At 28.3% G+C, this 72089-nt stretch overlaps 4 protein-coding genes and 1 non-coding gene across 8 annotated transcripts in view; 4 read left to right on the top strand and 1 right to left on the bottom strand.

Annotated features, from left to right (window-relative positions):
• The first annotated feature begins 2615 nt into the window (after positions 1–2615).
• LOC100203271 (translationally-controlled tumor protein homolog) lies at positions 2616–5647 on the top strand. The gene is made up of 2 exons (XM_065805030.1): positions 2616–2854; positions 4974–5647. The coding sequence occupies exons 1-2, from the start codon at positions 2686–2688 to the stop codon at positions 5345–5347; spliced, it is 543 nt and encodes a 180-aa protein (XP_065661102.1). The 5' UTR covers positions 2616–2685; the 3' UTR covers positions 5348–5647.
• Positions 5648–37414: 31767 nt separating this feature from the next.
• On the bottom strand, positions 37415–51351 carry LOC100208052 (uncharacterized). 3 transcript variants are annotated; one of them, XM_065805029.1, is made up of 9 exons: positions 51242–51351; positions 50830–50970; positions 44943–45024; positions 44543–44678; positions 42255–42355; positions 41905–41957; positions 40240–40364; positions 37953–38108; positions 37415–37606 (listed from the first exon to the last, which is right to left on the bottom strand). In XM_065805029.1, the coding sequence occupies exons 3-9, from the start codon at positions 44967–44969 to the stop codon at positions 37443–37445; spliced, it is 762 nt and encodes a 253-aa protein (XP_065661101.1). In that variant the 5' UTR covers positions 44970–45024; positions 50830–50970; positions 51242–51351; the 3' UTR covers positions 37415–37442. The 3 variants fall into 3 exon arrangements, with proteins under 3 accessions (XP_065661101.1, XP_065661099.1, XP_065661100.1); XM_065805027.1 differs by lacking the exon at positions 51242–51351 and having other exon boundaries at positions 50830–51215; XM_065805028.1 differs by lacking the exons at positions 50830–50970; positions 51242–51351 and adding an exon at positions 46210–46314.
• A 254-nt stretch (positions 51352–51605) lies between these two features.
• On the top strand, positions 51606–58698 carry LOC100211432 (uncharacterized). Of its 2 annotated transcripts, none has more exons than XM_065805026.1 (8): positions 51606–51819; positions 52292–52512; positions 52758–53027; positions 53158–53268; positions 53409–53525; positions 56235–56391; positions 57769–58072; positions 58173–58698. In XM_065805026.1, the coding sequence occupies exons 2-8, from the start codon at positions 52302–52304 to the stop codon at positions 58494–58496; spliced, it is 1494 nt and encodes a 497-aa protein (XP_065661098.1). In that variant the 5' UTR covers positions 51606–51819; positions 52292–52301; the 3' UTR covers positions 58497–58698. The 2 variants fall into 2 exon arrangements, with proteins under 2 accessions (XP_065661098.1, XP_065661097.1); XM_065805025.1 differs by having other exon boundaries at positions 51719–51819; positions 52297–52512.
• An 8333-nt stretch (positions 58699–67031) lies between these two features.
• Positions 67032–67103, top strand: trnag-ucc (transfer RNA glycine (anticodon UCC)). The gene has a single exon. It is a non-coding gene; the product is annotated as a tRNA-Gly (tRNA).
• A 4333-nt stretch (positions 67104–71436) lies between these two features.
• Positions 71437–72089, top strand: part of LOC136085332 (uncharacterized) — a 993-nt gene continuing 340 nt past the window's right edge. Inside the window, exon 1 of the mRNA XM_065806630.1 lies at positions 71437–72089. This exon is cut by the window's right edge and continues 340 nt beyond it. Coding sequence (XP_065662702.1) covers positions 71437–72089 — 653 coding nt within the window.

Raw genomic sequence — 72089 nt, 5'->3', positions numbered from 1 at the left:
GAGCAGAATTGTGGTTAATGTCCGTAATTGCGGTCGTTGTTAAATAGCCTGATGATGATGATGATGATGATGATGATGATGATGATGATGATGATGATGATGATGATGTTGATGATGATGATGATGATGATGATGATGATGATGATGATGATATATATATTACTTTTAAAAATAACACGATGTTTTTTATTCTTGACATGTTTCGTAAAATTTTATTTACATTTTCAAAAGATTATTTTACAATAATAAAAAACTCTGAAATAAATATTAAAAAATAGAAGTCTTTACAGAGAAATATTAACGGACAAAAAATTATAGATAATAAACCAATATATTTATTACAAAATAACTCGGTAAATAACCAACCAAAATAACCAACTGTCAAAAAAATAAAAATAAAAAAATTAAAAAGTATATATATATATATATATATATATATATATATATATATATATATATATATATATATATATATATATATATATATATATATATATATATATATATATATATATATATATATATATATATATATATATATATATGTATATATATAAACTGACAGTTAAATTAAATAGATAAGTTTATAGTATAATGTAAAGCTTGTTTATTAAGTGAGGGACTTTCCCATTTAATGTGGAGGGCTACTTTTATCTTTAATTTGTGTTTGGTTGGGGCATTATCCAAAATCTCAAAAGAATCACAGTTAGCCAAATCTTTGCAATTAAGAGATAAATTTAAGTGTTTAAATATATGAGATTGTTTATCACTTTTAAGATGCTTTTTTTTATAAACGGTATGTGGATGACATAATTGCTATCATGTATTTTATTAGTAGTGAAAATTAATTTTATTAGAACACCCTGCAATATTTATGAACAATTTTTGAAATTTTCCTTTTAGTGTAATTCGAGTACATTCCAATATATGGAAGCTTAAAGTATCTTATATTTAAGCTATTAACAATGTTAGACACAGATGGGTTCATTTTCTTTTCAATATAGGATTTAATTTCATAATCAATAACTTTTTGTGGAAATTTATTATTTTATAAAACTAATGATAGATTCTTAATATCTTTATCAAAACCAACCCAAAAATTATTAATTTTAAATGTACGATCAATCAAACAACGAACAAGCCAAATTTGTAGCGAGAGGGAATAAAACTAAAAAAATTTTGTAAAAGACCTGTATACGTTTTTTTGTGATAAACTGAAGTCGAAAACGAATTGGATTTTTTAATAAGTAAAAAAATAAAAAAGCAATCTGGTTATCTTGTTCTTTTTCCATAGTAAATTTCAGATTTTAGTGTTGTTTATTGAGGTGATTGAAAAATTCTTGAGCTTCGTATTCAGAATTAAAAATAGCAATTATGTCATACACATACCGTTTATAAAAAAAGCACCTTAAAATTGATAAACAATCTCATATATTTAAACACTTAAATTTACCTTTTAATTGCAAAAATTTAGCTAACTGTGATTCTTTTGAGATTTTGGATAATGCCCCAACCATACACAAATTAAAGATAAAAGTAGCCCTCCACATTAAATAGGAAAGTCCCTCACTTAACAAACAAACTCTACATTATACTATAAACTTATCTATTTAATTTTACTTTATATATATTTATATATATATATATATATATATATATTTTTTTTTTTTTTTTTTTTTTTTTGTGACAGTTGGTTATTTTGATTAGTTATTTACCGAGTTATTTTGTAATAAATATATTGGTTTATTATGTATAACTTTTTGTCTGTTAATATTTCTCTGTAAAGACTTCTATTTTTTAATATTTATTTCAGATTTTTTTATTATTGTAAAATAATCTTTTAAAAATGTTAATAAAATTTTACGAAACATGTCAAGAATAAAAAACATCGTGTTATTTTTAAAAATAATTACTTATTTTATGCTATTACGACGTTCAACATATATATATATATATATATATATATATATATATATATATATATATATATATATATATATATATATATATATATATATATATATATATATATATATGTATGTATATAGTGTTAGTGTATTTTAAATAGACTAATTGTCATTATTTTGAGCAGTATTTTAAATTTATTTTACGTATATTTATAAACAAATTTTTCGGCAACACGATCAAAAGTTTATCTATGAGTCTTCAAGCGCTGTTTATAAAATTAAAGTCGTGAAAAATTTTGTAAAATTACCTTAAAATTTTTAAATTTACTAGATTAAATAGTGAAAAAACAAAAAGATTTAAATTTTTTTTTTTTTCTTTAATATCAAAACATTTGGTTTAAAAAATAAAACTACGAGTTTGAATACGCTAAAAAAGGTCAAAAAATCCGAAAAAATCTTTTGACCGCAGTTTTTTTTTAAACAAGCATTTGCGTCAATTGTTGGCTTCTTGCATACTTTAAACACGTCGTTTGTTAATGTTAAATAGCAAGACGTCAATGATACTCTTTGCCAGTATTTTCTTGGTTATTTTTGACCAATTAAAAAATTAAATTTTTTTTCCCTTTTATTTTTAAAAAGCTTATAACTTTTAAAGCAATTTGATTGGTGAAAAAATCACTTAAATAGAGAAACGCTGCAAAGGATTTAAAAGACCTTTAATTTACAATACCTTTTAGTTTAGCAGCTGTCGATTTAACAATCAATTTGTTTATCAAAAATGCACGTTTTTAAAGATGTTTTTACGCACGAGGATGTGTTTTCAGATGCTTTCACGTACGATACAGATGATACCGATTTGTTTTATATCGTGCAAGGAAAAATAATTGCGGAGCATGAAGGAATAGACGACAAACTCATTAGTGCAAACAAATCTTTTCTAAAAAAAGGTAAAATAAAAAAAATTTATATTATTTGTAAATTTAAAAAATATTTTCTGGTTAACTTGCGTATGCTCTGACTCAGCTGCGCTATCATTGTTTTTATCTTATTTTAACATTATTATTATTTTTTTACTTTAGCTTTTTTAAACGAAAAAAACTTGCTTTATTTTTTCAACTAATTTTTGAAAAACGTGCTAAAATTTATGTGCCAATATATTTTTAATTTTAAAAAGATGAGTACCAACGCGCGAGACCTTGAAAGCTTGCGCGTAACCATGCGCAAAGAAAAACTGTAAAGCGAGTAAATAATAAATTGAATAACTAAATTTACGACATTTTAAAATCATTCGTATGGTATAGATTTATCGATTAAAGATTTTTTTGGTCACCTACTTATTACTTCCCCCGTCGCGTCTGAATTAAATATTGACTCTAAAAATGTAGTAACTGACAAAATAAAATATATTTTTTAAATAACTAAATAAAAAATCTTTTCGCGATTAAATCAACCAAAAAAAGATTTTCAAAAGTAGGTTGATCTTAAAAAAAGCAAAAATTTTGAAAATAGTAATCATTTGCAAAAGTGCAAGACTAGTACGCACCCCTGAAAATAATATTTCAAACTATTTTTAAAATATTGTTATTTTGTTATAATAAAATATATATAATCAAAAAATATATATCTATATAATTATATAAAACCCAAAGAGGCGCGTAAGTGAATGTTTGAAAAAAAAACTTTTTGTGATAATTTTCAAAAATTTTTAAGAGGTTGTTTCAACCTGTATTTGCCCGGAGTCGGGAATCCCGCCTGTCATAGAAATTGTTGGTGCTCCGAGGCTCCAGGACTTTTTAAATTTTATGTCAGTATATAAACGTTTCCAAACGAACCCTTACTAACTTCTGTAAGTTTTTTAATTTGAATTTGTTTAGCCAACGTAACTTTAAACGTAAATTTAAACCAGTAATAGCACGAACGATTGAATTACGTTGCGTATGGTAAGCCCTCCGGCATATAAGTTTTTCAAAAATGTGTAGCGTGTTTATGACATACATCGTCTATAGCAAAGGAGGCGTTCAAGCATATACAGCATATATGGTGTACAAAACTTTGTAGGTACAATGATAGCTGATGCTGAACTGAAAAATATTTACACTCTCAAACCTGCGTTGATACCAAGGAAAACCGTAGTATTTTTCTAACGTACTTTCCTAATGATATTGTCTAAAGTAACAGATATGATATTTAACAGATATATAACAGATATTTGTTAATTAAAAAAATATGAAAGTCATATTTTTATGTCATGTCATTTTCTTAGCTTTATAATCTTTTTAAACACCGTTAGGAATTATCGCCTTACCTCTATTACGTTACGTTACGACAGAATAAAATTAGTAATGTTTTTTGAGTTGCCATTTCATTTATATTAAATAAAAATGCACTACAACATTTTGGTTAAAATACACGTTTATTATTAGTTTATAAGTAAGTATAATAGTTGTTTTTTACGGGTTATTTAACTAATTATGTAATTTTGGGTAGTCAAGAAGATAAGAGAAGTCTGATATGCGGAGGAACAAGCGCTCTATTACTGCACCACTATCGCATGCAACCTCAGTATTATCAAATTTATTTAAAGCATATTATAAGATATACCTTCGATCTAGAAGAAGTAGTTTCTTTGTTTTTAAGCAAAGAAATCAAATCAGTTATATATTAAATTCTTTTACAGCATAATTGAAACTTTATATAGATTACTCAACTATTTTAGGGAATTAACTTTTATTAATTAAATTTTTACTTAATTACTTTATACCTAAAAACTCTGGTTAATCGACTAAAAATTTTTTTTTAAATAAAAAGTTCCGAATCCAAGGAATCCCAATTTTTTGGCCCTGGAGTACGGAGTCTCGGAGACCCTAAAATTCGATATGACTTTGCATCTCTGCTTTATTTTAATATCGCTACTACAGTGCAGGGTTCCCTGATTTTACGTAGGAAAGCGCAGCGCTAAATTAATTAAAATTAAAACTTTCACTGCGCTTGGAGAGCGCAGTGAAAGTTTACATCATATAGTTTAAATCAAGACTATAAGACTTTAGCACAACAATTTTTTTATAGGCGAAAAGTTGCACGACAAAGACTTGCTCTTTCCTGACATTATCCGTGCAAACCAGCTTGATCGAATAAAATCTATTCATAGTAAAGAACGCCTCAAAAAGTTACTGGATGCTTATGTAGCTAAGCTTACGAATTTTGTTAAAGATGAAAAACGAGTGTCTGTCATAAAAGAAAACATGAATAAAACTTTAGACAATTTGTTTATTTCTCGCTATAGCGATAAACTAAGTTTTTATGAAACAGAAGGAAATGCAGTAGATATGCAAGGAATGATTATTGTCTACGAACAAGATGATGTTCACGGTTCAGAAGTTGTTGGACATGGTTGCAAGATGTATGTGTTCAAAGATGGAGTTTACAAAGTCGACGTTTGAATAAAAACTAATTTTTAAAATCTGATTGCTTTGGCAATAATAAAAAAGTACACTACTAAATGTTATGGAGAAATAATATTTATGAAAATATCAGATAAATAGATGTAATTATGAACAGACTAATTTCTGCTTGTCTGATTTGATTTATTGTTAAACATCTGGTTATATTTGCCATTTATCTAATTATATTTGTTAATGGCATTCTTTTATTACTTGACATTTATTGAATATGTACTTTTTATGGATATCTTATTTATGTAAATTATCTTGAAATATTCTTAATTTGAGTTGATTTGAAAAGCAACTCTTTTTTTATTGCAAGAACGTTGTTTATTTGCTTGTACATTTTTATATTTAAAAAAAGAAAAAACCTTGAGTTAAAAAAAATAAAACATTATTAAATATGGCGGATTAAACTTTTCATGTTTTTTTATTATTAGTTTATATGTGTTAAAATATATATTTTAAAAATATAAGTATATTGCTCCGACGTATGCAACGCAGAGTGTACACAAGTTACTCGCGTGTTTCCCAGTCGTATATTTGATTTATTTTTAAATTGACACAAAAAAACTTTTGACGTGCTGCACTTTTCTGAAAAATAGGTAGTTTATAAGCAACTTGATGTGAATTCATAAGTAAAGGTTTAATGAATAGGCGTCAACCATGCGCAATGATATATTAGATAAACCAGAAATGTGACGCATCTGACCAAAACCAGTCGGATGTCGCGTTATGTTATATGTGACCCATCTGACCAAAACCAGTCACATGTATAAAATTTTAAGTTTTGAGTGTGATACATATTTGAAAAGGTATAATATTCTGCTTTAAAATGATGCAAAAATTATTGCTCTAGTTTGACCCTAGCCAAAGTTATGAGCAAAAATGTAACATCTATATTAAAATTTTGAAACGGAAAAAAACGCGTTTAAAGGTTTGATGTCATATAAAATAGAAAACTCCTTAGCAACGATGCATGGATTTTGTTCTAATTTGGCACACATCTACTGATACATTTACAACAAGTCCTGAAAAAATTATTACTGTAGCTTGATTACTTTTTAAATTATAACACTTTTAGTACATCGAGAAAATTAAATTATTATCACTTTTTTAATTTTTAAGCAAAAAAAATTAACCATCAAAAAATAATTTTTTATTAAAAGTTAAGTTTGAATAGCAAAGAAAAGTTAGTTATGTAAACAATTATGCAAAAAAATAAATAATGATAAAAATTGAATTTTTGAGATGTTTTGATGGTTTTCTCAATATAACATAACGCGACATCCGACTGGTTTTGGTCAGATGCGTCACTTATATAATATAAACTATGTCTAACTTTGATCCGAAAAGTGAAGCCGCTTTGCGCTTTTTACAAATGGTGGATTAAATTTGTAAAAAAATATTAACTTTTCTTTTCTTAAATGAAGTAAATATGTTTTAAAAATAAACGCAATTTATGTAAAAGTGCAAAGCGGAAATTAGAATACTTGTAAGATAATAATTTATGATTCCTAAATTTATTTTCGATTCGAAAAGGATTAAGGTTTTTGAAAAGTGAAACGACAGACGCTTTTAAAGCATTTTAATAAATTAAAATACTTTTTAATAAACATAAGCTCATAAAAAAGGCTTTTATAAGTATTTTATAATTATTAAAACGTGTTTTTAAATTATTTTTAATTTATTGGGAACTTTTGACTTGCATTTTTAACGTTTATTCCACACAATTTTTTTTCCAATCATCTAGGTTTTTTTATATGTGATACTAAAAGACCTTCTTTTGCCTAACCTAATTGTTCAAATATTAATAATAGAATATAAAAATTCAGGGCAATAAATCAAATTCCTATTCAGTCTGGAATCCGTTTTCCTCATTCAGGCTCTATCGTCCAGCTATATAAAACATTGGTGGTTCCGGTACTTACGTATGGTCTTGAACTTTGTGATTATAAAGACGTGTTAATGCAAAAGCTTGATATATAATAGGAAGGAATGCAATAATAGGAATAGAAACAGGAATGATATAATAGGAAGAAAAGCTTGATATAATAGGAAGTCACTCTTCAATGTTTCCAAACACAGCAAAAACAATATTCATTTTTTGTTTTACATCCAAGATATATCAACAATCGTACGACAAAATAAGTTCAACTTATTTATTCGCATATTGAGCAATAAAACAACTTTTGGTATTGTAAATTCGCAGTTTAAAAACCAAACCGCTAAGCATCCTTTTCTAGATGATGTTAATGGTTTATGCAATCGAAATGAGTTAAACCTAGAGAACATAATGGGGCAATTCCACATCAAATCACCCAGTCCATTGAACCATGTGTCTTCCTTTTGTGTTATATTTTGACACATTATTCCTAATTATAAAAAAATATTGCATGCAAAATTTCAGCTAAAAAAGTTTAGCGGTTGACAAGGTACTGCAATTTAATACTGACCTGGTTTCCCAAAATGACCCGGTTTTCATAACACTCTGAAAAAACATTTTCCTTTAAATAATAAGAAATAAAAAAGGCAAAAACATGAAAATGAACATATATAATGTTTTTTTGATGCTGAATTTAATAAATGTACTTAAAATGCTCAAATATAAAAAGAACATGCATAAAAATTAATAAAACAACTAGTTTCTATAAACCAACTTTGGGGCCCAATATCTCACGGTCGTTTGCAGGAGGAAAGTTATTATACGCATGCGCAGTGGAATTACATTTATTGAAGAATTTTTAAAATGGCTACGTTAACAGCGTTATAAAAACTAATCATTGACAACGAGTAGTTTGTTCAATTTTAGATAATTAAATAGGTTTTTAACTAGTTTTTTCATGAAATTATTTTGAAAATAACTTGTAGCTGTACGAAGAAATTTTTCAAATAAAATACAAGACCTCTGATTGTGAATAATATCTACTTTCAGCTAAAGCAACTTTAGTGATTTTATTTACAATTTTTAAACCTTTTTTAAAATATTTTTGAGCGTAGAAATTTTTTAATTTAAATTTATTTAGCAAGATGAACCTTTTATCTTTTTTGTATTTTTTGCTTATATGAGGATTCAATTTTTTTTTCAGGGTTAAAAGAAAATCTTAATCATTAAACTTTTGTAACCTGTTGCTATGGTACTCTTTTCCGATGTGGCTATATATATATATATATATATATATATATATATATATATATATATATATATATATATATATATATATATATATATATATATATATATATATATATATATATATATATATATATATATGTATAGTGCTCAATATTCTTAAAGGAGAGAGCATAATATTGTTATATGTTAGTAACATAATATTTTTATTTGTTAGTAACATTATATATATATATATATATATATATATATATATATATATATATATATATAGATATATCAATTATATATATATATATATATATATATATATATATATATATATATATATATATATATATATATATATATATATATATATATATAGATATATCAATTATATATATATATATATATATATATATATATATATATATATATATATATATATATATATATATATATATATATATATATAGATATATCATTTATATATATATATATATATATATATATATATATATATATATATATATATATATATATACAGTATCGGACAAAAAGAGTGCAACCAAATAATGCTAATTTAGTTTCTTTATATAAAAGTGCTGCATTTTTTCAATTTAGAGAAATAACTATGTAACTGTTTAGAGACAAAGTTCTTCAAGTTTTATTCATCACAAAGTTCATTATTTGTACACGAAAATTAATAAATTAATCAAAAGTATTAAAAAAAGTTGATTTCCTTCTCGACAAAACAATTCCAACTCGGCAAAATGTTGACCAAGCTGTATTTCGCTATCAATATTTCGTGGCGAATCCTTTGTTGTCGATCACAGCCTTGCATCTTCGAGGCATAAATTCGATCAGGTGATCAATGAAACTTTGTGGAATCGCTGCCCAGGCCTTTTGGATTTGTTCAAACAGTTGATCCTTATTACGAACACCTTCACGATTAATTCTGCGGTTGACGATCTCCCACAGGTTCTCGATAGGGTTGAGATCCGGAGATTGAGGCGGCCAATCCATCACCGATAGGTGGCTGTCTTGAAACCACTGCTTGACTACTTTTGCAGTGTGTTTCGGATTGTTGTCTTGCTGGAAAACCCATTTTATTTGCATATTCAGATCAGCATGAGGTAAAATAACATCTTTCAGGATATTTTTATACATGAAACGGTCCATTATTCCATCGTTTCGATGTGTAGGACCTAGACCGTTAGCAGAAAAACGCCCCCAGACCATTACATTGCCTCCACCATGCTTCACGGTCTTATGGCAGTAACGTAAATTGAGACGTTTGCCGGTCGACGTACACAGCAAATGCCATCGCTCCCAATGATGTTAAACTTCGAATCATCACTGAACAGGACAGTTCGCCTTTTCTGCAAATTCCAGTCAATATGAGATGTAGCAAACAGGAGTTTTTTCTTCTGGTTTTTAAGTGAAATCAGCGGTTTCTTTGCAGGGCGTCAAGAAAACAATCTGGCTTCAACAGCACGTCGTCTGATTGTTCGGTCCGATACAGGCAGCTCTAATTCCTTTTATATCTCGACTGATGATATCCAGGGATCCTTCTTGACGGATCTGACGATCATAGAATCCTCTCTAGAAGTGGTGGAACGCGGTCTTCCACCTTTGTTATCTACTGCCAACTTCCCCGTAGAACGATATTTGGAACATAGTCTTGATACGGTCCATTTTTTCACGCGATATTTATCACAAATACTTTTTTGTGACATTCCACTTACGTAATCGCCAATAACTTTCTTTCTTAGTTCCAATCCAAAACTGTCGGGAACCATTTTTGCACTTGAAGTCATAAAAATAATAAAGATAAATAATCACGCTTCTCAAGATTTCCGTGTTACATTTACCTTGAGATGATACAATTATGCTCTGTGGAACACAACATCTCGGTTGGATGTGGACTATATTGATGTAATGAAACACTTGTTGTATTTCACTTCTTGTATTGATGTTCTTCGATAAAACACTTTGATAAAACTCACTTCGATAAACTGTCTTGATAATACTGACTGATTGACTTCCATATACTGACTGAATTACATGTCGATTTACATGTCTCTTATATAGTAAAATGAACCTGTGTGAACCTGTTCTGGAAGATTCTAGATGCTTCTTTTCGACGCTTCTGGAAGCTTCTGGATGCGTCTGGATGCTTCTGGATGCTTCTGAATGTTTCTGGATATTTCTAGATGCTTTTGAATGTTTCTGGATATTTCTAGATGCTGCTGGATGCTTCCAGATGCTTCTTCTGGAAACTTCTGGAAGCTTCTGCATGCTTCTGGAAACTTCTGGATACTTCCTTTAATTACTAAAAAACTTCCGTGACATTGACACGGACCAGACTTAAGAAAATGAAACAAACCAAAAAAGTTGCACTTGTTTCGTCCGCTGCAAAATGGCACTTGTCAACAAAATTCTGCCTGTGTGCTGTCACCTGTCAGCTGATTGCTCATGTCATGACATGCTATGACTCCAGACTCCTGAACTGTTTGCTGTGGTAGTATAGTTCATTTCGTTTTTAAGACATGTAAAACTAGGAATACTTTTTAGCATTGTTCGATGTTGGTTGCAAATGTTTTGTCCAATACTGTATATATATATATATATCTTTTATATATATATATATATATATATATATATATATATATATATATATATATATATATATATATATATATATATATATATATATATATATATATATATATATATATATATATATATATATATATATATATATATATATATATATGTATATATATATATATATATATATATATATATATATATATATATATATATAAATATATATATATATATATATATATATATATATATATATATATATATATATATATATATATATATAATGTTACTAACAAATAAAAATATTAGGTTGCTAACATATAACAATATTAATAAGTTAATTATAATATAAGTGTTTATATTATAAAACATTATAAGTATTTTTTACTAATTTACATATATTATATGTAAATTAGTAAAAAACACTTATCTAACTTTTTTCTTCAACTTTAAGTTTCACCATTGCTGGATCATCAGGAAGAGTTACTAAATTTAAAAAAAATTCAATTTATAGAAAAAATTATTTTACAGGAAGTTATAAATTATTATAACTAAAAATAAAAATATTTTTTTTTAAATTAGTACATTTTTTTTGGTTGACGGGAAGTTACAGAAAATAATTATCAAATAAATTTCTTTGGAATGGTGATAATTTAATTTGGTCATTTGTTTTTATAATAATTTAAGAGGAATTTATTTTCGTGTTTACATTTAGAAATCAATTCAAATTTTTAATTTAATAAATTTTCCTGATTTAAATGAGTAATTATTTCAAATTTTTCTTGCAAACATTACATACATTTTTTGGAAATATTATTATTTAGCAGGGCATTTAATATTGCTCTGCTCTTTAAAAACATTGAACACTCTATTTGTAAAATCCACTAACATAATTTACACACACACATGCACACACACACACAGATATATATATATATATATATATATATATATATATATATATATATATATATATATATATATATATATATACATATATATATATATATATATATATATATATATATATATATATATATATATATATATATATATATATATATATATATATATATATATATATATATATTAAGTCCCTGCAACTCGATATTTTTTGTTTCGAATTGAATCTCAAAGCAGGTCTTGATTCGCAAATCGAATCAGCAATTCGCGGTAAACCAAATTTAAGCATTTTTTTTTCCAAAAAAGTAAAAATATTTCTTTGATTAAATTCTTTTTGCCCAGATTATATTTTTGGCGTTTGTTTAAAAGTGATATTAGAACTATTTTCATTTACTCTTACTCCACCTATGGTAAAAACCCATTTCAATTACATTTTAGCTTTAGAAATCTAAAAAAATAGCAACATTCGCAAAATAAAATATGATTCAAAAAAACTTGAATCTTTTTTTTCGACTCAATCGAAGCAACACTTGATTCGCGAATCGAATCGATTTGCAAGGCCCTAATATATATATATATGTATATATATATATATATATATATATATATATATATATATATATATATATATATATATATATATATATATATATATATATATGGATATAAAAATTTAAACACGAATATATATATATATATTCGTGTTTAAATTTTTTTATTTTTTAATGTTTTTTAGCTTGAAACTGTTAAAATCAATCTTATCTTATAATATATATAAAGGGCAATGTGTGTTTGTGTGTGTGTTTGTTTGTTCTCTATAGAAATCCAAACCGCCGGACCGATCTCGATGAAATTTGGCATGGGGGTAGTCCTCGAGGGGGAGAAGGTTCTTAGCTGGGTTTTGACCCCGTACCCCGACCCCCAGGGTCAGGGGTACCATTTTTTGGGCCCATTTTTGGGCCCATTTTTGTGTACAGATATCAGGTAAGCCAGTTTAAATATTGGCCCGGGCAACGCCGGGTAACTCCAGCTAGTATGAATATATTTAGAATATTTTTTACATAAAGATTGAAGGGATGAAAAATGTATTTTATGCATGACAGATATTTATATTTTTATTTGAATTATATTTTGATCTTTTATTTTGTGTTGAAATACATGCAACAGCCAACATTTTAATGAGAGAATTTGTTTTGTTACTTGCTAATGAATCTTCATATAATAAATATTCTTGGCATTGAGGACATATTGCTTTACTAATTGGCTTGAACTTAATATTTTCTACAATACAAAAAAAGCAGAAAAGATGCTCGCATTTTTTTAAAGTTAAAGGTTGCTTTGAAATTTTACCGCATATATTACATAAGCAATGTTGCAAATGTGGATTTAACTCATTATTTAGCTCTGATATATCTATGTCTTCATCTTGTATTATGGTTATTGCTTCTTTTATGGTAGTGAACATTGCAAATATCCACATCTTGGAATCAATTTTTTTCATCTTACTTTATTTCTTGATTGTTGTTTAGAAACTACTAAACCCTTTCTATGCTTTTTTACTGATTGGCAAGTAAAACAATCATCACAGTGTGGTTTCCACTTAGTACAGAGACCAAGGGCAGTTGATGTTTTTCTTGAAAGCACATTGTTCATTGTACAATAACATTTTTTACACATTTTTGGAGGATGGACAATTTCCAAATCTGTCAATTCAACATGAAACAGCTTCTCTAATTTTACTTCAGGAATTTCTCCTATAAAATAATGCTTTTTACCAAGTAACTGTCCACAAACTCTGCAAATGAGTTTAATATTTTTGTTGTGAAGTTCCATTTTATTTAATATTAGACTATATAAAAAATTGTATATATATATATATTATAAACAAATTTATTTTTTACAAATCCTTGTAATACATCCATATTTATCAACCAATTCCTATTTGTTTATTCTCTTTTTGAGATCTCTTTCTCTATTTATATATATATATATATATATATATATATATATATATATATATATATATATATATATATATATATATACACACACACATCGGAAAGGAGTACCGTAGCAACAGGTTACAAAAAGTTAACGATTAAGATTTTATTTTAACCCTGCAAAAAAAATTGAATCCTCATATAAGCAAAAAATGCAAAAAAGATAAAAGTTTCATCTTGCTGAATAAATAAAAATTTTAAAATTTCTACGCTCAAAATTTTTTTAAAAAAGGTTTAAAGATTATAAACAAAAACAGTAAAAGTAGCTTTAGCTGAAAGTAGATTTTATTCACATTCAGTTGTGTTGTATTTTATTTAAAACATTTCTTAGTACAGCTGCAAGTTATTTTCACAATAATTTCATTTTAAAAAATAGTTAAAAGTCTATTTAATTATCTGAAATTAAACAAGTTACTCGTTGTCAATGATAAGTTTTTAAAAACGTTGCATCCGTAGCCATTATTAAAATTCTAAATTATTTTTAACTCTACTACGCTTGCGTATAATAACTTTCCACTTATTTCTAAAGTCTAAACGACCGTGATCTCAAAACACCCCCATCCAAAAATTTTTTTTTTTTGCTGTTTATATTTTCAGCTGTTTATAATCTTACTAGGCACAAAAAATCTAACTGGAAAAACAACTAAAACATACGGAACTCTAATTTCAAAGATGTATTACTTTTTCAAGAAATTCCCAAAAAATATTTGTAAATAAAATAAAGTTAATCGTAATTTAAAAAGTTACTTAAATATACAAGATTTGTAAAGGTATCAAAGATGAAAGTTATTTTGACTGTGTTTGTAATAGTTTACAATATTGCTCCCATTTTACTTGTACTTCCTCTATTTCAGCATTTTCAAACACATAGTTTCTACCAGTACAAGAGCAAGCTTGTGGAACAGATAGTTTTTTTCAATATGTTGGTGTTTGGAATAAAACAGTAGTCGTCTCTTTCAGGCCAGTTAAAACAGATTGATGGACCATTTGGATGAAGAAACTTAACTTTAGCATCAACTTCTTCTAAGTTGGTTTTAGTTACAATGCCGATCCACCACTTATCATCACAGACTACAGCGACATAACAACCTAAAGTGACAGTATTAAGTTGAGATATGTCTTGTTTCTTTTTAAGATTGTGGATTATTGTATAATTAGTGTCTGTACTACACCTCTTTGCCCCAACCTTGTTATCTCCAAGATGTATAAATTGATGAAAGCTACGAGTACCAGGTAGAGTTGTTACACCAGTGTACCTTTCTTTTTGCTCTTCACGTTGCAATTGTAAGTTCAATCCCTTTATGTAAATGAAGTTAACAACTTTGATTTTATCAATACAAAACTCATACATAGCTTCTGATGTGAGAATTTGGTTTCTGTACGGTCGTTTTAAACTTTCTTGTGCTGTTAATCTTTTACAGTACCACCAATCCCATCGCATGGTGACTTTCCGTGGGACGTGGCAAAAAAATTCCATTCAATTTTAAGGCAAAATTCGCTCTCTAGTTGGCATAGATTGTAAAAGCTTTTACAATTTTTGTACTGTCCTGCGCAACCATCAGTGAATAAATGTAATTTGGACAGATTGGAAAATTTTATTTTTAATGTTGGTATGATTAGTTGGAATATTTTGTACACATAAGTTACATCATGTATAATGTCATCTGATATAAAACACTAAGAAATATGTTTCAGTTCACCTTTATCATCTTTATAGTATATGACTAATGGATGTAAAGAACATTGTTGGGTGTTCCAATGATAGCTCTGTATTTCATCTTGGACAACAAAAGCATAATTTTCAGCAAAGTCGCCAATAATGATAATGTTTGATTGATCCATATATTGTTTCAGTTGGTTAAGGTACTGTGATTGAGAGTGAGCAATAAAAGAATGAGCTTGTAGCTTTTCAAAACAAGATGCTAATAGTTCAACAAACGTTGGAACATCAGCTGTTAAACTTAATAGTGTTGCACGGTCAGTAGTTTGCCATTGTTTGTAGTGTATCTCAAAATCATCTTCGTATTCTCCAAAAATCTCATACAAATATTTGGTGAGGGGTTCTTTACCAGGACAAATTATCACACTGTGCAAGCATGCATTCTTTGTTTTCTACTGAGCAAACGGTTTTTGAAAGTAAGTCCTTATACTTTAGTCCAATATTTAAAGCATCTACTAGCAATATGGCATTTTGGTGATAAGAACAAACACAAACAGAATGTGTACCACTTGCACCTGGCAAAATGCACCACTTTGGTCTAAGTGAAGCAAATTTTGAAAAACTTATTTGTATTTCTGGACTGTTTTCTTTGTATAATAAATATAGTTCCTTTAAATTACACAAAAGCAGTTTTTTTTGTTTATGGACGTTCTTTTGAATGCTAACATAATCTTTTTTTCCAGGCATAGTTTTACATAAATCACTTGAATCATAAAAAAGTTTAACAGAATCTTCTATTTCTTTTTGTAAGACTTTCCTTTTATACAAAGGTGAGATAGTTAACAATCCTTTTTTATTAAAAAGTTGTCTAGCCTTTTTTGCTTGGTATTCTGTAACTGCAAAGTTATTTTGTACTTCTAATATTGACCAACTTGGGGGTGCCAGTGTTAGAAGTTGAACAATAGTCCTTTTGTCAGAACATAGAATTTTTTCTTTTATCAAGCTCATAATTTCATCAAAGTTTTCAGCCTTCTTTTTAATGTCATTTGGTTCATAACACAGTTTTGAGGGAACATTGAATTGACTTTCAGTTTTTCTAATAAGGTTACTTACCAATTCGTTGATGCGCGCAACTTTTCGCTTTCCTTCTGAGAGTATATGTTTTGATGACTTTGAATGAGATTTCAGAGGAGATATATTAAAATTTTCAAGTTCTTCATTGATCTCCTGTCTTTTTGATTTGAATGATGATATTAGAAAATCTTCATCTTGTTCACCCTGACTTTGCTTCTCTTCTTTAAGATCTGCTTTTTTGGCAATCTTTTGCTTACAGGGTTTGCAAAGTTTCCTCCCAGGAGCAACATTTAAGCTACTTCTCATCATGTCTTGTGACTCATTTATCGTAACTACTTTCAATGTTACAGCGTAATGATATAGCTATTTTTTCTTCGTTGCTTAAAGTTCCAATAACATCTTGTTGGCCTTTGCATGCATCTGATGTCATTAACCCAATAGAACACATCTTATAATAAACTACTTTGTATAAATGTATTTCCTAAAAAAATGAGAATTCTTTTTTCCTACTTAATTTTTAGTAAAAAAAAAAATTTAATATAGAAATAATTCAAACCTTTTCAGAATCCCACTTTTGTATAATTTTTTACACTGATAGATATTGTTAATTTTCTTTATAGATATATTTATATATATATATACAATTTATATATATATATTAAATTGTTAATTTGTTAAAATTTAAATAAAATTTACGAATGCTGTTTTTTAACTGAACTTTTTATAAACTAGTTATTATAAACCTTTACAAAAGTTGTCAAAATTTTAAAAACAAATGCACATCCATATCATACTAATTCAGTTTTTATATAAAACAAAACAGGATGTTTTTTTCAGTTGTTAAGTTCAAATAACTAAGTTATCATATAATTAAGACTTCCTTAAATATAACAAAATTGTTTTGTTTTTTTAAGGAGTCTTTTAACTAAATATAATATTTTACAGAATTCTATTTGAAAGTTTTTTAAAATATCTTATTGAAAATTTGATACATCTTTGAAATTAAAGTTCCGTATGTTTCAATCGTTTTTCCAGTTATATTTTTTGTGCCTAGTAAGATTATAAACAGCTGAAAATATTAACAGCAAAAAAATTTTTTTTTTGATGGGCCCCAAAGTTGTTTTATAGAAACTAGTTGTTTTATTAATTTTTAAGCATGTTCCTTTTATATTTGAGCATTTTAAGTACATTTATTGAATTCAGCATCAAAAAAACATTATATATGTTTATTTTCATGTTTTTGCCATTTTTATTTCTTAATATTTTAAGAAAAATGTTTTTTCAGAGTGTTATAAAAACCGGGTCATTTTAGGAAACCAGGTCAGTATTAAAATTGCAGTATCTTGTCAACCTCTCAACATTTTTAGCTAAAATTTTATATGTTAACTTTTCTTTTTAAGATGCAACAGCCAAAGAGGTTTTTTAAAAATTTGAAGACCCATGGTTGAAAATTTTCTAAATTTTGGGTGATTTGATGCGGAATTACCCAATGCGAAACAAAAAAAAAGTAAAAATTATTGTGTTAAAAAATATAATTCCTAAAAAAGGTTTTCAAAGGTTAAGCTATTCAATTGAGTTCTGGAACTTATTGGAGCAAAGAAAAATCTTCAAAGATATTCTTGAAGTAAATATTCCAAGATAAACTTATTTCTTTTCAAAAATGTAATTTTATAATAATTTACCTTGTATTATAAGCATTATATGCAGTATTATATGTATTATAAGCAGTATGATATGTATTATATGCAGTATTATAAGCATTATATGCAGTATTATATGTATTATAAGCAGTGAGTGATTAATAAATATAAATATAAAAATAAAAACTTTTGCCCTTTTTAAAAATGGCGGACTCTATTTATCAACAAAAAAGTTCATATTCGGAAATAGGATTTTACTTTCATTTCTTGAATTTTTTTCAATTTTAACTTTTTAAATAATTTTTTACGGAATTAGTTTCTTAATTCGAACAAAATCATTTAAAATTTTTCAATTTTTATTAAGATGAGCAATTTCAAGCACATCTTTTTGAATTTGCTTTTTTGAATCAAACCTCTACATTATACTTACGCAGTTAATCCCTCAATAACTCAAACCTCCAAGGGACCAAGGAAAATGATTCGACTAAAGTGATTTCTTGTTAAGTTGAACTTTGGCTGATATAAGATATTAGTTTGAGTTACAGTCATTCTGTAACATTAAATGCTTTGCGCTAGTTTTAACTCTAAACAAAATTTTTTAAAAACCAGATAACAAATATTTTTGCTTAAAGAGTGTTCTGATGATCTCCTTTTTCTAGATTTTTATCAATTTTTTAAATTTGCTAGTTATTTTTTTAGAAAACAAAGTTCAAGTGATTCAAAGATACACTTGCATTTAGGGTAGCTTTGAATACTATTAAACCGAATGTCAATTTTAATCATTTTAGTCTAAAAAGTTGTTTAGATTTTGACAATAAACATACAACTTAGGGGTCGTCCATAAAGTACGTATGCTTTTTTTTCGTCTACCTCTGCCCCCCCCCCCCCTGCGTTCATTTTGCAATATGCTTTTTTGAGTACCCTCCACCTCCCTAAGAGTACCTATGCTTTTAACCTATTTATCTAACATTTTTAACATTTTTTTTAAATTTAGTGCCTCCTTTCTTTTATAATTGACCCACTGCCCTCCCCCCCCCCATCTCATATACGCCATTTGCAGACCTCCTCTTCCCCTCCGAGCGTACGTACTTTATGGACGATCCCTTATTTAATAAAATAATGCAAACCACTAAATAAACTTGTTGATCAAATTTTAGGGTTATGAAAGTAAAAATTTTAAAGACATTTTTCTCTACTTCATAATTCTCTACTCATAAACATTTACTATAAAAAAAATATTACAGTGTTAAAGGTTTACATAAAAATCAGAGTTATAGTATCTGGAATGTGAATAAAATTAATATCCCCTCTCTGAAACCAACACGTCATCATTTATTGTATACACACTCTCATCAATTGAGAAGACCTCATTTGGAAAGTTTCCAAATAATTTATCTGCAATTTTAATTTTTTACTTGGATAGGGAGCAGAGTTTCCTCATACCCGATGAGATTTTTAACAAGCTGTCGGTTTTTAGTTTTAGTAGATGTTATAAGTACTCTGCTCTGAGTTGCGGATTTTTTTAACATTATCAGTATCTCTTTCAACTTGAAAAATCAAAATCAACTTAAACTTGCTCATATGTCACAAGTCTATTATGTTGAGCCACAATAAACTCTTTTATAGCATAGCCACAATCTATACCAATTTCAACATAGTTGTCAATCTTTACACTAATGTATCATTTTTTCAGCTATCATTCAGATAGATTTTTAAAGAATTTTTCAAGTCGTTAACACCATATACAATTGGTACTCCTTTGATACTTAAATAAACTGATTTTTAATACAATATTCCTCTTTAATACTAAGGGCAATATAATGCCTCACTGGTTCAGTGTTTATTTTTTAATTTATAAAATAATGCTGTTTTGGGTACTTCAAAAAATATAGAACCTCAACAATCGACGTTTTTTCTAACTTTGTTTTCGCCAATGCCTTTTGAAGAGTAAAATTTAAGTAGTTGGATTTAGTACAATATTTTCTTGTATCAGTATGAGTTCTCAAATATTTTCGTGACATTTTTAAATGCTAAAAATATAAAGATAATAATATAATAAAGATAATAGTTATTATCAATAAAAATTAGTTTATTAACAGCATATTGGCCAAAATTATCAAAATAGCCATAAATATTAAAAATTAAAATATCAAAGTTAACAATAAGTTAACAATAGTTATTTTAATTAGGCTACAACAGTAATAAGATGTCTATTATTTATTATTTATTATGTATTATTGCAATGTTACCCAGACAGCAAGAAAAACATTTTTGGCTGAAATTAAATATTTAAAGTTACCCTGATTTTCGTTATATTTTAGCTAAGTGGAATTATTTATCCCTTTTGTAGCAAAAAACATGTAAGTTAATACTATTTTGAGTTTATGTTAAAACTTGACAAGTAAATCAATAAAATACAACAAAATTTACCTAATATTCCTAATTTAATACAAAATATTCGAAATTAAAAACACGATGTTATCACCACTTTTGACTGTGTCACTGGAATAGGATAAAAACATTATTTTTGACAAATAAAGTTTATTTAACTATGGTAAACTTCTGTAAAAAGAAATTTATTAATTTATCATATTCTCGTTGGTTGAAGCAACGACAATTTTGTCTATATATATATATCATAAAGGGTACATATATCATAAAGGGTAGTTCTATTATAGGGGCAAATATAGTTAACATGCGGGTACACCAGTAGTGTAGAGATGGCCTTCCTGTCGCATGAGTGCTAATAGGGGCTGCTAAATAATCATTGATTTTTTATTTCTTTTTTTTTTGATCAATAATAGGTTAGAGATCATAATGAAGCTTTGGTGGGAGGAGGGGGGAAAGGGCATAATTTCTAAGCTATGGGTAATTCCATCCATGTGTAAACCTTGACTGTTTACACATGGATGAATTTCCCATAAGTCATTGTTCGTTAGAGTGCGTTTTTTCTCCAGTTTTTTTCTTTGTATTTGCCTTTTCAGTCAAGTATTTTGCTATGGTAATATAACGCAATATAACATTTTTGGTATCCGCAAGGACATCGACTGCTAAAACAGTTTTCAAAATATTATAAGTCATTTAGACTATCTGATATAATTGATATGATTAAAGAAGTGTTTATCAGATATAATCTTTTGTTGCGTTTTATCATATATAATCTATTTGAAAAAAGATGGTAAGGAAAGCCGTTCAATCTTCTACTATAGGTTGTGGGCAAACTAACAACCTCCTTTTATTGTGTTGGTGTCCAACCCACACAAGGATGATTAGAAAAATAAAATTTTATTCAATCAAAATAGTGCTTTAGAATAAACTTGTTGTTTTTTTCAAACGTTCCAGACTACCTTCCAGACTAGCTAGAGCTCTGAAACTTCCAGCATTTGCGTAAATTTAATAAAAGTATATCGTAAAATTGTTTTCAGAGCCAACTGGAGAACTCCGCTTTTTCGATTTTTTTTTTTTTTTGATTTTACTTGATCTTTCAGACTTTACTTTGATTTTACTTTATCTTGACAGCATTTGTGTAGTCCCGATGAACATGCGTGTTAAATTTGTTTTCTGGGCAAAGGGGGGGGGGCGTAGCCTTTTTTTTCTCTAATATTTTGTTTTTCTTTAAAGTTGAGGTTTATAACTTTTTAGAAAGAAAGATTTTTTATAAAAAGCTTTAAAAAAGCTTTTTTTTAATTTATTTGTTTTAGTATTAATTTTTTTGTCGAGTGGAAATAGCTTAGTGGCCCTGATAAAAATTAACCGAAAAGGAGCCGGGCATATTTGTAGCGATGCTGCTGCTTTTCACTTCTCTTATTAAGCGTGGTTGTTGTCAGGGCCGTCCCGATGAGGTCTCTTATTGGAGGAGGAGGAGGGTCGTATGTGTTTTTTACCAACTAGGTCCTCTATATTTGACATTTGCCAACTATACTTCAAAACTTGCCAACTAAAATGCTAAATTTACGCAAACCTAACAGCCTGGGGGGGATACCCTTTTCACCCCCGTTCAGAACGGCTCTGGTCATAACAAACTAACAGAAATGAAAATTGATTTTTTTTTTTTAGTTTATTTATTAATAGCTATTCATATAACTGTTGTGTGGAATGAACTAAATTCAATTAGTTTATTCCATACAACAATTATTCCTTTATTATTCTATTATCTAACAATTATTCTAGTTAGTCATTTCCAGAAATAACTTTCGTTTTGGTTAGATTGGTTTTTAACAACAACCACGCAGAATAAAAGAAGCCAAAATTACAAAACTTAGAATAAAGTTGCAAAATGCAGTGCTATTTCCAAAGCAAGAACAATAAACCAGACAGTCTTTTAAAAAAACTTTTAAATAAACTGATTTAAATAACTTCAAGATTAATTTAAAAAAAATTAAAGTTAAAGAAGTAAAAGTAAAAGTAATTAATTAAAAAAAAATTTATAACTTTTCGTAACCACAACAACCGCTTATTTTAATTTATTTAATATAGCAAATTTAAGAAGAATGGTTCAAAAAAGCATACTTTTAAATTTAAAATCATATGGTCGGTTATAAATAAAAGTGTCTTGATGTTATTTTATTATACAGATGAAATAACTTCAAGTTCTTTTTATTTCAGTAAATTTTTGTTACTTTTTTTACTTTAAATTATCGAAAATTAAAAATAAAAACAAGTAACAACCAGATTCCAATCACATATTTAAAATCAGGCCCGTAGCATACTTTTTGTTTTTGTTTAAGAATTTAACTTTATGTAACGACATGGAGCAAACTCTAAACATTTATATATTCATGTTTATGTAAAGCTTTTCAAAAGTATTGCGATAATCGGAGTCTGTTAACAATAAAATCCTAAAATATTAACTTCCCATTTCATCGCTATTTTCATCGCTCTCAAACTAATACCATTTCATGCCATTAGTGTGAGAACGATGAATTTATAACATTTATATATAGGTACATTTTTTTAAAATTTTTAACTAAATTTAAGTTTATTAACAAGTCTCTAATGTCATGCAATAATCTCATAGTGTTCAAAAACTTTGACCATATAAATTTTTAGCAACCTCCCCAATCATTTAGGTTAAGTTATAAGTTCGTCTGACAATCAAATTCTATTCCTCATTCAAAAGTTTGGAGCAAAAGAAATTCTTTTTCGCGAATAAGTAATCAAATGACACGAACTTAAAATTTATCGAAGAATTACGAAGAAAGTTAAGTTTTTATAACTGACTTTAGTTTACAAGATCATTTGTATTTTTTAAACAATATTATACTATTGTTGAAATTATTCTTATTTTTATTATTATTAATTTGATAATTATCAATTTAATTTTTTTTAAAAAATAATTTTTTTAATTTCGTCATGAAATTTGTTTTTTTTATTACAAAATGACATTCTTTAATGCAGTGGTTGATTTTTAATTTTTATAATTTTTTATTTTTCTAAATTTGCTGTTACAAATTATAACTTTTCTTTTGTAAAATATACGAATGGCGGGGGCAAGAAGAAGACAAAAGTAGTCTTATTGCCAATCCCCTAAATATTCGTACAAAATAAAGTCATTAAAAACTTCTCATTAAAAATTGATAATCATGTGTTATTCTGAAGTTTGAGTTTAATAAGTTTATTTTAGTTGACAATTAAAGTTTTGCATTTTTTGGGAATATATCTAAAAAATTAATATATATGTAGCTGAAATACCAAATTCTCCTGTTTTAGTATGTTATATTTAGAAAAAAAGAAATCTTTTTCTAAAATATTATACTAAAACAGAAGAATTATTGAATAAAAAACAGAAATTTTAATTAATTTTATTTTTTTAACATATAAATAAAATGGTTTAAAAAAAAATTATCCATGAGAAATATAAATTAAATAAAATACGATTTAATTTTAAATTGATTTAAATACAAGTATTGAGTGGTATTATACCACGTTAAAAGCAATGTAAAAAGGTTTCATAATTTGAAGTTGCGGCGATTCTTTTTATCACCAAACTGATTAGAATTACTTAATCAACAGCATTTTTAAGTCTTAGTATTATTAATACTTACGTACAAATGAGGTCTTTTAATGTGTTGTTAAAAACCATATTAAACTCATTTTTCAACCCTGAATTTATGGTAATCAATAATATAATGATGTCTACTTGCGTAAAATCTGAGATGTAATATTGATATAATTATGAAAAACCAATGATTTTGGTTAATAAATATACTTTTGGTAAATAAAACATACTTAAGTGCCAAACTTTAGTATGTTCTTGTTTATATCACATTAGAATGTTTAGGAAAATGTTGAAACAACCACCTTGATCTGTTTGGGTGTAAACTTTATATAATCAGGACCTTTGAATTTTGAATTTTAAAACCTGTCGACTTAAATTTAGTGTAAGAAAATAAAAAAGGAAAGGTACTAATTTGTTGCCCTCACATTTGGGGTAATAACGGTAAATGTTTAAGGTTGTTTTTTTTTTCTAGGCTCCAATCACTGAATGCGTAGATTAAGATTATTTCTTAAAATTATTTCTTATTCAACGTGTAAATCATTGCTTAGCTACAGCTCGGGTTATACGTATATTACACAGTGGCGTAGCAAAGTATTTTTGGTCAGTAGACATACGTGGCCAAGGTGCCCAATTTCTGTTTCTCTGGAACAATAACTTTAAAAAAAATAATAATGATACTCTTTAAAACCTTGCGGCTCTATGTTTAATTGCTTGTGGGACCATAAGTTTTGCTTATGTTGGCTTACGGTATCTAGGCCACTGATACTACACGCAGATAAAGATATTTACGTGAAAAGTTCTAAATTTTTCATGCCCATATAAAAGTAACGTAGTTGTTTAAACCAAGACTTTTAGAGACAAAAGATATTCTTGAGCAGATGGACATTTTTTGTATTAAAGTGGCAAAAAATCTTTACAAAATAAAGCGTCCTCTTAAAGGAGCCCCTCGGGGCTCCTTAATTTTCGGAGCATGGTGTTATAGCCCCCATAATTTAGGACAGATTTAAACTTTCTCTCCTTAGTTTTTAAATAATAAATACATTTACGCAAAAAAACTTGTAAAAAAGGACTAACATTTATGCCAACTATTTTCCTTTCAAATAAACTGCCATTTCTGAGTCTTCCATGGGTACATGCGCATTCTGCTAACTGCCTTGTTTGAGCCTTATCTAAATTCCAAACCTTTCCAATGGCTGGCCAGAGAGTGAATATTTTTGAAACGGTTTGATTCAGAGAATGTTTATTATAGCTAAAACTATCATGGACCGGAACTAGAGAGGGTTTTAATCATGGGCAGAAACCTATTAGTGATATTTTCAAACTTTTACAGGAAAGAAATACCTAAAACCGCGCAATCAAATCAAATGTTGCGGCAATCAAAATGTTAGTGACTTAAAGTTTTATTTTTTTACATTATTTTTGTACAAAATCCTGTCAAAGTTATTGTAAAATTTAAGTAAATTTACTTACATACTTTACATAAATTACTTTTAATTTACTTTACAAATTATATAAAATGTTAGCTTATGTAATTTAAATTTTACTTTATGTAATTTATTTTAAATAAAGATTTGTTATTACTTTTAAAATAAAAAATTCCTACTTAAAAAATATTATTTTGTTTGTAAATTTAATTTACATTTGGTAGCATATTATTTTTATGAAATTTACTTTCATATGCAAGCTATTTTTTAATATAATTTTTTTTTTAATTAGTTACTTTTATAGGTAAATTTAAGTAACAGTTTGAGGAACTTTTATATAATGTACTGTAATTTTTAAAACCAATTAACTTTTAAATGTAAAAGTTAACAGCTTATTCATGTGACTTACTTTTACATGTAAAAGTAAGGTTGGTCAATTTAAATCACATCGATTTAAATCAGGGATTTAAATCAAAAGATTTTTTTGGATGACTAATGACTTAAATCAAGTTTTTTTTTATGTTTGGTTTTTGAATAATAAAAATTTATTTTAAAACTTTTTTTGTCATATTTCAAAACAAAACTAATTAAATATAGCAGAACTATGTATTTATAGAATTAATGTATACAATAAAATAAATAAAACAGGTAATGCTACAGTGCACAAAACAAACCAATAAACATAATTATTAAACTAAAAAAAAAATTTTCTCCCGTGTGCGGCATTAAAATTAATCATCAACATCAAATTAAATAATTTACTGCTAATTAATTGTCTTAAAGAGAATCACAAGCTTAGCAGCTTTTTCCGAGCCCAATCTCGTACCTAATCTCTTTCTCAGTTTTGAATATACCAAGTCGTAAGAGGAGAACACACGTTTAACTCTTACAGATAAGCTACCGCAGTCATCAATTGCAAAATTGTATTAAATATTTTACTTTCAATGTTATCACGGTGTGATCTCGACCATTGAACAAACGATAATGCTGTTAAAAATTCCAAGCTAAATTCATATTCCAGAAATGGGTACAACTTTCCTCTAAATTTCATCACTGTAGAAATAATATGTAGGTATTGTAGATTGGCAAAATCCAACGCAGTACTTTTTTCAATTTTATTCAACATTCTACCTTGGTAATGAGGGTGAAGAAGATTAGCCGGAAGATGGGATGGTGTCACTACCTTTTCGTATCTTTTTTTGAATTTCTTTTGGATAACTTTCTCACTTTTACACAAAAGTTTGTTTTCTAGATTTTTTCATACTTCCACTATATTTGCTATTTTGCATTTGTCACTCTGTGCTTTATCAAGTGCAAAAGCAATATGTTCTAAGCGAGCAAGTAGATCTTTTGGAGATCTCTTAATGACTAAGTTAGAGACATTTTGTTGCACTGTAGTGTCAATTATGGCCCGGTTAGACTAACAGATATTTAGCAGATATATTGACTCCTTGAGTTTGACCAACAATCCAGTGCTATATTTACAATCTCACCATTCAGAGCGTCTTTAATGTTACCCTTTTCTTTATCAAACACTATTGTTAGGAGTTTGTCAGCTACGTCCTTTCTTGTTGAGCCACTATAGCCTGGCCTCAACATCATTATAAGTTTTTGGAATTCTGGATGTTCAACTAATTGAAATGATGAATTTGTTGCAAAACTCATTCTTGCAATCTACTCATCAAATTCGGGCTTTTGACTCTGACTTGTTCTAACAACATGTGACAATAACTCAGAACTTGTATTTTTATTTATTGAACCATTATTATTTATATTTTCTGTGATTTATTGCTGATACATTTAAATAACGTTTTTTTGCTAAAACAGATGGTTCTGAGGGTTGCTTTGTAATATCAAATTGAATGTTGGAAGAAGTAGTTTGAAATTCAATTTCTAAAAAAAATAATTTAAATTAAATAATACTAATTACAAAAATAATTAATTATTTTAAAGTGTACATTATATATATTCTGTATTGTTTTCAAGACAACATTTATTTAAGTGTACTTTCATTCTTGCCACCAGACCCTGCAGTTCTTTTTTGCATATCCTACATCTTGCTTTACATCCCTTGCCACTTTTTGTTTCAAGCTTTTTAAGTTCGGACCACACTGGGTTAGATCTTCTTACAGACTTATTTTTGTTTTTGTTCAGTATGTTTTAAATATTTTTGTTTCTGCAAAAATATAGCTAGAGTTTTAAACCATTTCAGAGTAATATCTTAGTCTTGACAAATAATCAATATTAAATTTTAACACAACAGTATTTAAAAAAAAAAACTTAATACAATCTAAACTTAATATAATAAATATCCAGAAAATCCTTATACAATCGCATAGTGTGGATAGTTTTGTTGAGGTATAAAGTTAAAAGAAATGATTTTAGAATCCTGAGTATACTTCTGACCTGTTTGACCATTGCATTATGTACAAAAAACACAGTCAACAAATTTCATATTACTTAGTTCATATTAAAAGTTCATCAAAAAATAATTTATTTAAATCAAAAAAAATCTAATTTAAATCAAAAAACTCAGATATTTTTGATTTTTTTAAAAAATCGTGATTTTTTCCAACCCTGTGTAAAAGTAAATTACTTTTTGATATAATCTTCTTTTACGTAAATAGTAACTTACTTTTAAAAGTAAAAAAACTTACATTATAAAATAAAAGTTTTTTCAAAAAAATTATGTTGGTGTTGCGCAATAGAAATATTTTTACTTTAACATATCTTTAATAAAATATATTAATATATCTTTAATAATATCTTCGAAAAAAGAGAAACGATTGTATCAAAAGTTCATTAAAAAAAGAACTTTTAAAAATGAAACAAACTATAAAAACTATAATTATCTTTTTGTGACGATTGTAAAGCGCTCAAAAAAGTTTTACTATAATGGCCAATTACTAAAATACAAAAATAATATACAAAAAACATAATAATAAAAGAGGTTATAGGTAAAAAAGATATGAATATTAGTTGTTTACCAAAAAAACTAATTAATAATGGTTGTGATATTATTAACGACGCAGTAATTGTTAATTCGTTTAAGAGCCATTGTCTGAGAAATCTCGGCAAAATAAGCAAATTCTGGAAGTGATGTCTTCAAATTGTCCTCATTTTCATATATTTTGTAAAAGACAATGAAAGTAGGCCACTGGTAAATTTTTTTTCGAAAATTCCTATTTATTTTGAAGATATTGGGTCCCAAATATTGGCCCATTTTGAGAAAATTTTGCGCATGGAGTGCAATTGCAACTTTGAGGAGCAGTTTTAGCAACATGAATATGACAGAAACATTTATTTTTAATTTTTTTGCTAATCTGGGTAGATTTCAACAGTAAAAGTAAAAATTTAACATGGTTATATTTTTGTTTCTCTAGAAATCATGGTCCGAAACCACAAAATTTGAAATTTTACCCTAACTTTGAGCTCTTATATCTCTCAAGGCCAATACTTGCACGTAGTTTTCTTAGGTGTTTTTGAAAGACACTAAGACATACATTGATTTTATGAAACAAAAATCATGTGAATACAAGGACCTGGGAAGGAGTAACCTGCCAAAAATCACTTTTTGCGTTTAACGCGCTTAGATAGATTACCCATAACAACCGTGGGCTTAGGTTTAAATTACTTTAAAATGTGTTCTACAAAATAGATGCTCAATGTTCTTAAAAGAACTTAAGAAAATAAATGCTCAAAAGAAAATAAAATAAATGCTCAATGTTCTTAAAAGAACAGAGCAATTATAAATTAGCAGAAAATCACTTAACAAAATTTTTTTTTCATTTAACACTGTGTTTCATCAATAAAGACTCATCAGAAATGCTCATCATTTTTATTAAGTGATTTTCTACAATATATATATATATATATATATATATATATATATATATATATATATATATATATATATATATATATATATATATATATATATATATATATATATATATATATATATATATATATGTATATACTTATATTATACTTATGTTATATATTAGAACATTTTATTTATTACGTTTGTACATAGAACAAGATAATACTGCGGGGACAAAATGACTGCCGACTTGGTGTAATATTTGTGTTAATGACTACTTGGTACATACCATGCTTTACTTAAGTTACATAACATAAATTTCTTTTAGCTGTTTTCAGTAGAAGAATTGAAATTTTTTTAGTAAAAACTGCATTTGTTTAATTTTAGTCAATAAATAATTATCAATAAACAAAATATGTCAGAGAGCGAAAATAAAGTCAGTCCTTATAAGAAATGCATATATTTTAATAAAGTGAAGAGTTCTTGTTTTCTTTTAAACGTTGGAACAAAGATGGAATCTTTCAAGTTAATGAATTAACTGCTGACATAAGTAAACATTTATAAGCTCTAAAGGTAAGAATAACATAATAATATCGTTTGCTTTTTTGTTAAAAGAAACAGGATTTCTCACTCCATAGGTGAAAAATCTAACATTACTAATTTATAGCTACCACCGACAAACCAGTGAATAGTTATTTTACAGTAGCTATAAAACAGTAATGTTAGATTTTTCACCTAAGGAGTGAGAAATCCTGTTTCTTTTAACAAAAAAGCAAACAATATTATTATATTATTCTTATATAAAACTATTAGAACGAAAAAACCCTTATTGAAAGCCGATTACAAGGTTATCTTTCATGCTATTACTCATTATATGCGTACCATCGTTTTTCTCTGGGTATTGGCTGGAAGCAGCCAAATAGTTGTCAATACCCAAGACATGAATTTCAAATTGGTGAAATAGCACCAGCAAATAGATCCATTCCTTTAAACACTCTTGTTGCTTATAATGAAAAGAATTCACCACTTCCTGTTGGAGCCGTATTTTGCTTCAGCCACCTAAAAAGTATTTCTGCCGATAACAATATTGACATGTTAGAACCAGCTCCAACACCAATAAAATCTTGCTTTCCTGCTGGTGACATATATGTTCCAGATATAACATTCATTTCAGATGAACCTATCAAAGAGTCAAAAAAAGCAGCTAGCTCTTTGTGTGAAGCATTTGGAGCAATTCCACTGTGCTTTCAGATAAAGCAAATGCGAATAGAAGACTTAACCCCAGGAACCAAACAGATAGTTAAGAAGAAATTTGAAAAATTTAAAATGCAGCTTGAGAAGATATTTGCTGAAGCAATTGCACCTGGTTAATCAGAGGCAATAATTTCTGAAGTGTTACACAATGAGGATAAAGATGGTTCAACTCAACTGGTTCCAGAAGACCTTGTTGTACCAGTTAAGATGTTTCAAGAAAGTGATTCTTTGAGAGAAATTTTTTGCTTTCAGTTATTAACCATAGCAAGTACACTAAAGAAACATTAATGAAAATCTTTGATTGCAAAAAATATCAAATTGAAAAAGCGCGCAAGTTCCAAAAAGAAAGCAGAGGATTTTCTATACCATAAAAGGAAAAGGTAAACATATGACGAATGCCACAGGAAAAAAAAGAACATTTTTCAGAATTTATGTTTTCTCGAGGTTTACGGCAAGATGTATCTTATGGTGTAATTAAAATAAAGTTTGACTATGGAGAGGAACAAAAAGTGGCTAAATCCATTTTAATGATGAAGTTTAGCCATACAATCACATTTTATAAAGAAATTTGCCAAGAAATTAATAATCTCCCTATGTCAGATACTTCTTTATGGAGAATTCTTCGTGGAATAAAACCTTCTCAAAGGAAAGCTTTGGCTGGTCTTGATGATGTTACGGCAGCTGGCATGGATGGGTTTCAAACTTTGATTGCTATTTCTGAAAAGTGGAAGTATAAAAATATTACTAATTTCCTTGAAAAGGAAGAAAATGAATCCAGAGCAAGTTCACCAGCAGCTGAGGGCAATGTTAAAGCCAAGTGAATATGTGACAACTCAACAAATTCGATCATTATTCTGTAGGCAAGTAAATTAACTTGTATATTTACAAATTCCCAAAGTATTTATGATAAAAAACATGACTTTTTCTTTTCTTGGGACTTGAGATAACTATTAAGCAATTTCCTTTGTCCTTCAAGTGTAATTTTTTAGATGGAGTAAACAAAAAAAAACAGGAAGGTTGGTAACCACTTCATTTGAAGAGTTTAACTTAACTGATGATGTGATTGATGAAACTGTTGATTTGAAAGATGCACCTGAAAACGAAGAAGATTATTTAAACAACGATATTCAGTTGATTACAAAAGAGTTAGCAGCTGATTTTCAAATCGGTGATTGGATTGTTGTTCCATACTTTATGCAATGGTATCCTGCAATGATTCAAAATGTAAAAAGTTATAACACTATAATATTGTATTTTTGTGCATTGAGATCTTTTACAAAATTATTGGCTCATTAACCATATTAACTAATTTCAAGGAAAAGTCTCTTGATGTTTTTTGTAAGATTGATGCACCAACACCAACTAATCAGAGAGGAGATAAACAACGATATTCAGTTGATTACAAAAGAGTTAGCAGCTGATTTTCAAATCGGTGATTGGATTGTTGTTCCATACTTTATGCAATGGTATCCTGCAATGATTCAAAATGTAAAAAGTTATAACACTATAATATTGTATTTTTGTGCATTGAGATCTTTTACAAAATTATTGGCTCATTAACCATATTAACTAATTTCAAGGAAAAGTCTCTTGATGTTTTTTGTAAGATTGATGCACCAACACCAACTAATCAGAGAGGAGATTATTCACTCTCAAAAGACGATATTGACAACGTGGAAATTCAGATTGACCATTAATAAACTTCTTATATTTTTATTATAATTCTTAGAAAACTGTATTTCCCATCAATTTTAAACGGAGAAAACGTTGATCTTGAAGTTTAATGGTTCTTTCACTGATAGAGTTAAAAAACTAGTTTTTATCAAGTACTCTTGTACAGTTTTGTTTTAAAAAAGATTATATTAAAATTTTTAATTGCAGAACTAGTTATTAAGGCTGTAATATAGCCGTTGCTAAGCATATCTATACCATTGCTAGGGTATTTTTTAGTTAAAAAATTGGCAAAATAAGGCTACTTCTAGGACTTCTGTAGACTTTTTATCGCCCGAGCACATACATGTTTTTCCAGATATTGGAAGATGCATGTTTTAGGAAACTAAATAACTTATACTGTTTATGGCAGACCTAAGCCCACGGTTGTTATGGGTAATCTATCTAAGCGCGTTAAACGCAAAAAGTGATTTTTGGCAGGTTACTCCTTCCCAGGTCCTTGTATTCACATGATTTTTGTTTCATAAAATCAATGTATGTCTTAGTGTCTTTCAAAAACACCTAAGAAAACTACGTGCAAGTATTGGCCTTGAGAGATATAAGAGCTCAAAGTTAGGGTAAAATTTCAAATTTTGTGGTTTCGGACCATGATTTCTAGAGAAACAAAAATATAACCATGTTAAATTTTTACTTTTACTGTTGAAATCTACCCAGATTAGCAAAAAAATTAAAAATAAATGTTTCTGTCATATTCATGTTGCTAAAACTGCTCCTCAAAGTTGCAATTGCACTCCATGCGCAAAATTTTCTCAAAATGGGCCAATATTTGGGACCCAATATCTTCAAAATAAATAGGAATTTTCGAAAAAAAATTTACCAGTGGCCTACTTTCATTGTCTTTTACAAAATATATGAAAATGAGGACAATTTGAAGATATCACTTCCAGACTTTGCCTAGATTTCTCAGACAATAGCTCTTAACTATGAATTTGTTAGCACAGGTCCAAGTTTAGCATCAAAAATAAAAAAAGTAAAACTTGCTTTAAATCATACCTCAACTCTAATAATAATACAACAGGCAATAATATGGTAGCAGAAACAGAATTGCTTGATGCCATATACTTACTTAAACTAAGCAAAGGTAATGGAGTTGATGATGTTAGCAGTAATGTAATAATTAAATCAATGCCTTATTTAAAAATTCCGCTTTTGCATACATTTACGATCTCTTTAGAACAAGGAATATTTCCCGATAAACTTGCAAAGTTTGTTAAAGTTGCGAGGATAACACCTATACTAAAATCAGGAGGTGAGACTAGATCTATCTCAATACTATCATGCTTTTCAAAGTTATTAGAACACATTATGTATAAATAATTGTATTACTTTTTAGATGCAAACAATATTCTCTATTTTGGTTTAAAAAGAGCCACTCTACTGAATAGGCTATTGTTCATCTTGCTCATGATAACTTTAAATTATTTGATGAAAATAAATATACATTAGATGTTTTTATTGATCTCAGTAAGGCTTTTGACACTGTCGATCATTACATTTTATTAACAAAATTAGAAAACTATGATATTAAACATATAAATATTGAGTGGTTCTTATAATGAAGGTTAAACAACCAATATGAACATAACATTTGGGATTTCTCAGAAATCTATATTAGGGCCACTCCTATTTCTCATTTTTATTGATGATTTAAGCAAAGCTTGTACTTAACTAGATTTTATTTGCAGATGACACAAGTCTATTTCATGCATATAATGATATAAATATTCTATTTAAGTCAGTAAACAAAGAGCTATTAAATCTTACTGAATGGTTTAATGCAAACAAATTATCTCTAAATGTAACCAAAACAAAATATACTTTTTTCCATTGTTTTTATGACCGAGATAAAATTCCTTTAAAACTTCCAAAGCTTTGTATTGCCAATCAGGACTTAAAAAGAGAAACCACTTTAAAATTTCTCGGCGTGCTTCTTGATGAAAATGTGACGTGGAGAGATCACATACAATATCACGAAAATACAAATACATAGGCCTGCTTTGAAAAGCACAACCTTTTTTAAATCCAACTTGCTTAAAGCTTTTTTATTTCTTATTCATTCATTTCCATCTTAATTACGCAAACATTGCTTGGTGCAGTACAAATAAAAAAATAAAAAAAAACTATTTAATAAACAAAAGCATGCAATCAGAATCATTTCCAATGTGGGTCGTTATACACGCTCCCAAGCATTATTTGTTAATTCAAATATAATAAATGTTTATCAATTAAATGTCTATCAAATTCTTATGTTTATGTTCAAAATTAATAAAAATATATCTCCTAAAATATTTTACCCACTATTCAAAATAAATCAGTATAGATATCTAACCAGGTTATCAAATTAAATGTCTATCAAATTCTTATATTTTTTAACAGTTATATTCAATTCAAAAGTTATTTTGGGGTAACTGAATTTTCAATTTCTACTAGAGGGCCAAAATTATAGAATAAAATATTGACTAATGAACTTAAAACAATTTCTACGCTTAATGAGTTTAAAAACAAATTGAAGCAAAAACTAATGATGAACGACGTAGCGCTCAGCTTTTTCTGAAGTTTTAATGGTTGCTACTGTTAAACTTACCCAACAATTAGAGTTTTGACATTATCGGCTTGAAGATCTTAGAAAAGGATTGTGCCACTTGTTATTGCTTAAATTCTTTTTCTCTCTTTTTTTTTATTATAAAAAAATTATGATTTCTAAAAATTTTTCACTCAAGCTATATGTTGGTGTAAAAGGAAAGCTTCAGGAATATGCATATTTGCTTCCATGCTTTTTGGTAATATAGTTTCTTTGTACTAATTATTTTTTTTGTTAATTTTCTTAATCAATACAAAAAGATAAAGTAGGACTTTAGGAACGATGATTTTTATTTTATAAAGTCTGTAGAAAAACGTTTTATATTGTATAGTGATACGTTTTTTAATTTTTGTTGTTTTATATTTACGGTATAAACTAAGGAGCTTGGTGATAAGACTTATTATTATGCCTTCTTTTTGTCCGTGCTATTCGTATTTATATTATGGTTTACGACTTAAATAAATTTATATAGCAAAAAAAAAAATGAAAAAAGAAAACGTATAAATATATATATATATGTGTGTGTGTGTGTGTGTGTGTGTGTGTGTGTGTGTGTGTGTGTGTGTGTGTGTGTGTGTGTGTGTGAGTGTGTGTGTGTACATGTGTATATGTGTGTGTGTATATATATATTTATAGAGACAACATGGTTACAACCTCACGTAGAGTTTAAGAAACGAATGAGTTCTAGGAAGAACTAGTAGATAGGAGCAATTGAGACTGAGTAGCGGAATTAGCCCTATAGCATCCAAAAGTACTAGCCAGAGCAGCATTTAAGGCTCTGACCAGTACAATTTTTTTTTTGTTGTTGTTTTTTTGTTATTCACCTCCTTAAGGCCAAGAAGGCCACTACAGATGAGGAGGCTACTTAATAGTGGTTATAACCCTCTCTCAACTCTATAACTCCGAAACACGAACCTCGACGAACAAGGCCGCTGCGCGGATGAACAAGTTGAGCGCGGTACTACCAGGGACGTGGTGGGGATCGAACTCGGAACCTCTCGCTTATGAAGCGAGCGCTTTACCACTTCACCACTCCGCATATTAAATTTACCGCATAATTAAAAGTAATTAACACAGATGATGAAAAAACTTATTATAGCAGAAAAAAACAATTATTATTAATACAATTATTCACTAATACCAATTATATTCACTAATACCAATAATAAACAATTATTCACTAATACCAGCATACCCTAAAAAATGTTAGACGCCTTCATTTTAAAGTGGAATTCGATTTACTAGATGATCACTATATAGTGATTTACCTGCATTATTTAGAAACAGCTTCTTATCAAATGATAAAAAGCAGTTTCTAAATAATGCAGATAAAACACTTTACGGTTTGTTTAAAGAAAAGCAAAATTTTTATCCAAATTAGGTTCAAATGAATGAGAACGAGGCAGGTAAAACTGTTTGTGCTTTTCAAAATATTATAAATCATTTATTTACATTATGATACTCGATTCGAAATAATAATTCGATTCGAAAATTTGATTATAAAAATTCAATTAAATAATTCGATTCGAAATAATTAATTTTAGATATTTTACTAGTGGTAAGACTCCTTAAAAACTAAACCCAGCCTTTAGTTTATAAAACAGAAATGCAACTGTATATATAAAAAATGCTTTAGTTTTAAGTAGGCGTAGTAAGTTAGAATGCACGCTAGTTGGGTTACCAAAGTTAAACAGATTTTATATCGCTTAGTTAAGTTTGGATATTATCATTTTATTCGATTAATCTCAGCTTCCAAATAAAGAGCGGATAAGAAAGTTTTGAAAATATTAAAAACCGTAAAAAATATTGAGTACTAAAACATATAAAGTAAATATGCAAAGAAAATTTGTAAGGGGGGAGAAAGCACAGTTTTCTTATATTAAAAAAAATATATAATTTAAAGTTAGCATAATATTTCTGACAAATAAATTTATGACGAATCGCAAAGTGTCCCAATCAAAAGAAAAACCAATTAAGTAAGTTATTTCGGGGCTTTTGTATATCGCCTAGCACTTATTGACAGGACACTTATTACACCTAACACTTATTCACAAGAATTATTACACCTAACACTTATTCACAGAAATTATTACACGTAACACTTATTCACAGGAATTATTACACCTAACACTTATTACAGGAATCTCACTTGACATACCGGCGAGTCATAGTCCAAAAACATTCTAGGTACTAAGTTAGTAGCACCATTCAGTACTAAAATTATCTTGCTTATATGAATTGATTGATTTTTTTTTTCTATAAATATTTTATTAATTTTTTTATTTTATTTCTTTTTTTACATCAAATATTTGACAACAAGGGCATAAACAGTTAAGACACGGACAAAGTTTCCCTCCTTGCGTTTCGTTTGCAGCAGTAACGCGAAGTTGAAAAATTGCGGCACCAAACGAAATAAAAAGCCATGACATTAGCAATATTGTTTCTAAAAAAATAATTCTTTTTAAATAAATAAATGGCTCACATACAAACATATACAAGTTTCTTAAGATATACAAGTTTACTAACCCCTAAAAGTTTCCTAAGCACTGGAAAACTTAACTGAAAGAAATTTTGTAAGAAAAAGAACAATACTTTAGGCAAAAAATACTGCGAAATATATGACATAAATTAAATAACCAAGAATAAGTAAAAATAGTTACTGATTATAATATTATTATAATCAACTAAGAGTTACTCTAAGAGATAGAAAATTAAATAACACTCTTAGGCAGAAATTGTAATTGCAATATGTATCTGATAAGAACTGTCAGGTAAGGTTAAAAACTTACCGTTTTCTCCTTTATCAGATTTAAAATGTAATTTAGGTAGCGTTGTTTCCTCGATATGTTTTGTACTTTTAATAGTTACAAGAACAGCATCACGCAGAAACAAAATAATCGATAAAACCACCATCGAAAATCCACTTTGCAGAAAGATATCCACTCCTAAATTGTTTTATTTTTATCTTTATAAATAATAACAAAATAAAATTATTTTTTTGTATTTTTTAAACAATTACCAGTTAAGCAACTAATTATCTAGGCGGTGGACGTGTATTTCAGGCGCCCCCTTCAGTAAGTCCGTAACATGTTTTACGCGAAACGAATATTAGTAACCCTTTCCTGACGAGTGACACGCACCGCGGTGCATAAAATCTGGTCTTAAATGACGAGTGAACCGCCTGGCAATTCATCAGTAACTTTAAATTTTCCTGAACATCTATAGGGGTTTGGGAAAACTTTAAATATATATCTGAAATGGAAACAATTTCTTAAGTTGATATTTCAAACCGTTTGTTATTTGCATTTATAGTTTGGTCAAAAAATAATTTTAAAAAATAGCTAAAAAGCGAACAAGTTATACTGATATGAAAGATATCTTTTGTATTTTGTTTGACGATAGTGATGCAGATTGCGATATTGATATTGATCTTGGTGACTCTAGTGATTCTAAAAGTATTTTAGATTGTGTAAATAAAGAATTGCTACCCTTGCCTGAGGATTTACCATTTCAAAATTTAGTTTTACCTTCACCATCCATCACAAATACCCCTAAAAATCAAAATTTCTGCAATGATATAACCTACAACCTAACCAAGGCCAAATTAGGGTTAGGTTTTCTCATGTTCATGGTGGTCGATCACATCAATAGATCATTGGTCGTGTTGTTCCTGATCAAACTATGCGGTAGTGGTGTAGTGGTAGTGCGCTCGCTTCATAAGCGAGAGGTTCCGAGTTCGATCCCCACCATGTCCCTGGTAGTACCGCGCTCAACTTGTTTCTCCGCGCAGCGGCCTTTTTCGTCAAGGTTCGTGTTTCAGAGTTATAAAGTTGAGGGTTATAACCACAATTAAGTAGCCTCCTCATCTGTAGTGGCCTTCTGGGCCTTGGGGAGGTGAAATAACAAAAAAAAAAAAAAAAAAAAAACTGAATTAATTAGAATGGAGCATGTTGATGCTGATAATGAGAAAAAATCTAATGAAACTTTTCCATTCCTTTCCACCAAAGGTCTAGATGTTAGAACAGAAAAAGACAGTATTCTTGACATTTTGAAGCTTACTTGTCAAATGATATTTTAAAACTTGCAATCATATAGCTGTTTTTAATTCAGTCGCGGAAGGGTTAAAATTAAACCATAGCCTAATCCTAACCATGTGTTTTATTGAAAACCACACCCTATCCCTATCTTTAATAGGTTTTTTAGAACCTTCTAAAATGGTTTTTAGTAATGCCGATGAGTGCCGAAAAATTAGAACTAAGAATATAATAAATTATAAAAAAATTATAATTAAAATAAAAAATAAAAATTAATAATAAAAAAGTTTAAATAAAATTAGGCTTAAAAAATTATGGTTGCACAATCTATCCTATTGTTGGCAATTGAAACCAAGAGTAACGGTTATGGCTGAATTGTATTTGCAATGATTGAATAGATTACATAACCAATTGTTGCTAAAACAACCTTGTCATGTCAACAGAAATGGAGTAATTATGCAACACGATAATGTCCGGTTGCATGCAACAAGATTAACCCAAGAAAAATAAGGCACTTAAACTGGGAGGTTTTACTATTTTTATATATATATATATATATATATATATATATATATATATATATATATATATATATATATATATATATATATATATATATATATACATATATATATACATATATATAAAATATATAATAAACTATGGTGTAATAAAGGAATTGAACTCTCCCTGCTTTAAATATATGTACTTGATATTGTGTGACTATGGTATGACAAAGACAACTAAACTTAATAGATGAGATTGTATAATTAGTAATTGTATAATTAGATTATTTAATTAGTAAGATAAAAATTGAACTACTTAACAATATGAGCCCTAAAACATCAAACTCATTCATGCATGCAAAATTTTTTTGTGTTTTTAAATATATTTGTTGTTTCCATTTCAAGACCTAATAAGTATTAAAGATATTAAATACCAAGATAATAACAGTAAATATTTAAAATAGTGAGACTAAACTTACAGTATTGAATTAAAATGAAAAATTAAATAGATTCAAAAATAATAAAATAATATTTACCACATAGTGCAGCAAAACATCCAATAAAAGAAGTAGCAAGTATCATAAGAGGTTTCTCAAATTTCCATGTGAGTATTCCAAATATAAAACCTGATACTGTCAACAATATAGTAATTGATATTTGACTAAAAATGTGATAAAAAGAAGTATATAATAGAAAATAATCAAGAAACATGTTGAGTAAATTAGACTTCATCTTTATCATCAGAATAAATACTATTGTGCACCCCTGATATTTCATGGAATCAAATGAAAAAAATTAGTATAAAAGACTTAAAAAGCTTTAAACGTCAAACAAATTACACCTCCTCAATGTCTGGTATTATACTTTATGTAATTTTATTTATTTGAAGGAGTTGAAGAATTAAAGGAACTCTATGGAAAATCTCTTTTTTGTTTATTATTTAATCTGCTTTTATTACATAAAAAATTAATGCCTTTATTAAAACCTATTACATAATCAGAGAGGTGTAATATATTACAAAATTGTATTATACTTTACCTTTAATTCATAGTACGATTTTGTCAAACTCCAAATTTCGACATCAAGCGTCCTTCACATCCACTAACTTTAGGAAATAGGCAAAATAAGATACATAGGTATAGGTTTAGCGAGTGACTGACATAAATAGGAACAAGTGCAGTAAGTGTATATACATTGACTGAGGATTTGAGTTTGGCCAGGTAGTCTTGCAAATGAAAGAAATTTTTTTATGTTTGCGTACATGAAGGATAAGGTCAGATTAGAAGTTTGACAAAAGAGTTTATTTATTTTTACATCTACTTTATTAATATAAACTGTGCTTGCATATATGCAAATGTTGAAGGTTTTTAAATTTTATAAACTTTAATCACAAATTTATTGCAAAAATCTTGATAGTTTCCAGAAAATCACAATAATTTTCAGAAGAAAACCATCTGTGAATGCATAAATGTCATGCAAGCATGTTTATATATTAATAAAAAAATTATTTAAAACATAATTTAAGTCTCTTCAATGAAGTATACTGAGTATGAAGTGGTAGTAAGCAATAGGGGCTATGGCTGGGGCCAGGTTTGAAACACATAGCCGCAACTGGGGATGAGTTTATGATCAGTGCTGCATTAATATTGATAGATCCTATAAAAATGTTATTTTTAATTAAAATTTATGATATGAGTTATAATTAAAAACAATACTTTTATAGGATCTATCAATATAAATGCAACCCCGGTAATAAACCCGGCTGGGGCTGCATTAAAATTGATAGATCCTATAAAATATTGTTTTTAAATAAAATTCATACCATAAATTTTAATTAAAAATAACATTTTTATAGGATCTATCAATATTAATGCAGTCCTGATCATAAACCTGGCCCTGGTCATGGCTATGTGTTATCAAACCTAGCCCCGGCCCCGGTCACTTACTATGAAGTGGGTATTGTTTAATTAAGAAATTTTAATATGTAGACTTCCATGAGTTAATGGATATCTAAACTGGAGTCATAAAGAAAATTTAAAGTACAAAAAGAGATGACTCTCTATTCTGTACATCAGTTTGCATGATAAAGTTTAAAACTTTCTCATCTCTCCTACAGCTCTCCCTCTCCTTAGAAAATAAGCCTACAAAGTTCAAAAAATAGAATACTAATTACAAATTAATATCAACAAAAAGACAAAAACCTGTTAAAATATTGGTGCAGAGAGGTAGTGTGAAGAGCCACTATTGTAATCAGCTAAAGATAAATTAACATTTAGTATTTAAAAACAGTTTCATAAAACACAAATTGAGAGTCTACTAAACTCAATATAGTGTAACTAACTTTTTTTGTTTTTGTTTTAAAATATAAATTCGTAATTTTAAACAACACTGGTTTCACTGTCTACAAGTAAAACTTGTAGTAAAACTACATGTAAAACTTGTAGACAGTGAAACCAGTGTTGTTTAAAGTTACAAAAGTTAGTCTTTTATTGCATTTGAAAATTAGTGGGCACATAAAACTAAAATAGTGCTGTAGCATTAAAAAACTTACAGCTCCAAGGCATTTTCCCAAAAAGAAGATACCTATTCGATATAGCCAACTAACCAACAACCCAAAAAGAATACCAACTACACAACTGATTATGAGATGAGCTAGATAAAAATAGCAATGATCAAAATTTAGTTTATTTTAATCGTAGATTATATTTAAACTATCAATAAAAGTACTTAAAAAAATGAATGTTTCACTTTTACTAGAACAAAACCTGATTGATTAAAAATTAATTATTTTTAAGGATAGTATTTGAAGATTTTTTTTTGTATAAAAAATTAAAGAAATTTTTAAAATATATCCTTAACCTAAGTTTAAGTAGAATCTCATAAATTTTTTTTTTTTTTATTAACTGGTGATTTATAGGTAAGTTGCATAAATAAGTCTGAATGCAACCAATTTTTTTAATGGATGAATAAAAAAAACTTATTTAAACCTTATCTATGTCTGAGGTTTAATCTTTGTATACTGATTTGAAAATAAACTTTTTTAAAGTTTTTACTTTTTGTGGTATAGGATATGCAGCTTTTTTTTTTCAACCCTAATTATTGAATATTAATAGTTAGGGTAGCTTACTTTTGTCCTTTATTTAGGTTGGATAAAGTTTTAGCAAAACTAAACAAATCGTAAATAAATAAGCCAAACCAATGGTAGAATGAAATGTAGCTATCAAGACAAATGGAGCTATATGGAGTTTCTTAATGATGTTAAGTGCTACATAATTAGTCATCATATTCAGTCATAAAATGAAAAAAAAAAAACACTATAGAAACTTCAAAAAAAATTTAGTACTCAGGTTTAGGCAAATTATAAGTAAATAAAAAAATTCTGCTGTTGAGTTTGTTAGAAATAAAAATTACTATATTCAGAAGTTTTATTTCAAAAAGCTTAGTTTTAGAATATTTAAAGTCATCTTATTCAAAAAGACAATCATATTGTTGATTAGATTTTTAAAACTTTTAATTACCTAAGTGATGTAATCAGCTAATAGTATTGTAGATTATTTTTCCCAAACTAATTTTTTTAGACCCATACCAAGATCCACAAAAGGCAGATTTAAAGCAAACTAGAGTGTCATACCCTAGAACTACGGACAAAGAATAAGTATCTTTAAAGAAAAAAAATGTAAAAGGTGAAAGATAGGAATTGAACATTCAGAAACACAGCATAATGAATCATTAAAAACAGGCAGTTGATAAGTCAAAAGTAATTCTAATAAAAAATAAACCATAAGCTGTGCCTCAGTATTAATGGTTCAATCTAAATCTATTAATACTATAGTCAGCTGTAATATTAGCAGCAATTGTAAGATAGACAGCAGATTATTACAATCTATTATTACTGTTTTGTTTTTTTTTCCACCTCCCCAAGACCGAGAAGGCCAGTACAGACTACAATTGTAGAAACAGATAGCAGATTATTACAATCTATTATTAATGTTTAATAGAGAATCATTAGCTAGTGGTAATTAAACAGTAATAATATCATATCAGTTGTAAAAACAGATTTTAGAAATCATTTTACAAAATTATTAAAGAAAAAAATTCTTTTAAACAATCAATTTTTTTACGCAATGAACTAAAAATGTAGTTTTATGCATAAAGAAACAGTTTTATATATAATGAAAAAATCTATAAAAATTGTACATACTTACTAAAATAAGTTTTACAATATTGGCACCTGCCTGTGGTCTTATAACATTTATGTTGATTCATAAAACTATTTTAACTGGTTTAAAATCTTTTATATATTTTATAATTGATGATATATGAGGAATCGAAGTTTAACGTAAGATTTTTTATTTTATTTGATTCATACTAAATTTTGCTATACAATGCTCTTATACCTAAAGATATTGTTGGCTAAGCATACAAGCAGCCAAAAATAGTAATAAAGACTAATCCAAATAAACCTCATTGACTAAAATTTTTGTGTACCAAAGCACTATTCAAGAATTAGCGGTGGCTGGATTTGAACTCCTTTGACACCGGCCACCGCCAACTCTTGAATAGTGATCACTCGACAGTTCAGGTTTTGATATTTTGTTTGACGGTCTCATGTTTGACCAACTGAGCTACCTGGCCATTAAATAATTTTTATCTGACCACTAAATAATCTATAATTTCTCTTATCAACTGAGTTATCAACTGAGCTATCTGGCCGCTAATAATAATAGTTGTCAAATTTATTTGATTTTGTTACTGCTATCATATATGTTGCATGTTATAACATATGAAAACTGTATACCATTTCTAATGAAAGAATTTTATTTTCAAAACATTTTATACCTCTATCATAGGTTAGGAATGGGTGGTTAACTTCAAAATGTTCTTTGTCACAACAGTACTTGGAGTGTATAAACCAAGGGCTAACAACGTAAAATAATGCAAACGCGATTGCAAATCCTGATGCAAACAACGCAAACTAATGAAATACAAAATTTATTATATATATATTGAAAAACAATTTTATTAATTTTATATATACATACATATATATATATATATGTATATATATATATATATATATATATATATATATATATATATATATATATATATATATATATATATATATAAAATTAATACTATTATAGTAATTCTCAACACTATCATAAAAGTGTAGAAACCTTTATTTATACTTAAAAAATAAAAAATATAAATATAAAATACAAAATTGCTATAGTACCCTGATATATTTGTATCCAGTTAGCATAACATAAATTCCTGCTAGAGCAACACATTCTATTATCAACACATGATTCTTGTCACTACAAACAACATAAGTTTAGTTGAGTACTTACATAAAGCAAAGTATCCAAAAATGCTTTAAAGATCTTGTTTAAAATCTTTAATTTAACTGTAAATTAAAAATCACAGTTCAGTCACTTTGTCAACAAATATAGCTGTAAATTAAAAGTCACAGTTCAGTCACTTTGTCAAGAAATTTCAAATCATTTTTTCTAAATTTCAAATCATTTTTTCCAAATTTCAAGTCATTTATTTAGAAATATATGTTACTTTAACTAGAAATTGTAAGTCCTTTGCAGAAAAAACTTTTTAATTTGTTCAAGAGATTTCAATTTTTTTTTGGAAGATTTTACATGCATAGATTAAGGTGGTCTAAGATCTTTATCCTGAGACCCACATATTTCAGGGATTACAAAGCAGTATGAAAAACGTTTTATTCAAATTTTACTGCACTATTTTTTTACTTTAAAAAAACAGTATTAGTACATAAAAGGGTTTTAATGTTTTGTTTATATGCATACAATTTTTTTCTTTTACACACTTTTTTGTTTTGTTTTGGTTTTTGTTATTTATCGTAATTGTTACAAACATTTACAAAGAAAGACAAATGTATAAATTAGAATAACAATTTTCAGCAGTTTGAAACTTGATCAATTAGAGTCAAAATGGAAAAGTAATTTATTTTATTGCTTTATTGCTACACTTAAGTCTATGGCAAATGTATATTTCAGGTACACGCCCCTTCCCTGCCCTTTAGAAAGTTTGTTTTCAGCCTTTGAAAAAAAACAATTTGTTGGCTGGTTTTTGTCAAAAAAAAAAAAAAAAAAATACAAGAACTTTAACGTCAATTTTCTGCCCACTTTTAAGGGTGTGGGCAGAAAAAGGGTTGGTTTGAAACTGAAAGCAAAACTTAAGCAAAATAATTTATCAATAATTCAAAGTTCAAATTAAAGTCAATCCAGATAGGCATTTTTTTTGTCACAATTGATTGCAAATATTTTGATTTGTAAATAAAATGCAGAAAAATCAGCAGATTTGTTTTTTAAATGAAAAAATTTTTGTATTGTAAAGAGTTTGATAACACAAAAAGATTATTTAACAGTTTTTGCAAAAATCATTAGAAAAAAATGATAATTGTCCTAAAAAATGTTTGTTTTGCTTTTGAAATGAATCAGATATGACGCAAACTAATTAATACTCAATACTTGATAGAACTTGTAAGTGCTTCATTAAAAGCTATGATTCTGATGAAGAACATTCTTCTTCATGCTTCAACAATTTTGCTGGATGTAGACAATATTTTCAACACTAAGAGTTTTTAAAGTTTGTGAAAGTCTTGCCTATACAATAGACAAGACTTGCACAAACACAATACAAAGTTTTTAAGATATTACTTTCAGAATCATTTATTTTAAAATATTAATAACATTTTCAGACACAGTAAATTAAAAGACAATCTGTTAGATTACTAAAAATGCTAGTTAATTAACCATGTTAGAGCTCAGATTATTTTTGAGAACACTGGGTTAATTCGATTCAATTTATCTACAAAACGTTTCTTGGTGAAAGAAATTAGGAACAGGGTATATTTGACTTAATTAAATGGACTAGAGAAAAAACATATTGATGTCGACCAGCAAAAAAAAAAATTACCATAGAGTCGGTAAACTTTCTTTCGGATTCAAAACAAGATTTTGAATACTTAAATAAAACGCAGACCATAAAAGTGATAGTAAATATTGGAATTAGTTATGGAATTAGTTATAGTATTTTATGACTACGACTAAATTTAGGTTTTTTGAATTGTGTCCAAAATAATTTCAACGCTTTCTAAAAGAGTATAATTTACTTATCACTATGTATATAGTCCACTAAATCAAAAAACTCCTACTGAGTATTTATAACACTTTTTGTACTATTTCGATCCTTTTTTTTCGCGCTTGTTTTGTAGTTGCGCTTTTCTTGCAATTGTTTCGCTCCTTTTTTTGTCCCTCATGTTTTTTTCAAAAATTTACTTTCTATTTCAGTTAAGATTTGCAGAAAATTTACTGGAAATGAAAACTACAAAAGGTATTTTGTTTTATTACATTGATAAAGAAAATTAACGCTCAAAATGAAAATTTGTTTTTTGTTTATTTAGGTACCCAACGGTCTTGTCACAGAGCACCGTGGAAGTGCATTTAACCGGGAAGTTCACGCCTCCTTGCTTACCGCGACGCGAGAATGTCCAAAGCTCGTTTCGAACCTGGATTTCCTGCTTATAAAGCAACCGCTCTAACCACTGCGCCACAGCCGCACTATTTCACATGATTACATTCTTATAAATTATTAAAACGTAATTTAAAAGATAAAAGTGCTAATCATTTATTTATCACCTAAATCACTGAATGCAGGACAGTTTTAAAAATTGTAAGGAGCATAGGCAATACGTTATAACGTACCTCACACAGGATCAGTGAAATTAAGCGAAACTTGGCCACGGCCTCGTTAACCTAGGCGACAAAATGTATTAAAATTTTGGTCAAATTGCCGGAAAAAACAAGATTATTTTCATTATAAGAGCTAAATTCCTATGTAAACTGTTTGTTTTGTTTTCTTTTATAAATAGTATATATAAAAGATCAATATCCAAATGAATGTCAAATTCCAGATTTTGCAGCATTTTATAACAACTATATTATTTTAATTTTCTGTACTTAAAGAAATAGAGTTTGGTGTACAGTGAAAATTTTTTTTATTTTTGCAGTATTCCCAGATTCAATAGATAGTCACAACTTACTACATCTTGTTTTCAGTAAAAAGGTTAAAAATTCAATTGGTCAAACAAAATTTTCAAAAGGTGTTAAAAAACCTTTGCAACATTTAGTCTGAATAATATTTTATAAGAATAGTTTAACTGCGTTTTAGTATGAAGGCAGACTTGAGCATATCTGTAAACAGATACGCACAAGCCTGTCTTCAGTTAGTTGAACGTTTTACTTCACTAAAAACTTGATAAAAATCTTAAACTGGAGTTTAAATAAAATAAATAAGTTATCAATTAAACATGTAATTATTAAAAATGAACAACTTTGGATGGAAATAAACATGAGAAAGATACCAACAATTACAAATTGTTAAGACTTGTGAGGATTGGGAAATTTTAAAAGAAATAATTTACCGAACAATTTTTCAACAAATGGGTTGTGATTGAAGATTTTAGGCTCTTACTTTAACGCCAAAGTTTTTCATACTGATGATGTATCTAAATTCTGCCATACAAAAAATGGTCTTGGAATTTATTTTGAGCATTTGATAAAAAGTCTCTACAATTTCTTTAACGATGCAACACTAAAGACGGATCAGGGTCGCTTGATTTCACTGATCCTGGGTGGAAGTCCGTTACAATGTATTGTCTATGCCCCTTACAATTTTTAAAACTGTCCTGCATTCAGTGATACAGGTGATAAATAAATGATTAGCACTTTTATCTTTTAAATATCGTTTTAATAATTTGTAAGAACGTAATGATGTGAATTTTCATTTTCAGTGTTAATTTTCATTACCTATGTATAAAACAAAATACCTTTTGTAATTTTCATTTCCAGTAAATTTTCTGTAACTTTTAACTGAAATGGAAAGTTAATTTAAAAAAAACAGCATGATAGACAAAAAAAGGTGCGAAACAAATGCAAGAAAAGTGCAACTACAAAAAAGGCGCGAAATAGTACAAAAAGTGTTATAAATTTTCAATAGGAGTTTTTTGATTTGGTGGAGTATATACATTGTGGTAAGTAAACTACACTCTTTTAGAAAACGTTGAAATTATTTTGAACACAATTCAAAAAACCTAAATTTAGTTAAGGCTAACCGTGCCTGTACGGTCATCTGTTATTAATGAACTTGTGACAGAATATATGACAAAACTACTTTTAATGTAACTCAACAATTTAATAGAATTAGTTGTGGAGTATTTACAATGATGTTTGAAGAGGCCAACAATGTGAAGCTCAGTATTGTATATATGGCTGCTGAAACATTATATCGTCGATGCATTAGCGCTAGACTTGTACAGCGCATGTGTGCTAACGGTGATAACAAAGATATGTGACGCATCTGACCAAAATTAGTCGGATGTCGCGTTATGTTATATTGAGAAAACCATCAAAACATCTCAAAAATTCAATTTTTATCATTATTTATTTTTTTGCATAATTGTTTACATAATTAACTTTTCTTTGCTATTCAAACTTAACTTTTAATAAAAAATAATTTTTTGATGGTTAATTTGGTGATTTTTGTGAGGCTATTGTCTTAAAATTTCTGTGATTACTCATTAAATTGGTCCACTTTCAGTAATAAACATGACTGCCTAGCGCAATAATAACCTTGAAATTTTGGTATGGTTAGAAAGCTGACCTTTTTAGCTATTCAATGGTGTACACGTGTTTCTTTGTCTCATTTGAAATTTGACCAATCAGAGCAATTTTTTTATTGTACCACTAGGACTTCCATTACAGCGGCAATGGTATTTGTACAATCAAACTCGTGAATATGTCAAGGATTCACTGCAAGATGTCGTTTGTCCGTTACCAAATTCTGGTGCTCCAATAATTCCTCGCGATGACAATTTTCTGTCGATGACTTCTGTCATCGACAGCGATACCGATGACTACGAAGTTTTGACAGAGGTACAAAGTTCAAGAGAACGTTCAAGAAAACGATCAAAACAAGACAGTGAACCTGGTAAAAAACAAAAAACTGTCAATGAGACGCGACCTAGAGGTCGAGGTCGGGGTCGTGGTGCACGAGGGCGTGGTTTAGACTTTTAACTGCTTTTTTTATTTTTGTTTTAAACTTTTAATGTTTGTTTTAACTCTTCACTTTTTACTCTGTTATGCTTTTAAACATGAAATTTTTTATAAACAATATTTAGGTATTTTTTTTGGTTTAAATATTGTCAATAGATTTAAAAATCTAAAAATTAAAAAATTGATAATAATTTAATTTTCTCGATGTACTAAAAGTGTTATAATTTAAAAAGTAATCAAGCTACAGTAATAATTTTTTCAAGACTTGTTGCAAATGTATCACAGTAGATGTGTGCCAAATTAGAACAAAATCCATGCATGGTTGCTAAGGAGTTTTCTATTTAATATGACATCAAACCTTTAAACGCGTTTTTTTCCGTTTTAAAATTTTAATATAGATGTTACATTTTTGCTCATAACTTTGGCTAGGGTCTAGCTAGAGCAATAATTTTTGCATCATTTTAAAGCAGAATATTATACCTTTTCAAATATGTATCACACTCAAAACTTAAAATTTTATACATGTGACTGGTTTTGGTCAGATGGGTCACATATATATAACATTTTGTTTTGTGTTTAACCCTATGGCGCTCGTTAAAATTGTTCAAAATGCAATCAATGCAATCGTTGATATCAAATTGCCGGCGCACCATGTCAGTTCTCTCACACTACAAACTCATGCAGTATATGCACAAATAAATAGTTATGTTACTGCTTTATGTCTTTTAATACAGTGTTTTTTTTTTAAATTTAAACAAGGAATAATCTTATTACTTGTGAACTTGGTATAATATTTATATTAGTTTGTTTATCCCAACTAAAATTTAAAACGATAATCATTTTTACCCTGGACAGCTTTGTCGGTTTTTGGGCCGGGCTAGGTTTTAGGTACAACCGTTTAATTTTGACTCTAAATATCTATTTGGAAATTGTGCGTTGTTATATCGTCTATTTGAAAGCTCAAATGTTGCCAATTTGTATGTAAAATAATTTGATTTAAAATAATTTTACTACGAACAAAAAATATATCTTTACCTTTTGTTTAGATAATGGTCGTAAAGTGTGTTGTTACTACTGTTTGTTAGCGGTGCGGAAAAGTTAGTGTCTGTGGAGAAGCTGCCATTTCCGAGTAATCTCGCAATAGTGCTAATTTCATGTTCTGTATAACTACTATTTCTAAAGGGAATATAAGAAAAATTGTTCATTTTGTTTTCAGCTTCATTAAACGATCTTAGTATTCCAATGTTTATGTGATGTTATGACGCTTAAGTTAAATGAATAGTTATCTGAGATTTAGCGTTTTAGTTTGTTCGCACCAATAACAACTAACGTTTTTTTAATATAGCACTTTATATTTATCTAATATATTTGTGTGCATTTATACACTATATATATTTTACTAATTTAAGTTATATATAAACTACATTAGTAAAAACACTTATCTAACTTTTATCTTCTATTGTTCGCCTCTAATTCTGTAATATTCACTGCTCTGTTTTTTAACATTAGCACTCGTGTTGGAGAATACACTAACATATAAATGTATAATATATATATATATTTATATATAAAAAATGTATATATGCATAAATATATTTAATATGTATATATATAAATATATTTTGTGCATATATATATATATATATATATATATATATATATATATATATATATATATATATATATATATATATATATATATATATATATATATATATATATATATATATATATATATATACGTAAATAGATAGAAGATTAGACATATAGAGAACAAATGGCTGATAGTGTATAAATCTTTTGTTCTATACAGAATTTCAAAGTAATACACACCGCAAATTTAAAGTTTCAGTGCGTTCCACTGCGTTCACTCATTAATTATTCATGAGAAATTCTTTGCAGCATGGAATGCAGCCAATATTTTTCGAACGTTCAGGGACATGATTTAATTAACGTTAATAATTATTTATTTTGTCGAACTTCCATATATCGTGCGGAGGAAGAGAAAGAGCACGAGTTATGAGCGTAAGTAGCTAATTTAATTTCTAATTATCAAAACTTTAATAAACCTTCAATTTGTGTTTATATAAGTTAACTTAATATAAGTTAACTTAACTTGGCATTATTATCTTTTGAGGAGTATTTAAGTATTTATGGCAGCTAAGTATTGTATTTCACACGTAAAATTCTTAAGTAACATTACCCATGATTGACAGTGTACAACGAAAGTAAGAAAAAACACTAACTATACTTGAAGTGTAATTAAACTCAGCGGGTATTCTGTATAAATATTTTTAAAAAAATCTGTGTTTGGTTGATCAACTGAAATGTGACTGCTAGAAAAAAAGTTTATAACAACAATATATTTTATAGATTTAAACATTTTAAAAGAAATGTGCTTTTTTTGGAAGTAAAAAAAAAGTTAAAAAAAAGAAAAGGTAATTACCAGGATTTTTTTTCTTTAGTCTAAAATTTACTATTCTCTGTTTTATCTTAGTTTAGGTAACATGATTGTACTGTTGCCTTTTTTATTTATCTGTATGGTTGCTGGACAAGGTTCCCAATGGATAGACTCATTTCAAAAAACTATTTGCCACGATCGGTGGTCTCAAATGGACTGGCAGTCAATTATAAGACCTTGCAGACACAACAATATTTTTGGTAAAAATGTTTTAGACGAAAAACAAAGAACTAGTCCTAAATGGAGTCATACTCTCGGTAAGTAAAGTTGCATAATAGTAAATGTTAAAACAATTATGAAATAGCAATAATAATAAAAGTAATAAAACTAATGATACATAAAACAATCTTGAAAAATAAGAACAAAAATAAGTTTGGTTATATGTTCGTTGCCATAGTTTTTTGCATATTGCTGCAATAAAATCTTTTATTGTTGTAATCATTAAATGTCAATTAAAAATCTAACCTAATATATTTTTTTACAGTATAAATTTGTATGATAGGATTACATTTTCAAAAAACGGGCGAGTTTAGTAAAATTGCTATCCAAAGTCGTACAGCAGAAGGTCGTAATAAAGTTATCGGCGGAGACACTTGGAGAGTATTTATAAGGGGTGCAGACCAACTAACACCGTTTGTATCAGACATGAACAATGGTGTTTATGAAACAAAATTTATTGCTCTACAACCCGGCTTCTATAAAGCAGAAATAGCTCTTGAGTCGTCTCTTTGTGAAGCATTAAAAGACCCTCCTCAAGATTGGCTTAAAAGAGGTCTGAAAAGTATATGCATCTCAATTTTTTGTTAAAATGTTTTTTTTTCTCTTAGTTTCAAACTTTCTTTATTCAATTGTTTACTTAATTAGAGAACTAATTTTATAAATTATACTTGCGGATTATATAGACGCAAAAACAATTTTGATGGACGAAAAAAACGAAAAATTGATTTGGGAGCCCATACGAGGGGGAAACATATCGTTCAAAATAGAGGGAGCTCCAGAAAGCGCTTTCATTGGTAAAACTTGAAGGTTTTTTTTCAATCAAATACCATGTAAAACAACAACACTTTTGTTTTACGTTGTTTTTGTACTTTTAATCTAGAAAATTTTGAAAACCCTTATTATAAATCAACTACTCATAGATATGTTGGTTTAGATCTCAAAAACAATTTCAGACGATGGAAAAATTCATGCGGCTCACAGTATAATTGTGACTTACTCTGGAATGGATTTGGTCGATGGGTTAATTCAACTTGGATCCCTTATATTGATGGTAAGTTCTTTTATTATAATTTACCATACATTACCATACATATTACCATAATGGATATATATTTTATAAAGTTACAGCATAAATTATTTGAGCAATTTAATATATTTAAGAATGCGGTTAACTCACTTACGATAACAATACAATATATAAATATATATATATATATATATATATATATATATATATATATATATATATTTATATATATATATATATATATATATATATATATATATATATATATATATATATATATATATATATATATATATAAATATATATATATATATATCTTTACGTTAAATATACTCAGATATAAACATTAATGTTCTGGACAAACTTTTCCATAATATTTTACATAAAATATTTTTGGGTATTAATAATAACAATAATAATAAAAAATAAAAAAATGAAAATAGGAAGAAAAAAAATTCAAAAGTTTATAGTCGATTGAAAAAATAACTTCCTTTTAAAAAAGTTAAGATTTCATTTACAAAAAAATTAAACTATTCAAGAAAATTTGGTTGGTGATGGTGGATAAGAATTGCCTAAAATTACTTTTCAAAAATAGTTGCATCAAGAAATCATCATTTCGAAAACCGTATTTGTTTTTTGTTTAATATAAATTATAAAAAAAGAAATGGAGAAAACTTCTCTTTACATTAGTACATAAAACAAAAACATTACATGAATTAAATAGATAAATGTTTAATACTTTTATTTTCTCCTCATCGCTTTGCATGAGTCAACCACATGAATAACAAAATAAACGAGTGAAATAAACGAAAACGTAAAAATAAACGAGTGGTTTACAAGTAATAGGCATTCGTTAAATGTAGAAAAAACTAAATTTATTTAAATTTCTAAACCTAGTTAAGGTGATAATGTTCCTCTAAAATTACCTAATCTTTTAATCAATAAAACATTTATTAAAAGGGAACCAATCATTAACTTTTTAGGAGTAATACTAGATGAAAATTTGTCATGGAAACCACATATAAAGTACATAGAAAATAAAATCTCAATAAATATTTCCATATTATATAAAACTAAACCATATCTTAACACTGCTTCCTTGAATAAAATATACTTTTCATTTATTCATAGTTTTATCTCTTACCGTAATATTGTATGGGGTAGTACTAATTATAGTAAATTAAAAAAACTTTATAGTAAGCAAAAACACGCATGCAGGATTGTATTTGGTGCACATAGAACTTTTCATTGCGAACCTGTATTAAGGAAGCTTGGTGCCCTTAGTATCTATAAACTTAATATACACCAAGTTCTACAATTCATGTTTAAAATAAATTCATGTTTAACATGGGCTTTCTCCTATTGTATTTCATTCTTACTTTAGTGAATTCTAGCACAAGTATCTTACTAAATTTTTAATTAACAACTTTATTGTACCAAAAACTAATTTAAACTAAGTTTTTACCAAATCCAATACCGTGGACCGTTTCTATGAAAACACTTTTCAAAATTTATTTAAAAAAAAACAAATATTCAAATCATCTATTTGGAACAATTCAGGAAAGAATCTAAGATTCTCTTACTACAAAATGACTTTGATTTAAAATATCTCTTTTTAAAATAAATACATAAATAATATAAATTATCTAAAAAAGTAGTTATTGACACTACTTCTCTTTTGTTGCAGTTTTATTTTGATTTAATTTTATTTTGTTAAAAAATTTTAATACTTTTTTGTTGTTGTTAATCTTTGATATATTGCATTATATTTCAAGACTAATATTTATGTTATATTAATATTTATATTGTAACTAACATGTGTAAAATTCTTATTATGTACTTAGCTACTTTTCTTTTTTGTATATAAACTGACGATTTTTTCAATGAAAATGGGGCTCGATGATAAGACAGTTTATGTCTTCTGCTTGCTCCAGCTCTCTTATTTATTAACACGATATATTTCATTGTAAATTTTAATATACGGCGAATAATAATAATTAAAAAAATAAATAAATAAACGTGCTTAATGTTTCTGCCAACAACAACGAAGTTTGGGTTAAATCTTTTTTGTTATGCTCGCGCAATATTCGCAAAGTTAACACGAATAAAAAAATCACTGTACATGTTTTAATACTTGGCATGGTTTCTCGAACATTTAGAAGAGTCTCTTTTCTTCGTGCCGTTAAGGCAATAAGAATTTGAGATTTGAGAGCAAAGAGAGACTCGTAACATTAAGACGTTATTTATTAACACATTGCTTATTTTCATTATCATCACATTCCATTATTGCTTCACAGATCTGCTTGTGAGGTTTGGTTCTGTATATATACTTCTGCTTTCAATAGTTCGCGTAATTGACAGTGTTGCCTTGTTGTAATCGACAGTGTCACCTTGTTGTGGCTGATGTAAACCAGCACAACCATTTTCAGCTATTTTACCATTACTCATACAATGTAAATGCTGACTTAACAGAAGATGTATTTTGGATTAAAGCATATTTTAAATAATTGTCTTAGATATCTTCAAATCTGCAGCAATCATTCGTTTAAACTGTTTTCGATTAAATTATGTATATAGCATACAAGATATTTTCTTATTTGTTGAAAACTACGCAATCACTCAAGCAGCGCGTGATTGTTTAGTGTGTTTCCAGGTCGTGTGTGTTTTTGTGTTTATGTGTAAGTATTAGTTAACAAATAACAAATATTTTTTCAACTTTCAATCATTTTTTAGACACCGAAAACTTTATTGATACCGATGATGAAACAGAAGCTTGCTATAAACATAAGGAAGGAGTTCTTAAAATTACAGGTGATGATCTTACGCAAAGGTTAAACAAATATATAGAAAAAAGTGATCTCTGCAGTGATATTTTTACCAAATGCATTGGGTGAGTGTTTTTCTAAACAATAAATCCCGTTTTTTCATTAAAACATTAGCTTAGCAACTTACCAAAGCTCTTTTTTTTGTGTTTGTTTTAACTTTTTTTTTACTTTTAATTTCGCCTTTTAATAAATATTAGAATCCCCATAAATTTGCAACTATGTTAATAGCAGAAGCAAAAAGAACCCAGCCGGCATTTAGCCCTAAAAAGACGTCTTATGGATGTTCAAAAGAAGTTCTGAATGTCTTTTGAACGTTCAAAAGACGTCTTTTTAGGGCCAAATGCCGGCTGGGAAGCCATTTGTCTTCTTCTTGTTCCGGGCATTTTTGTCATTTTTGATTAATGATAATTTTTATTGTCATTAATCTTTTTTAATTTTTTTTATTAACAAGGTATTATAATTTACTAGGCAATTTAAAATAACGACATACTTTTTTAGCTTTTATTCGAGTTATAAACATTATATAACTTTTATTATAATTATCTATTTTAAAAAGAAACACTTATAACAAAATATAGTAAGCAGTTATTCTGTGTAATAAGCAATTTTAATAATAATTATATTTAATACATTATTATTTCAAGAAATTTCTACAAAAATGGTCCGCAATTCTAAATTGAATAAGAACTCAGTTTTGGATGAGAATTTTGTACAATAAAGCAGTTTATTGTACAAAATCTTCTAGCACATTTATGTGTATTTCTTTAAAATAAGTTACAAAGATTTAGGGGGGCAGTTCATATTTCTAATCTAATAACTTCTATATGATATATACACCCATATATACACAGCAATACACCCATATATACACAGCAAACATTGTTTTAGTGGATTTGTAGTGGACCTATATTGGCATTTTTTAGTGGTTCATTGGAGTTTTGCTCATCGGTAACTAGTGAACCTACAGTGGCAGCTACTATAAATGGTAAGCCGATAATTTTCCGACATGTTTATAGTGGCTAGTCATCGGCCAGCCACTTTTAGCGGCTGTTACTAATGGTCCGCAAAAGAATCGATGAGCAAAACTAGTGGTCCGCTCAAAAAGTCTGTATAGGTCCACTGAAATTCCGCTATAGAATATTTTCTCGGATGTAAATTAATAAAAATAACATTTTAATAAGCTTTGCACATTGATCATTTTCTAAATTCAGAGTAACAATTCAATTCCTTTTTTGTGTATATATAAATAGTGTGAGTATAATGCAGAGTTTGAGGTTACTCCACTGACCCATACTAGAAAATTGTTTTTTATGTCATAGCAGTTACACAAAATACTACCAATGTTTTTATATATTTTTCATATATTGGTATTACGAGAGTGTCACTTTTTTAAAAAAATTCCTTGCTAATACTTTCTATAATTTTTATTTTATTTTAAACAGTAATGAGAAAGGAGAACAGCCTGAAAGTTCTACATTAAAGGAAACGAAACAGATATCTATCAAAACTTATCTGCAAGCATTAAAAGAACTTCTTAAAAAGGATTATATGAATGAAGAAAGTGGTTTACTTATTAATTACGGTAACCCTTTCGCTCAGAATATCGGATTTAAACAGTACCGCTCATTCATTGACCGAACCGTTAAAATTCTTAAAGCTAAATATAAAGGTAAAGCAATATGGAGAACAATGGCTTCAAAATGGAGAGATTCTTTGGCGCCAGAGGACCATTTTAAAAACCATCAGGTGCTATTTTTTTAAATTTTACTTAAATAAAAACTCAAATAAAACACCAAAGCGACCTTTTTTTCAGAAAGCAATTTTTTATCAAAGTTTTTTTTTTTAGCGCATAAAGTTGTTCAACGCTTACGCTACTTCTGTTATGTGCAATGCTGGGATTCCAGTACTTGATGTGTTTCAAATGACGGAGTCAGCTCCTTCAGAAGACGCAGTCATCAAAAGCATTAAAAGCATTCTGACAAAATATTTCAAACAGCATCCATTGCGGGAATGCATTAAAAAAACTCAAAAAATTAAAAAGATAAACAATCTAATAACACCTGATACTGAGAATAACTTTAAAACTTTGCTTGAAAAAGCATCAAGCTCTGATAGTTCCGTAAACTCAATCAACAATGCCACAGTTTCTTCTTTATTTACTATATTGTAAAATATTTTTTTTTTACATTTTGTATTTAGTCTGTTATAATGTAGCTTGAAATGCTTTTATAGGGCATTTTATCGTACATACCTTTCATACCTTTAATATGTGTATCATTTGATAGTATGCAGAACATACACGTTTTGGAAACACTTCGTTTAGAAAACAAGATTTTTATAATTGTAAAATATATTATTATATTTTTATTTCATTTTTCCTTTTCTTTGCTTTGTTATTTTTTTAAATCTATTGTTTGTTCTAACCGGAACAGGTTATATATATTAATAATATAAATTTAATTTAGTTATAATTTTAAAACAAATACTTAGTAAAGCCCGGAATTTTTTTTTTTGTGTGTACGAAAATAATTTCATTTAAATGAAATTATTTTCGTACACAAATTTCGATCACAAATTTGTGATCGATAAGTTAAAAGGGTATAGAATAAATATAACAACAAAACTTTTGTACGTGTGTGTGTCAGTGCGTGCGTGAGTGTGCGCGCGCATGTGTGATAGCATAAAATTATAAGAAACAATAAAGTGTTTAAAATACGCATAAAACACCCCAGGCTGTAAAATCATGAAATGAAACTGATCAATTAGTGAACAGTTGAAATAATATTATTTGTATAAAACGAAATGCTTTGCAAATGCTACATTAAATCCATTTACTTAATTTTTTGTTGTTCAAGTTTCCACTTTAATTTTTATTTTATTTAGGTTTTTGTTTATACAATTGTATACAATTTATAAAAAAAAAACGTTTCTAAAAAGTTTTAATAAATGGTTTAAAAAATTTTAATAAATAGAAGCTTACATAAAAAAAAGTTACTTTGTCACGTTGTCAGAGTTCTTCATATTTTATGGACCTGCACGTCCTTTAGAACATGTATCACTGTTCTAATAAATTTTAATCTAATCTAATCTAATAATATTTTCAAATGATATACCATAAACTTTAAAAGTTACAGACGTTTTAAACTTTTAAAAGTTACAGACGTTTTAAACTTTAAAAGAACTTTTAAAGTTTAAAAGTTACAGATGTAAATTACAGAACTAAATTTTTAAAAATGGCCAAAGTTACCCCGCTGGCCAAAGTAACCCCGGTTTACGGTATATGTCTGAACTAGTTTATTGATTTACTTTATTGATATGATAACAAAGTTCAACTAATGTAAAATGATTAACATGAAAGATTATGGACCAACTATGCTAACCAATCCATTAACGAAGAATAAACTATTGTATGAGAAAAATGCGGGAATTAGTTTACACAACGGTCTGCATAATAGTTTTAAGACCATAGCGCTCTTAAGTGCATCTAAAGCTACTTGTTAACTTAACGACTAATAACTTATATTCATAACGAAGATGAGTTTAGCTTCGGGAATCGCTCAAAGAAATAAGCGTATAAAAACGGCAATATATATGAAATAAGTAAACAAACAAGAAGTTTACCTGAATCGTTGAAATATCTGTTTTTTTTCCTCTTTTTAATTTTAGACAATGTTTTTGGTTCAAAAGTTCTTTTTTTTTCACATTTTTTTAAAATTCAAACCAATAATATTTTACTTGGATTTACTATTTTTGCGGTTACTACCACTACTATTACCTCTTTACCTCCGGGCCCCAGTGCTACAGTACCGCCACCCCCCTCCTTTTTGGGGGCCATGGCTGTTTATTTAGGTATTTTTTTATATTCAAATCAGCGTTTAAGGTTTTATAAGTGGTAAGTTTTATGGTGTACTTTTAAAAACACAAGAGTAGATTGCTTGCCATTTTTTTACACTTTTTTTTTTTAACTTTTTATTTTTTTACAACATACCTTTGTATATATCTCAATAAATCAATGTTTACAAAACACTAGTTCATATATATGTAAAAAATTCCACAAAAAATATATAAATAAATGCTACTGTACCACACTTATTTACAAATCATAAAAAAAGCTAATAATGGCGTTTTTAAAAAATCGTAGTTTATAAAATTGCTAGCTATTAAAATGGTTATGAAGATATATAATCTAGATGAAATAATAATAGTATATAATCTATATAAAAAGATATAATAATAGAAAATTTAATAGTATTGTTAAGCATTGTTTCTGCAAAACTCATCGTTGGAAAGAATAACTTGTAGAAGACTAAAGAGTCATATCATCGAGTACCTTAATTTAATGGTTTATACGGTCATCATTGTTAAATAATAGCGAGTGGTACGCATAAATGTTTAATACATATCAATAATACAGTTTGAATTGAGTATGAGGTATTTTGATTTTTTTAAAAAAATGATAAGATTAGTTATTGTTTTGAGTTTTATAATTTTTTTTGTGTTTGTATAACATAATAAAATCCTTTACAACAAGTAAAATCCGTAAACTTTTATTATCTAGGCTTTGATAAATTCAAAGTCTAGATAATATAAATAAATTAAAATACAAACAAAGGTATCTAAAAAAAATTCCTAATGATCTTATCGCCAGCATGATCTTATCGCCAGAATGATCTTATCGCCAAAACCTTTTTTCAAGCACAACATGTATTACAATACCAGAAAGAAATAATACTTATAATATAAATATACACATTGTATCAAAAAGTTTCATTACATTTTGTATAACTACGTAATCAAAAGTATTCAAAAATATTTTCAACTGAGAGAATGAAGTTTTTTAATTCATTTTTGAAGACTGGAAAAGTAATCGATAAATCAAAATTTGGTATCTTATTTCTATTCCAGTTCTATTCCAGAGATATGGTGCACAATATGAAATACAAAATTGATTTAATCTTGTTTTACAAAATGGTTCATTTAGAAAATTATTATTTCCTAACGTGTATTTGTTTATTGGTTTCAAAAAATAAAAAATTCTTTAAAAACTAAAGCGCATAAATCTTTTTTTCACAAATAAATGAAGCATAAATCATTAAATACATTTAATTTGTATACATTGAGTGTTCTCGTTTCCATAAAAATATTATAGTTTGCGAGAATCGATCTGAGAAAATTGATAAAACGCATAGCGTGTTTCTGGGTAAAGAGATTTTAACCTACTACCCCTGTACTACCCCAGACAATAATTGTATAATTAATATACCTGTAAATAAATGAGCAATAAAGTTATGTTAAACTTTTTTTATTTAAATATATTCTAACCTTGTATAAGATTCCAATACTTTTAGACACTTTAGTGCCTATGTAATTAATATGTTGCTTCCATGTGATGTTCTCGTGAAAAAAAACACTTGAAAATTTTGTTACCAAATCTCTTTTTATTTCAACTTTTTAATGTACCATGTTTTTATATTGTCACCAGTTGCATTTTTTATTATTTATTTATTTTTTTAAATAAATTTTTGTACTGATTATTTTTAAAGAATTTGATTAAAGATTTTATTTTTTGCCGAAGATTATTTTTATGTCACTAGTGATCCATGGACACTGAAAAATTGTGCTTTTACTTGCTTTTCTGTAATTGGGAAGTTATTTTAAAGAACTTATTATAAGCCGATTTGGTGTGTTCAAGGTTACATTTTTGTTACATTTTTTCCGACCTCCCTGCCGGTAGTGTGTCTTTAAATTGTTGGATAGTAAATTTATTAACTATTTTTTTATAGATTTTGATTTTAGATTTATTAGTTTTTGAATCTTGGAGAAGTGAAAAGTATATAGGTAAGTGATCAAATATACCTGCCTTGATTATTCCTGCTTTTAGCGATGAATTGTCAAATGAATTAGTCAATATATTGTCTATTGCACTTGATAACTATTGAACTTAAAAGCATTTGAATTAAATTTGTGATATTAAGAAAGTATTTTTGTATATATTTAAGGAAGGGGGAAGATCGTTGAAAGCATACAGGTGCGTATGCACCTGTATGGATCCTAAACCAGTGGTTTTACAGCCTACGTACTTTGTGGATGTCCCTAAGTACTTTTCTTATCAAAGCATGGCTGCGTTTAATAATCTAATTACGACTAATATGGAAGACCCCTAATTATTTTCAAACAGTGAATTAAATAAATTAATAATAATTTTAAAAAAAAGTGAAATTGGACGAGACTAATTTTTGTAATGTTACCACCATTTAATATTGGTATAACTTTCTTTTTTGCTTTTGATGTGCTTTTTTTATTTGAATGTTATTCATTTATTATTAAAACGTTATTAATAATGCATTGTTGATGTTTTTTTAACATTGATGTCGTTTTTCTTTGCTGCATTTTTATTTGTGAGTATTACCTTCTTATAGATTTCTTTTTACTTGCTATTTTTTAAATACAACAGCAATTTGAGGAGCCATTTTCAGCGAAGAAAATTCAAATCTTACAACTACTAAAGTTTCGTATAATTTTTAAGCACCCTGATTAATTTACTTCATTCTTTTTCAAACAACATGCTATGTTATATATAGAAATACAACAACATGCTGTGTGATATTCTGTGTTTTTAAACAGCATGCTGTATAATATATAGAAATGCAACAACATACTGTGTGATATTTTAAACAGCATGCTGTATGATATATAGAAATGCTACAACATACTGTGTGATATTTTAAACAGCATGCTGTATGATATACAAAAATAAATAAATAAATATATATAAATATTTTTTTAAATCTAAGGGAGTACAAACATCCCCCTCCCCCATTGCCCCCACCTTCCCTATGGATCCGTCCCTGCATGTCAGTACTATTTGCTGACAAAGTATTAGCAATTTCAATGTTGTCAACCGGTGCGGCCCGCATCTTTTGCACCCCATAGGACGCCACTGACTAGACTATAGGTAGAGCTTTATTTAATCTTTTTAAAAAAAGACTTCTATGAGTGCAAAATGTTAAATAATGCTTGCAACAAATTAATCACTTATCAACAAGCCCAGATAAAGGGTTTTGGGGGTCGGGTGCAAAATTTATTTGGGGACCCCATTCCTAAAACCATATTTTTAAAAATGAATGCAGCAAAACACAATTACTTTTTTACTCATAAAGAAATTTTTCTTGCTTTCAGTTTGGAAAAGTCAATTACGATACCTTAAAAATTTATATTTTGTAACAGAGTTTTATCAATTGTCATTAAATAAAGACAATTTAAACGACTGTTTAACATTAAGGAACGGAAATTATTTTTAACTCTTGCCATATTCAAAAATGCTCGCCCTGCCCTATAATTGGTAATGGAAAGGGTGAGAAAAATCCGATATGCAATGTCAGCATTTGGAAAAACTGATTTTAACTTTTTTGTACGAATTGCTTTTAAACGTTCTAGTGCTGATATTCTCATTTGCCATAAACATGGAAAATTGGACAGTTTCATCATGGAGTTGTGTACCTAAGTCTGAAAAAATAAATAATACACAAGGATTTAGCAGCAGCAACAATGACAGGAACATTCATGCTTGGAAAACTAGTTTGAAAACCAAACTTTTTCTCAGCAGACTCGTAAGCAGAAAGCCTTTGTTTTAAGCAAATTTTAAACTTGTCTCTAATAGGGAACAAGTGTTTATTTCTAAATTTGTGACCGCCACTTCAGACCATTTCATTCACTGTATATATACTCATTAATTCCTACTTTGCACACCTTTCACTGTATATATACTCATTAACTCCTACTTTGCACATCTTCTTTTTTGTACTTTCATGCTTGTACTGCTTAGGTATAATGTTTGAGAACCTTCCAGCGCATTCCTGAATGTCATGAAAATCTTCACAAACTAATGTCACACATTTCAAATTAGATTGAAGCAATTGCACACCAAGAGCTAAATCTGCACTTTTATTTTAAATTTTGATACCAGTATCACCAAATTGTAACATGACTCTGCGCCAAAGCTTTTTATAAAAGTAACATCCAAAGCTTCTTCATAAAAGCAACATCCAATGCTTCTTCATCTAAAGTTTTTATTTTCATTAAAAGTGGAGTAACTGTAATTTGTGGAACTTTAATAGAAATAGCTCTTGCTGACCATCTTATCCGACTTAACTTTTGATAGTAATTTTCCTACCCTTTCTGCACCACTTGCAAGACCAGAACAAGTTATCTGCCATTGAAGAAACCCAAAAAAATCCAATTGCAATTGTCTCACAGCTGTCAACAGCATTTATACCAACTAAATTTAAAGAACGGATTTGGATTTTTATATTACAGTTGTGCTTGCAGTTGATACATTGTCATATGACCTACAACAACCATTGTTAATGTTTAAGCCAAACTCTTTCAATCTTTTCTTGATTGCATCTGTCAAAGCCTTCCCATTAGGTCCACAAGAAGACTCAAACCCAATAAATTTTTTTTCACAATATCTTCCTTGCTTACACATCGAATGATTATTGAAAAGGAATCAAAGTGTGCAGTTTCAGGTAATAGAGGCAACAAAGTAAAACAGTAAAAAGTATTAAATTTGGGACGCTTTGCTATCAATGGATTGCAGAACATTTTTTGTTATTAAGAAGACAATTTACTCAAAAATTGTCAATGAAATGTATGAAAAAAATTTTCTGCCCTAACTTTCTCAGTTTTCTAAATGTTTAGCAAGGAATAGGTCAAATTTTGAAAGAACTCCAAGCCTCCGAAAAATTATCGATTACTGAAGGCGTCTATTTCTTCTGAGTCATCTCTAAGAGTTAGACTTCGACTGCACAAAAATTGTAAAATGTGACCAGTTATCGAATACAGTTCTCTAGTTGTCATCTGAATCTTAAAAAGGCAGCAGAAGAAACAAAATATTTTTCTAGTTGATTGTGAATAAATAAACTCTTTCAAACTTCACTATTTTTTAACTTGAAAGAAAAATAGTTTTTTGTACTTTTAGAAATCTTTGTCTGCAACATTTTGGTCCGGAATTTCTTTTTTTAGAAATTCTGTAGTATTTGCGCTTCTTTCAAATCTTTTCACTATCCTGTGTCTGATAAACATATTGAAAAACTGAGCTAAAGCAAAAAAATAACTGTGCCGTTACGTTAACTGTTTGTTTTCAGTAATTTTATCAATCAAAAAAAAATACATATATATATATGTATATTACATTAAAAAGTTAAAAGTAAAAATATACATATGAAGAAAACAAACTGGAAGCCATAAAGCTAATTACAAAAACAGATTATAGACATAATCTTTTATATCTGAAACATAAAGCCAATTGCAAAAACAGATTAACATGCAAACCTTCTTATCCCGCTCAGTCAAAGGTGCCGAAATTAATCTGGCATTGCTTACCAACTGGCTCTCTAATCAAACAGCTTTCTAATCAACTGGCATTTATAATTCATCGCAAATACTTGAATATGCTTTCTGCTTAAATATAGAAGCAGGCCCACTTTCCTCCTATAGCATTTTGTAAAGTGTGAACTAAAGCAAAAGTGTGAAGTTTATTTACTAAAAAAAATTAACAACTTTGGCCTAATTATTTATATATTACTAGATATACTAAAATTCTACAAAAAAAAAAAAAAATTGATGTCAAATTTAAAAAGTCACAACTGATTAACAATAACCACATGCCACAGAGTTGACCTCATGGCAACATTTGAAACAGATAAATTGTTAGATAATACCTAGGAATTAAAAGGTTTGTTGAAACTCAGTGGCGGATCCAGCACTTTTTGATCTTTGAGATAACTAACTTCCAGACATGGAGTTAACTCCAAACATTTATATGTTTATACTTATGTCAAATAATGAGGGTTTGCAAAAAATTGCGATGATTGGAGGCTGGGAACAAAAAAGCCCCAAAATTTTTGCAACACCTGCCCCAAACGTGAGAGCAACAAGTTGATAAAATATTTTTTGTACTTTTCTCAATTAGACTTATATTCATCAATAAATTTTAAGTTTTATAGAATTGTTTCTTAGCGTTCAAAAATTATGACCATGTAAAGTTTAAACCCCCCTCAATTTGAAGGGGTTGTAATTTTTATATGGTCATAACTTTTGAACGCTAAGAGATAATACTATGAAACTTAAAGATTATCGATTACTAATTACTAGTTAAACTAGTAATTTATCTTGCAATAAGAATGAACAACGCGTAAAAATAGTTTTGGTAGCTAATGAAAATAGCAATTCTATTTTATTAAATTCTATTTGTAGTTTTGAATATTTTTATAACTCAAATTTTTTAATAAGATTTTAATCGTCTTATCTGAATTTTTATAATTCTTTAGTTAAAGTTTTTAAACTTTGTTATTACTTGTGTTAAAAAGATTCTCTGGATGGTCAAAATGTTACAAGCGGTTTTTTCAAACACTGTTTTTATAAAAACTGCAAAATAACAAGCTAATCTTAAAATTTATGTTCTTCATGTGTGTGGAAGGTGTCCTCCTTTCCTTCGATTCTCCTTAGATCTCAATTTGATGACCGATAAAAAACTATTTATTTGTTTGTTCATTTTTTTTAACTTATATTGTATAAAAATCAATTAGTTTTGAGATTATTTCTGGAAAATAAATTTTTTCCCATTTTTTTTACCAATGTCACATATTTACATTTAAAAATTTGAATAAATAAATATTAACTTTATTTTGACACGCATAAGTAAGCGTCGGTGGTGTAACGGTTAGCATTGTTGCCTTCCAAGCAATAGATCCGGGTTCGATTCCCGGCTGACGCAAGCTTTTATCTTATTTTATTTTTAACATTAAAATACCTATTATACTTTTAAACAAACAAAAATCTTTTTCTTCCCTTATGTGAGCGTAAATGTGTTAATCAAATACTTTTTTACTATCTTATACTAAATTTAAATTAAGCAACAGGTTTTCTCGTGTTCGAAAGATATCATCGCGTAAAACTAAAGTCGCTTTTTATTAAAGAGAGGAAGTTTTTTTGTTTTTTTTCTTTCTATTTTCTTTCTATTTCTTTTTATTTTGTTTCTTTATTTAAGAGAGACTGATTTAATCTTATCAATTCAAATTATGTTTATAAACATAGTTCAAAATGACAAGTCAGTGCATTTAGACAGGAATAGGTTTTAAGAACATTAAAACCGGAGCATTAAAGGCAGGGGGGTGCAGAACGTGAGTCACCCGAGCAAATTGCTCGGGGCCCCGGACCCTATTGGGGCCCCCAACAGCGGCAATAACATTCCAGGTTTTTTTTTCCTTCTCTTTTTCCCCATCAAGAGCTTTAACTTACATAAAAAATAAAAATAGCTCATTAAGTTTAATGAAAATTGCCTCAAAAATGAGCTTGAGATCTTATAATTTTTTTAAAAATAAATTTAGCGTTGCGTAATTTATAGAAGATCCCTGCGGAAGAGCTTTTGTTTAAATCTTTTCTACATGCTTATCTTGAATTTAGCGGGAAAAGTTATAATGTGTTTAAATCTTATTTTAAAAATGGGGTATTTGGATTAGTTTTTTTACTGGCGATTTGCTTGATTGTACAATTTAATTTATAGATTAATAAAAATAAATTTAATTTTTTCATTTTTGTGATTAATTATATATATAAACTTTGTATTAATTATTTAATCGTGTATATATATATATATATATATATATATATATATATATATATATATATATATATATATATATATATATATATATATATATATATATATATGTATATATATATATATATATATATATATATATATATATATATATATTTATATATATACAGGGCCGTACCAAGGGCGGGGCCGGCCGGGCCGCGGCCTGAGGCGCCAAAATTTGGAGGGCGCAAATTTTAATAAATTAAAAAAACAATAATCAGTTTATGAAACAAATTTTCACGGCGTTGCTGCTGTTGATAAGAAAATTAATTAAAATTCCACCTCTTGACACAAACTCCTAAATATTAAAGCTCATTTACTGAACAAAAGAGCGTCCTTTAACACTAACATACCTTTGATAACTTTTGAACATTATGATTCTATTATGAATCGAACCAAAAAATTATCTGGTGCTGAATTTAAGAAGAAAAGAAAACAGCGCCAAGAAAGTGACGAGAAATTACAAAACTGTTTCAAAAAGTGGTTGGTAACAAATTCAGTGGAAAAACAAATTATTTCAGAGGATATTTGTATTGAAGTTAATGACAATTCAACAGATCCTATAATTGACTTAATTCAGATCATCATTTGGAATTAATTGAAGAGGAGATTTTCATCAGCCAAAGTTAAGAAGAATTTTGCACAACTGATTCAGAACCAACAAGGCAAAATGGAAATGCCCAGCTTTCAGGCCCAGTTGAAATGGACGAGAATGAACTTCATTCAGAAATCTCAGAAATTCCAGTGGCCTCGGAAGAAAATTTTCAACACAGGGATCCAACAACATAGCCTAAAATAACGGACAAAACAAGATGCTTTTTGATTGAGTATGGGCCAGAGCAAGACAGAAGAGAATTTTGAACACGCTGTGTAATTTTGAAAACAGAATGCGACTCTTCAGCTCAAAATGGTATGAAAAAATTTATTACAATGGTGAAAAATTTGTTCGCACTTGGCTGCAGTACAGCAACAAAAAAGATTCTTTATTTTGTTTTTGCTGTTTGTTATTTTCAACAACAAAAACCAACAATTTCTCAGAAATTTACAAAGGGTTTTGTGACTGGAAAAAACTAAACCCAAGAATTCCATGAAAACATCAATGAACACCAAAGATGCTATTCTGATTGGAAAACTCTTGAAAAAAACCTCAAGAAAGGAAAGACCCTGGATTCTGATCTACAGAGAGTTATCAGTGGAGAGATGAAAAAGTGGAGAGACATCTTGAAAGTGATTGTTGATGCAATTTTGTTCTGTGCCAAGAACAATCTTGCCCTTCGGGGAACAACAGAAGACATCGGTCAACAAAACAGTGGCATTTTTCCGAGCTTAATTGAGTTGATTAGCCATTATTATCCATTAGTGGCTAAACACATTGTGTCCGTTAAAGCAAAAAAAAACCACAACATCCTACTTTTCTCCTTGAATTCAAAATGAGCTGATTGAGTTACTTGGGCAGAAAGTCAGGAACGAAATTTTGTCAAACATCAAAGAAGCTAAATACTACTCTATTCTGTTTGACTGCACTCCAGATGCCTCCCACAAAGAGCAGATGACTCAAATCATCAGGTATGTCTACATCAGTGATGAAACCTGCACAATTAAGGAAAGCTTTGTGGACTTTATTGAATCTCACTAAAAGTTTGGAAAAGGTCTTGCAACAGAGACAACTGAAAAATTGGAGAAGGATGGTCTAATCATTTCCGATTGCCGGGGCAAAAGCTATGACAATGGAGCCAATATGTCTGGAAAATACAATAGCGTCAAAGTTCGCATCCATTCTCTTAATGAATCAGCAAGATTTTTTCCATGCGCAGCTCACACTTTAAATCTTGTTGGTGTTCATACTGCTGAGGTTTCCCCACTCATGATTACGTTTTTTGGAACGGTTCAAGCCATCTTTAACTTTTTTTCAAGCTTCACGTCAAGATGGAAAAAACTGATGAAAAAGTTGGCCATCTCATTAAAGGGAAACAGTGACACAAGATGGTCTGCCAAAAAAGAAGCAATCACACCATTGCACAGACAAATCAAAGACGTTCTTCAAGTTTTGGAATCCATTATCCACAATCCCATGACAAATGCTGTCACAGTTAGCAGTGCAAAAGAACTTCTCATTCAAATTGATTTCAGTTTTTTGTGTTTTTTGGATTTCTGGTGTCAAATTCTTTCTCTAATTGACCGGGAAAACAAACTGCTTCAGTCAAAAGCCATTTCAATTGACATTTTCACAAAAAAAAATGAAAGGATTGAAGGCTTCCATTTAGAATCTTCGAGATGTTGAGGTGGACAACATTATCAAAGATGCCACAGAAAAAGCTAACCAGAGTGGAATTGATGGTTGCTTTCCAATCAAGAGGAAATGCAAAGTGAAGCGGATGGCACTTTATGAAGCTGAAGATGACTCTCACCTTCTCACAGCAAAAACAGAATTCGGATCTCAGTGCAACCTTGTGTTTGACAGCATTGTTACACAAATTGAGTGGCAGTTTGAGGCTATGTCTGCTGTATCCTCTGATTTTGACTTCCTCAGTGGGCATTCACTCTCTAAAAGTTCAGTGGATGAACTCAAGAAAAAAGCTGCAAATTTATCTCAAATTTACAAGGCAGATTTAGATTCTCCGATTTCCATTCAGAAATGGCAAGCTTTAATATCAAGCTGCCGCAATGATGGACAACTTTGAAAAATCTAGCCCGATCGACATTTTGCAGCTCATTCATAAATATTCTTTGACTGATGCTTATCCCAACACGGCAATTGCTATTCGTATCTTCCTCACCATACCAGTCACAGTTGCTACGTGTGAGAGAAGTTTCAGTAAACTTAAGCTCATAAAAAACTATATGAGGTCAACAATGGGCCAAGAACGTTTGTCTAGTTTGGCTATAATTTCAATTAAAAATGAAGTGGCAAACAACATTAATTTTGATGTTGTCATTAGTGAATTTGCATCAAGAAAAGCCAGAAAAGTGACATTGAACTAAAGTTTGTGCAACCTTAATGACAAATTTTACTTATAACTTGATATAATAAATTTTGCGATCAATAAATCGTTTTTTTCGTTTAATTTTCTTCTTTTCTTTTTTTGTGGGGGAGGGGGGGGGGCGCAATTTTCTTTTCTTGCCCGAAGCGAAAAATTGGCTCGGTACGGCCCTGTATATATATATATATATATATATACAAATATATGTATATATATATACATTTATATATATACATATGCATATTATGTATATATATATACATATGTTTGTATATACAAATATATGTTCTTATATATATATAAATATATATACATATATATATATATATATTTATATATATATATATATAAATATATATATATATATATATATATATATATATATATATATATATATATATATATATATATATATGTATATATGTATATATATCTATTAGACGAAAGTATTTAAAAAAATAAAAATGAAACGCACGTATCCATCTGGTGCATCAAAGTTAAAAATCAGTAAAGTAAAAAAAGCGGCTCTACAAAAAGGAAGGCAAACATTATTTGATGTTGGAATTACAACTACTCCTAAAACATCAGATGCCCTTTACACTAGCTCAACGAAGCAAAAATATGACGGTAGTATCCAATCTTCTGTTTCTGGTAATAGTGCTGGCAGTATAGAGAAATTAGCCACTTTTGAAGACTGTCAAATTAGTGGTAGTGATAATACTTCTACAAGGACCACTAGCAGTGATGGACCAGCATTGTTGCAGCAATTAGACATTGGTGAATTTGAAACAGAAAATTTCTCCCCTTCTCAGCTGGAAAAGTTTGTCATGGCTGGTCACATTCCTTTCCCACTGGATATGCCAAAAGATAATGGAAATCACATATTTCCAATGTCAGTTTTGAAAAGCAGAATGCCGAATGGGGAATCTTTCTCGCGGGATTGGCTTGTATTTAGCCCAGCAAAGACAGCATTGTTTTGTTTTCCATGCCGATTATTTTTACCTAGAAATCAACTTCCACATATGACTTCATCCCTTGCAATGATTGCAGGATGGGGATATGAAAAGAAGTGGAAGAATCTCATCAGTCGAATTCCTGAACATGAGCATTCGAAAAT

Source organism: Hydra vulgaris, chromosome 09 (genome assembly GCF_038396675.1).
Source record: "Hydra vulgaris chromosome 09, alternate assembly HydraT2T_AEP".
NCBI classification, from domain to species: domain Eukaryota; kingdom Metazoa; phylum Cnidaria; class Hydrozoa; order Anthoathecata; family Hydridae; genus Hydra; species Hydra vulgaris.
The sequence above is the reverse complement of the archived record's forward strand: the minus strand, read 5'-3'. Positions and strand labels throughout refer to the sequence as shown.

What these genes read in the sequence shown, in the direction of transcription:
- LOC100203271 (XM_065805030.1), top strand. Translation starts at nt 2,686, where the DNA reads ATGCACGTTTTTAAAGATGTTTTTACGCACGAGGATGTGTTTTCAGAT. An exon ending in CAAATCTTTTCTAAAAAAAG is followed by an intron (nt 2,855 to 4,973) that starts GTAAAATAAAAA and finishes ATTTTTTTATAG; the next exon opens with GCGAAAAGTTGCACGACAAA.
- LOC100208052 (XM_065805027.1), bottom strand. Translation starts at nt 50,999, where the DNA reads ATGAACAATTTTTCTTATATTCCCTTTAGAAATAGTAGTTATACAGAA. An exon ending in CTGGATACAAATATATCAGG is followed by an intron (nt 44,679 to 44,942) that starts GTACTATAGCAA and finishes GTATTTCATTAG; the next exon opens with TTTGCGTTGTTTGCATCAGG. An exon ending in ATTCCTAACCTATGATAGAG is followed by an intron (nt 42,356 to 44,542) that starts GTATAAAATGTT and finishes ATTTTTATCTAG; the next exon opens with CTCATCTCATAATCAGTTGT.
- LOC100211432 (XM_065805026.1), top strand. Translation starts at nt 52,302, where the DNA reads ATGATTGTACTGTTGCCTTTTTTATTTATCTGTATGGTTGCTGGACAA. An exon ending in TCCAGAAAGCGCTTTCATTG is followed by an intron (nt 53,269 to 53,408) that starts GTAAAACTTGAA and finishes ATGTTGGTTTAG; the next exon opens with ATCTCAAAAACAATTTCAGA. An exon ending in ACCATTTTAAAAACCATCAG is followed by an intron (nt 58,073 to 58,172) that starts GTGCTATTTTTT and finishes TTTTTTTTTTAG; the next exon opens with CGCATAAAGTTGTTCAACGC.